The 72,089-nt window shown below is 44.6% G+C and overlaps 1 long non-coding RNA gene across 1 annotated transcript; it reads right to left on the bottom strand.

Moving 5' to 3' along the window:
* Window positions 1-37,484: 37,484 nt before the first annotated feature.
* Window positions 37,485-39,770, bottom strand: LOC123493537 (uncharacterized). Its single transcript, XR_006662054.2, has 2 exons — window positions 38,492-39,770; window positions 37,485-38,370 (listed from the first exon to the last, which is right to left on the bottom strand). It is a non-coding gene; the product is annotated as an uncharacterized lncRNA (long non-coding RNA).
* Between the last annotated feature and the right edge of the window lie 32,319 nt (window positions 39,771-72,089).

Below are 72,089 nucleotides of genomic sequence, written 5' to 3'. Positions count from 1 at the left end.
AATTGAGGAATCTTGAAGAAAAACGCAGCTTAGAGAAATGAATCAAGAACAGATGACATGTGAGGTGTTTTGTGTGTGAGGATTTGAAGATAAGAACACCTTTGAAGATTTTGTAGAAATCATTTTGAATCAAAGAGGGCAGTAAAAGTAACTTTTAATTACCCTGGATGAAGAACACGACGAACTGGGAAGTGTAGATGTGAAGTTCGTCAGTGCAGATCTTCCACGCCCTAACTTGGCTGAGGAAGACAACTACGGCGGCGGCGGAGTGAAGAAATCCGCGGCCGGCACGAGTACGACAGTGACGAGGTTGAGGCAGTGAAGCTCTTCCTCACCGGCGACGATGAAGTAGCGGCGGCGCTAGGGTTTGAGAAGCTTGAGCTGGAGTGAGGTCGAGCGGTGTAAAAGAGAAGTGAGGAAGGGGAGGGGTATTTATAGCCACGGTGAAAAACGGTTCGCCCGAAGAATTTGGACGAACGTGCCCCTGACCCTTCTCATTCGCTTGACATGTGTCACCCACGTACTGAGAAGTGGAGATCGTGTGAGATCGTGGGTGAATAGATAAGTATTTCATGGGATGCGGAACGGTTTGAGCGGCAAAGCCGAAAATTTGGATAAGATGAGTTAAAAGTTCCGTTCGCAAATTCTTCAGCTGACAAGGACACAGTGAAGATTTTGAACGAGTTTCAAATAGAACGCACATGAAGAATTTGTGAATAGAATGGGTTGAGTCTAGCATAGAGGGGGAAGGGTACGATCACATTCACTTAGCAGAAAAACCAACTTGAAAAATTAGCCATAAGTGAATGCTGTAGAGGACATAAACTCATATATATATATATATATATATATATATATAGCCAATGAAGAAAAATAACGGAAACACTGAAGACAATGCAAAGTTGAAGAACATGAACAACTGAGGAATTTCAACACTGAGGAAAAAGTCAAATTGAAGATTTTCAACTTTTGGTGGTGGCGTGACCCACCGTATAAGAATGATGATTTCAGACACCGCATACAATTGTCGTAGGGTTCTGAGAATCAAATTCTTTGTTAATTTATTCACACTTAGAGTGTTATTCTTCATTGATTGAAGAAAAATTTTCTTCATGTGTTGCACATCTAAGTCATCAATTTTGCATAAGTGTTAGGATGAGTGTCCTTTTCAAAGAACATTTCGAAGATTCTAAGATATTTAGCTCACACCACAACTTGCTAAATCTCTTCTCATCCAAGGGCTTTGTGAAGATATCGGCTAGCTGTTCTTCAGTCTTCACATGCTCAATAGAAATGTCGCCCTTCAACACATGATCACGAAGAAAATGATGACGAATCTGAATGTGCTTTCTCTTTGAGTGCTGAACTGGGTTGTGAGCAATCTTGATGACACTCTCATTGTCACAGAAGAGAGGCACATTCTTCACGTTGACGCCGTAGTCCTTGAGAGTTTGCTTCATCCACAGCAATTGAGCACAGCAAGAACCAACAGCAATGTACTCAGCTTCAGCAGTAGACAGTGATACGCAGTTCTGTTTCTTCGAGGACCAACAGACCAAAGATCGTCCAAGTAAATGACATGTACCAGATGTTGACTTGCGGTCCACACGATCACCGGCATAGTCAGAGTCAGAATATCCAATGAGATCAAAAACCGAGCCCTTGGGGTACCATAATCCAAGTGTTGGTGTGTGAGCTAGATATCGAAGAATATGCTTCACAGCCTTATGGTGTGATTCCTTCGGTGTAGCTTGAAATTGGGCACACATGCAAACACTAAGCATAATATCTGGCCTAGATGCACATAAGTACAATAAAGAACCAATCATGGAGCGGTATACCTTTTGATCGAAGTCAATACCATTTTCATGAGTGCATAGATGGCCATTTGTGGGCATTGGAATTTTGACGCCTTTGCAATCTTGCATGCCGAATTTCCTCAGTACATCCTTGAGGTATTTCTCCTGAGATATGAATATGCCATTGCACTGTTGACGAATTTGAAGACCTAAGAAGAATTTCAATTCTCCCATCATAGACATTTGATATTCTTCCCTCATCATATAGGCAAATTCATCACTATAACGTTGGTCAGTACAACCAAAGATAATATCATCAACATATATTTGGCACACAAACAATTCACCATCATAAGATTTAGTGAAAAGAGTAGGGTCGAGTGAACCGGGTTTGAAGCCTTTCTTCATGAGGAATTCCTTCAAAGTATCATACCACGCCCGAGGGGCCTGCTTGAGGCCATAGAGGGCCTTATTGAGTCTGAAGACTTTGTCAGGATTCTTTGGATCTTCAAATCCTGGGGGTTAGGCAACATATACTTCTTCCTCAAGCTTACCACTGAGGAATGCACTTTTCACATCCATTTGATATAAAGTGATATCATGATGGTTAGCATAAGCAAGTAATATGCGAATAGCCTCAAGTCTAGCAACAGGTGCAAAAGTTTCATCGAAATCAATTCCTTCAACCTGTGTGTAGCCTTGAGCTACTAGCTGTGCCTTATTCCTCACCAGAAGGCCATTTTCATCTTGCTTGTTGCGGTAGATCCACTTTGTGCCAATGATATTGTGCTTGCGAGGATCTAGACGTTTGACCAGTTCCCAGACGTTGTTGAGCTCGAAGTGATGTAATTCTTCTTGCATGGCCTGAATCCACTCAGGCTCCATAAATGCTTCATCTACCTTAGTGGGCTCTGTAATAGAGACAAAAGCATAGTGCCCACAAAAGTTAGATAAATGTGAAGCTCTTGAGCGTGTGAGAGGACCTGGTGCTTCAATGTCATCGATGATCTTTTCAACTTGCACTTCTTTTGCAACGCGAGGATGAGCTGGTTGTCGTCGAGGAATTTGATCAGCATTTTCTTGAGCACCATTTTCTTCAGCATTTTCTTTAGGTGCATTAGCTTGACGTTCTTCACGTTCTGGAATGAATTCTTCAGCAGATTCTTCGGTAGAAATGACATCCTCAGTAGCCTTGAACTTGATAGATTCCGCAGGTGCTGGTTCATCTATCACAGAAGGTAGGTGCTCTCTTTGCGAGCCATTAGTTTCATCGAACCGCACATCTACAGTTTCAACAACCTTGTGAAGAACGTTGTTGAAGACTCTGTAGGTGTGCGAGTCCTTTCCGTAATCAAGCATGAAACCTTCATGTGCTTTGGGTGCAAATTTAGAGTTGTGATGAGGATCTCTAATCCAGCATTTAGCACCGAAGACTTTAAATAACTCACATTGGGTTTCTTGTCAGTGAGGAGTTCATAGGCAGTCTTCTTGAAGAATTTGTGAAGATATACTCTGTTGATGATGTGGCACGCGGTATCAATTGCATCAATCCAAAAACGACGAGGCATTTTGTATTCATCAAGCATAGTGCGAGCCATCTCAGCAAGAGTCCTGTTCTTGCGCTCCACGACGCCATTCTACTGAGGAGTATAAGGAGCAGATAACTCATGAGTAATACCAAGTTCATCAAGATAGTCATCAAGACCAGAATTCTTGAACTTAGTTCCATTGTCACTTCTGATGTGCTTGATCTTCACACCAAAGTTGGTTGAAGCCCTCGAGGAAAATCTTTTGAAGACTTCCTGCACTTCATGTTTATAAGTAACAATGTGTACCCATGTGTATCGAGAGTAATCATCAACAATAACAAAGCCATATTGAGATGCATCATTTGAAACTGCAGAATAATGGTTAGGACCGAAGAGATCCATATGAAGCAATTCAAATGAATGAGTAGTAGTCATGATAGTCTTCGCTGGATGCTTTGCCTTGGTCATCTTTCCAGCTTCACAGGCTCCGCATAAGTGATCCTTGAGGAATTTGACATTCTCAATGCCAATGACATGCTTCTTCTTTGCAAGCGTGTGCAAATTCCTGATGCCTGCATGACCAAGTCGTCGATGCCATAGCCAGCCTTCTGAAGCTTTTGCAAGTAGGCACATGGCTGGTTGTGGTCCTGTAGAGAAATCAACAATATACAAGTCTCCTCTCCTAAAGCCTTCGAAGACTTTGGAATTGTCGGCTTCCATGACCACAACACAATGATACTTGCCAAAGACAACAACCATATCAAGATCACAAAGCATTGAGACAGACATGAGGTTGTATCCTAAGGACTCGACCAGCATGACTTTGTCCATGTGTCGATTCTTTGAGATCGCAACCTTACCTAGACCCAATACCTGACTTTTGCCTTTGTCAGGGAAGATGATATGCTTCAGATGCGATGGAGATAAGGGAGCATCCATTAATAGATTCTTGTCACCAGTCATGTGATTTGTACATCCAGTATCGAGGACCCACTCAGTGGCTTTGGGTTGATCATCCTACAGATGAATTAGTGTAGCTTACGAACTCATATACTTCATCAGTGAAGAATATGACATCACAATTCATCATATCAATTTCATCAAGCAATGCAACAGATGAAGCAGTATGAGGACGTGAGAAATGAGAGTTCATTTCTTCATGATTAGCCTGCGTCCTTTCAGGCACTTTTCAGGTCTCCAGCAAATTCTTCAGAAGTTTACGCACATCTGGAGACCTGACCCTGCAGAAGAGATTAGTTCTTTTTCTTCACCACCCACATCTGAAGGGGTGGCAAAGAGTTCATCACTCTGCGAGCTCCATATGAGAAAGGTGGCATAGAAGCCAGCCCATTTTGTTTCACATAAGAGGAGTTAGGATAAGCATATGAATAAGCAGAGAAATTCTTCAAGGACTTATGAACATAATGGTTAGAAGAACAATGCTCATATTCATAGCCCTTATCTCTTCCCTGCGAAACAGAGTTGTTAGCACGATGATATTCATATGAGGACTTTGATCCTTTTGAGGAATTTGATCCACGTGAGGAATTTGGTCCGTATGAGGACTTGGATCCATATGAAGAATTTGGTCCATATGAAGAATTTGATCTGGGGTTCCTATTCTTCACAGGTGGTGTCATGAGGACATTCACCTAAAGACGTTCAAGGTATCTTTTGGCAACCAAGATTTTCTTCATAGGGGAACCGTCCTGCAGTTAGTGCCAACATATCTAGCAAATACTTCACCATTCTGATTCTTGAACAGTTTATAATTGGAGTCAAATGACTCATCATAAGAATGAAGAGATTCACATGTAAAGCCAGATAAATTGGATGGATCAACTGGAGGTCCCTTTGCAGCAACCCATGAGGTTTTGGGGTACTGCTCAGGCTTCCAATATATACCATCAACATTGAGTTTCCTCTCAAAGGCAATACCCTCTTTCCTAGGGTTCCTGTTGAGGATCTGCTTTTTAAGCACATCACAAAGAGTCTGATGCCCTTTGAGGCTTTTGTACATGCCTGTCATGTACAATTCCTTCAGCGCTGCATCATTAGTGATACTGGCAATGTCCTCACATGAGGAATTAGTGATAGCAGACACAGTTGAAGAATTTGTAGCATTAGAAGCATTTGAACATTCAGGTGAAGAATTAGCAGATTCACGTTCAATGCATTTCAAACATGGAGGAACAAATTCTTCCTGAGAAGCGCTGTTTTGTTGAGCAAGTAATGAATCGCGCTCCTTCTGAAGATCTTCATAACTCACTCTTAGCTTTTCAAGATCTTGCTTTCTTTGAAGAAATTCATAAGAAAGCTTCTCATGATCAGATAAGAGAGTGTTATGATTACCTTGAAGATTGTCAAACCTAGATTGAAGTCTCTGAAGACTCTCAGCCAAAGCTTTCGACTGATCCATTTCTTCACCCAACATATCATCACTCTTATTTAGCATGTATTGAACTTTTTCCAAAGCTCTTTGTTGTTTAGTGGCAAGGGAAGCAAGTTTGACATAGCTGGGTCCAAATTCATCACCAGATTCATCATCACTGGATTCAGATAGATAACATTCATTTACCTTTGCATCTTTTGCCATAAGGCATGGTGCAGAAGATGATGATTCTGGTTCGAATGTCATTGCTTTGAGAGATTCCTTGAAGTCCTCAAACCAAGGATCATGACGGGTTCGATGACCTTGATAGACCTCAGAGAGACAGTTCCAGATAAGCTTCGCATGATCGAGATGCATGACGTTCCTGAACTGATTTTGAGACAGACAGGAGCAGATGACGTCCTTTGCCGTGAGGTTGAGAAGAGTGTACTTGCGATGTCATCAGCTTCCGCCATCTTGCACAGACCGGTAAGACCAATCTCAGTGACGGTCCACAGCTCACTGTTCATCGCCATGAGACACTTCATCATCATGGCCTTCCACTTGGGATACTCGTGACCGTCAAAGATGGGGCATGACACGGTCTTCATTCCTGTGGTTGACATAACTAAAACTCCAGGCGGTTAAACCAAAATCACACAGAACAAGGGAGTACCTTGCTCTGATACCAATTGAAAGTGCGTTATATCGACTAGAAGGGGGTGAATAGGCGATTTTTATGAATTCTTCACTTAGGAATTCACGGGTGAGGAAATTCCTTAGCTAAGAACTACTTGCAGCGGAATAAGTACTCAAAAGTAAACATAACAGAACACAAGCATGGTCATCATGATGAAATGAAGTCAAGCACAGAGTACAGAAAGCGTAATCACAGGATAACACAGGATGAAGACAAACAGACTAAAGAAATTGAACTGAGGAAATTGAGAAAATCTTCAGTCAAAGTCTTCAAACACAGATATGAACAAGCGCACAACACAGTTATGAGGAAATGAAAGAGTTGAGGAAATAGAACCAGTAAGCTTGGTGAAGACAATGATTTGGTAGACCAGTTCCAACTGCTGTCTCAGTTGTACATCTGGTTGGAGCGGCTAGGTATTTAAACCCGAGGACACACAGTCCCGGACACACAGTCCTGACCGTATTCTCCTTGAGATAAGGTCACACAGACCTCGCCCAATCACTCGTGGTAAGTCTTCAGGTGACTTCCGAACCTTCACAAACTCGGTCACTCGGCGATCCACAATTCCTCTTGGATGCTCTAGACCATGACGCCTAACCGTCTGGAAGAAGCACAGTCTTCAAAGGTAACAAGCGTCGGATCCACGCAGGATGAATCTCTTCAGTGATGCTCAATCACTTTGGGTTTGTAGGTGTTTGGGTTTGGGTTTTCCTCACTCGATGATTTTTGCTCAAAGTCCTCGGAGGATGGGATGCTCTCAAATGACAAGTGTCAGTTTCTCTCGGAGCATCCAACCAGCTAGTGGTTGTAGGGGGCGGCTATTTATAGCCTAGGGAGCAGCCCGACATGATAAGACATAAATGCCCTTCAATGATATGACCGTTAGGTGGGTAGATATTTTGGGACAGCTGGCACATAGCACAGCAACGGTCAGAAATTTGAGTATCAAATTCCTCAGGGCTATCATGTTCCTCACTGTGTAGGCAATCTGCACTGGCGAATTCCTAACTCCTCAGTCAGAACAAATTCCTCAGTGACCAGAAGAACTTCGTCTCTGTCACTGTAGAAATTGACTGAACTGTATGAGATTTCCAATGGCTTCACTCGAAGGGATTGGTAGGTGTAGGATTTTGAGTTGAGCATCACTTGGAAATTTTTCCTTAGTATTTCCTCGACCCCCTTTAACAGTACGGTGTTTCCTATGACTCAAGAAAGAGAAAATGAAACTACGAAAACAAAAGTCTTCACGCTTCATGTTCCTCAAATGAATAGCAAGTCTTCAACGTCACACCAATTTCTTCACTTTCAAAGTCTTCAGAAAGTCTTCAGAAATCCAAAGTCTTCAGTCGAAGAACTTCATTTTTAGGGGTCGACTTTCTCTGTAAATATCAAACTCCTCATAGACTTATAGACCTGTGTACACTCATAAACACATTAGTCCCTTAACCTATAAGTCTTCAATACACCAAAATCACTAAGGGGCACTAGATGCACTTACATGATACCACCAAAGATCCTGGATCTGATGATGAAAAATCCAACAAGGGAAAGAAGAGTGGTAATGGTAAGGGTCGGCAGCAGCACGTGACATGACATAATGGTCACAACCAGGGTATCGGTGGTAAGCCCAGACAACCCAATGGCGGGTCAGATCTGGTAGCTAACACCAACACTGGATATAAAAACCAACGTCGTAATGGCAATGGTAAGCAGGCCTATGGAGGGCCAAAATTTAATATTGAGGCGATGATGAACGAACCTTTGCCCAAAACACAGTCTGCCCAATAAACCGGCGGCTCGTGCTTGGAAGGACTGTTTCATCATGAGAGAGTATAGAAATTCCAACTTCAATTAGAATCATGGCAACAATAATGGCCCGCCTGGCGGGTCAGGATCCGGCTCATAGGGGCCCGACTTTGGTGGTGTCGGCTCAAATTCTGGGTACCAAGGACATAGCAACCAGGGTGGTTATAACCAACAATCTGGTCAGGGTAACCAGCAGCATTAGTCAGGGTACCAGAGTAATCCAAAGCAGCTTAACAGTGGCCAGTATCATGTTTTACCACAATTCTATGCAAACGAGATTACAAGGTTCATAAACGCGCGGTCAGTGCGATTCAGCCGGCGGTACCTTAATACTTACGGTGGTCAAAGCAACCAATCACATGGAGTCGAGAGGATCACCCGCCCCGAGTTTACAATCTGGGTCAACTAGCATTGGTGGTAGCCCCTTAGGTTGGGGATTATAAATTTACCAAAGTACTCATGGACGGTGGCAGCACTATCAATATCATTTACTATGATACCTTTCGTCGGAAGAATTTAACTGATAAGGAGCTTAAGCCGTCTTCTACAGTTTTTCATGCGGTAGTACCTAGTAAGTCGGCATATCCAGTTGGGAACATTTCCTTGGAAGTGGATTTTTTGTGATGGCTACGATTACAGAGAAGAAACATTGTGGTTTGAAGTGCTTAAGATCAAGAGCCTTTATCACGCCTTGTTCGGACGGTCGGCTTACGCCAAGTTTCACTACTGGAATCACGAAATTTGCCATCAGCCAGTTCTTTGCCGTCTGCTAACGGACGACAAAGAAGGTCTTTGTCGTGTGCTTACAAAAAATAGACGGCAAAGAACTGGCTGATGGCAAAGATATTATTTGCCATCAGCCTGTTCTTGGACGTCCGCTAGCTGAGGAGGAGAATCTTTGCCGTCAGCTAGCAGACGGCAAAGAGGCGGGGTGGGGTCCAGTGGAGGCCAGTGCGTGGAGATGATACGTCTGCAACGTATCTATAATTTTTTATTGTTCCATGCTATTATATTATCAATCTTGGATGTTTTATAATCATTTTATAGTCATTTTATATGATTTTTTGGTACTAACCTATTGACATAGTGCCAAGTGCCAGTTGCTGTTTTCTGCATGTTTTTACATCGCAGGAAATCAATATCAAATGGAGTCCAAATGCAACGAAACTTTACGGAGATTTTTTATGGACCCGAAGACACCTAATGGGCCAAGGCTGCGCCTGGGGGGGGGTGCTCCGAGGAGAGCACAACCCACTAGGGCGCGCCAGGAGGCCCAGGCGCGCCCTGGTGGGTTGTGCCCACCTCGTGTGCCCCCGGACCACCTCTTTGCTCTATAAATACCCAAATATTCTAGAAACCCTAAAGGCATCGACGAAAATCAATTCCAGCCGCTGCAGAGTCCAGAACCACCAGATCCAATCTAGACACCATCTCGGATGGGGTTCACCACCTCCATTGGTGCCTCTCCGATGATGCATGAATAGTTCTTTGTAGACCTTCGGGCCCGTAGTTAGTAGCTAGATTGCTTCCTCTCTCTCGCTGAATTCTCCATACAATGGTCTCTTGGAGATCCATATGATGTAACTCTTTTTGCGGTGTGTTTGTTGGGATCGATGAACTTTGAGTTTATGATCAGATCTATATTTTTATATCCATGAAAGTATTTGAGTTTCTTTGATCTCTTTTATGCATGATTGCTTATAGCCTCGTATTTCTTCTCTAATATTTGGGTTTTGTTTGGCCAACTTGATCTATTTATCTTGCAATGGGAAGAGGTGCTTTGTAGTGGGTTCGATCTTACGGTGCTTGATCCCAGTGATAGAAGGGGAACCGACACGTATGTATCGTTGCTACTAAGGATAAAACGATGGGTTCTATCTCTACATAGATAGATCTTGTCTACATCATGTCATCGTTCTTATTGCATTGCTCCGTTTCTCCATGAACTCAATAGACTAGATGCATGCTGGATAGCGGTCGATGTGTGGAGTAATAGTAGTAGATGCAGGCAGGAGTCGGTCTACTAATCTTGGACGTGATGCCTATGTAATGATCATTGCCTGGATATCGTGATGATTATTTGAAGTTCTATCAATTGCCCAATAGTAATTTGTTCAACCACCATTCGCTATTTTTCTCGAGAGAAGCCACTAGTGAAATCTACGGCCCCCGGGTCTCTTTCTCATATTATTTGCCTTTGCGATCTATTTTCCTTTGCTTTTATTTCCAGATCTATTAAACCAAAAATACAAAAATACCTTGCCGTGTTTCATTCTTATTTATTTTATTTGGCGTGCGATCTATCAATCTACTATAATTTATTTCACGTCCGTTTGCCCATCTTGGGGCGCCGCTACCCGAAAGGGATTGACAACCCCTTTTACACGTCGGGTTGCGAGAAGTTGTTATTTGTATGCAGGAGCTGTTTACGTTGCGTTGTTTGGTTCTCCTACTGGTTTGATAACCTTGGTTTCACATCTGAGGGAAATACCTACCGCCGTTGTGCTGCATCATCCCTTCCTCTTTGGGAAAATACCGACGTAGCTTCAGGCCGCATCAGGAGACTGGCCCATCCCCCTCTTTGCCGTCCGCTAGCAGACGGCAAAGAAAAATGCCCTAATGGCCACCCCCACCTCGCACTCCTCTTTCTCTCCCCGGCCCGTTCCCCGCACCCGCCGCTCGTCGCCGCCCCTGACCCCCCGCCCGTCGCCGTCGCTGCCCTCGCCCGTCGCCGCCCCCGCCCGTCCCTGCCGCTGCCCCGGTGCCCCGCCCATACCACCCCGGCCCCCGCGCCACGCTGGCCCGCCGCCTGCCACGGCCGCCCCGCCCCCTCCCCTGTGATGGCTGCCCCACCCCCTTCCCTGCGGCGGCTCTCCTGCATTGGGTGCCTCCTCCACCAGCTGCCCCCTCCCAAGGTGAGCTCTTCTCCTTTTTCTGTTTGTTTAGATTTATTTTTGGTTTAGTTTAGGTTTAGTTTAGTTTAGGTTTTTTTCTTCTGTTTTTAGGTTTAGGTTTAGATTTAGTTTAGTTTAGGTTTAGTTTAGGTTAAGAACAAAGAAGAAATGAGAAAAAAGAAGAAGCAGAAGAAGAAGAGGAAGAAGAAGAAGAGGAGGAAGAGAAGAAAAGAAGAAGAGGAGGAGGAGGAAGATAAGAAAAGAAGAAGAAGAGGAGGAGGAGGAGGAGAAGAAAACAACAGGAAGAAGAAGAACCAGGTCGAGGGGTGCGTCGGCGACGACAGAACCGGGTCGAGGATCGTCGGTCGCCAAGGGGTCGAGGGTCGGGACAGAGGGTCGAGGATCGCTGGTGAGGGCGCCTTGGGAGGGGGCATATATTTCGGTGATATACTTTTGTAAATATTTAGTTAGGTTGATGGCAAAAACAATAATGCTATGTTACTCATTTTTTGATTTAAACGTGAGTTGTTTCATCGCTGCGAGGGTCTGGTGTTCGACGAGCTCCGCCCCTGCGTTCGTGGGTGAGCACAAATGACATCTCCTCCTCCCCCTTAATTATTTGCTCTATTCCGGCCTTTGTGCCGATGACACTAGCTAGGAAACTACAGTCGCGTAACCAGTATGCGTCTCCCTTTCGAAAGGGTTGCATTGATAAATATGCATTCAGTTGCATATTTATCACAGTAACTCATTCGGATTGTCCAGCGATTTCCATGGACAACCCGAGTATGTGTAGATTGGGTACATTCTGCATGCTCTACCCCATTCTGAGGCAAAATTTTGGTAGCGCCTCCCTGTTGTTCTCTGGATGCACATTCTCTTGGCTCTTTGCTGAGACATGTATTTGGAGAACAGTGGGGAGGTGCTGCCAAAATTTTGTCTCAGAATGGGGTAGAGCATGGAGAACATACTCAATCTACACATACTCGGGTGGGATTAGGACCTACCTTTACCTATTAGAGTGTAGGTTGCATGGACGTAATAAAATTGACAAACTAGATTAACTGATGAATATACATGTTGATGGACCTATCTTTACCTATGAGAGTGTAGGTAGGCAAGATGAGTGATCGTGCATGGATGTACACCGATCACACTAGTCAAAAAGAGATTACCAATGAATGGTTAACAAAAACCAAGGGGTTTGTGAAAGCCGAATTTGCAAATGGCCAGAGGAAAAACTGGTGCCCCTGTGTCCGGTTCAACAATCGGGAAAAGAGGACAGAGGATGAAATGGGCAAACACTTGCAGAAGAGTGGTTCTACGCCCGTTTATACAGTGTGGACATTTCATGGTGAGTCTGCCCAACGTGCCAGAGCTGCGACGCCCGGATAATCAAGCTACAGTAACCTCTGCTAATGATGCCACGTCACCTCGATTACTGTTGCTAATCTCGCGTTGGATCAAAACTTTTCAAATTCAAAAGTTTAAATAAATGTCAGACATCAAACTTTCCAAAAGATAAAAACAAAAATGTTCGGGAGGTGCCATATATTGCATATGTAAATATGGTGTAATAAACACATTTTTATAAAATGCCTAAATAATTTAAATTGATATAAAAACATAAAAAACAAAACAAAAATAAATAAAAGAAGAAACCCCCCTCTCCCTCGGTCGAATGGCCCAGCTAACCAGCTCGGCACCAGCGCAACTGGCCCAGCCGGCCGGCCCATCCACCCCACTCCCTCTCCATAACCCCCTCCCCACTCCACCGGTCAACCCACCGACACCCCCACACTCCCCCAAAAATATCTCCCCCTCTCCCCCGATTGGATCGGGATCGAGAGAAGGGGGCCGCCGACGCTGCCCGGTGATGCCCCGCCTCACGCCGGCGCCTCGCCGCGCGCCCGACGCCGCGCATCCCCGGATCCCGTCGCCAGAACCACGCCGCGACGACTCCGTCGCTGCCCGTCGTCCCCGACTCCTCCTCGACACCCACTGCCCCGGACCCTACACCCCCCGTGAGATTCCTCTCCTCCGGTCCCCGTGCTCGCCGTGCCCCGCCCGTTGCCTGCTCCTGCTAGCTCCCGCCGCGTCCCGCGTTGCTCCCATGCTGTCGCCTGAGCTCCGCGCCGCCGTGTCGCCCGCTCGCCTCCCCCCGCGCCCGTGTGCGCCACGTTATGCTTTGTGTTGCTTTGATTGCTCTATTATTTATTGTGTTCCCCCTCCGTTACTTCCTTCCGGTAGACCCCGAGACTGCCGGCGACCCCCAGTTCGACTACGCTGTTGACGACCCCTCCTTCTTGCCAGAGCAACCAGGCAAGCCCCCCCGTTGATCACTAGATATCGCCTATTCTTCTCTCCACTGCTTGCATTAGAGTAGTGTAGCATGTTACTGCTTTCCGTTAATCCTACCCTGATGCATAGCCTGTATTTGCTACTACTGTTGTTACCTTTACCTGCAATCCTACATGCTTAGTATAGGATGCTAGTATTCCATCAGTGGCCCTACATTCTTGTCTGTCTGCCATGCTATACTATCGGGCCGTGATCACTCGGGAGGTGGTCACGGGTATATACTATATACTTTATACATGATACATGTGGTGACTAAAGTCGGGTCGGCTCGTGGAGCACCCGCGAGTGATTCACGGATTTGGGGCTGAAAGGACCTTTGTCCCGACGGCCCTCTGTGTGGATCTTTGTGGTAGAGCGACAGGGCAGGTTGAGAGTACCAAGGTGAGAGGTGGGCCTGGCCCTGGTCGGCGTCCGTGGTTACTTCAAAATAACACGCTTAACGAGTTCTTGGTATTTGATCTGAGTCTGGCCATTTGGTCTATACGCACTAACCAACCTACGTGGGAAAGTTATGGGCACTCGATGTCGTGGTATCAGCCGAAGCCTTCTTGACGTCAGCGACTGAGCGGCGCGCGCCGGGTTGGACCGCATAACGTGACTTCCTTTGTAATGGAGGCTGCTAGGTCTGCTCTCCGGCCGCGTACGCAACATGCAGGTGTGCAATGGGCGATGGGCCCAGACCCCTGCGTGCATAGTATTTAGACCGGCGTGCTGACCTCTCTGTTGTGCCTAGGTAGGGCTGCGACGTGTTGATCTTCTGCGGCCGGGCATGACCCAGAAAAGTGTGTCCGGCCAAATGGGATCGAGCGTGTTGGGTTATGTGGTGCACCCCTGTAGGGAAGTTTATCTATTCGAATAGCCGTGTCCCTCGGTAAAAGGACGGCCCGGAGTTGTACCTTGACCTTATGACAACTAGAACCGGATACTTAATAAAACACACCCTTCCAAGTGCCAGATATAACCCGGTGATCTCTCTCTAACAGGGCGACGAGGAGGGGATCGCCGGGTAGGATTATGTTATGCGATGCTACTTGGTGAACTTACCATCTACTCTCTTCTACATGCTGCAAGATGGAGGAGGCCAGAAGCGTAGTCTTCGACAGGATTAGCTATCCCCCTCTTATTCTGGCATTCTGCAGTCCAGTCCACCGATATGGCCCTTTACACATATACCCATGCATATGTAGTGTAGATCCTTGCTTGCGAGTACTTTGGATGAGTACTCACGGTTGCTTTTCTCCCTCTTTTCCCCCTTTCCCTTCTACCTGGTTGTCGCAACCAGATGTTGGAGCCCAGGAGCCAGACGCCACCGTCGACGACGACTCCTACTACACCGGAGGTGCCTACTACTACGTGCAGGCCGCTGACGACGACCGGGAGTAGTTTAGGAGGATCCCAGGCAGGAGGCCTGCGCCTCTTTCGATCTGTATCCCAGTTTGTGCTAGCCTTCTTAAGTCAAACTTGTTTAACTTATGTCTGTACTCAGATATTTTTGCTTCCGCTGACTCGTCTACGATCGAGCACTTGTATTCGAGCCCTCGAGGCCCCTGGCTTGTATTATGATGCTGGTATGACTTATTTTATTTTTAGAGTTGTGTTGTGATATCTTCCCGTGAGTCCCTGATCTTGATCGTACACGTTTGCGTGTATGATTAGTGTACGATTGAATCGGGGGCGTCACAAGTTGGTATCAGAGACGACTGCCTGTAGGAATCCCCCTTCCACACTCCTTGGCCGAAGTCGAGTCTAGTCATTACAAAACTTTTACTAACATTGCTGTGTGTCTTACGGGCCCACGTCGCCATCTGGGTGGTATTAGGATCTTTTATTCCTCGACCTATACTCTGGGACTCTCATCTCTTTTCTATTCGGGTTAAATGATTTTTACTAACGCCGACTCTAGGTTCTCGTAAGTACTTCCGCCCGGAGAACCCCTTACTCCAGATGATTACTTGGTGCACCGAAGAATTTCGAAGATACTCTCCGATGTTCTCTCGAGACTTTGTGCCCGTTGCTTTTTCAATTCCCTATCACCGATATATCCCTATGGATAAATACATACACTTGCCGTTCATACCTTCAGTCGAAGTTGCTCTTGTTATTACTAGATACCATGAAAAATTTGCCAATATCTCGAGAATCCTTTGTACCTACTGTTAGCTCTTTTCAGCGTGAATACACCTGCAAATAATTCCTCACACTTATCGAGGATTCGTTCATCCCCAGTTGATCACGTGTTTCACAAAATTCTTTGAAATACTATTCGATCTTCCGAAAATCCTCAGCAGCCTATTGCTCTTGAAATTCTTGCTTGCTTGCATTATGGTTAATTCCATAAGTCTCGTAACCTTATTGATTTCCCTTGTCATTTTCATTTTGAGTCCGTTGATTCAATATGTTGCGAATGCCCGCAATCCTCAATCAGATCCTAGAATTCATCCTTCCGGCTCAGACGTCATTTTAAACATGAGCTTGTTCTCGACCAATCTATTTGCCGTCAATTTTACCCTTAGGTCTATTGAACTTATCTACCCTTGATCAGAGTGTCTGCTTCCGATCCTTCGATTTGGAATCATAATTCCTTTGCATTTAAGCTCTGAATTATTCCGATGATTTCATAACTTGTTGCATTTGCATTCTTTCCTCTTCTGGTTGAGTACCGATACTCATACCAGATCCTTTGTGGACCATCAAGTCCTTTGTTGGATTGTTATCCGACAGTGTCCTTCATATTTAATCACTGTGGAAGTTCTTTCCATGACACATAATGCCATTTGTAAATCATATTCTTTGATTTGGACAACCATGCTCTGCTTTCGAGCTGGTGGTATTTACTATTGAAGCTTGTGGTATATGTTCCCACGATACCCTGACGGGTTGAACCTATGCCTTCCTTAATATGTGTGAACTCGGAAGTTTTCACGAGTCATACTCATCTGGTATTTCACCAGGTAAAACTTTCAACACTAATGCCTTTTTCAAAGCGAGAAGTGAATGGAAGGTTATACATTGAAGAAGTGGGAGTCGACCTTGAACCTTGCGTTCATGCCCATGGACACGATGTATAACTTATCATGGAAGCTGCTCATAAAAATAATTACCCCCTTGTTATAAGTTCATCTTGGATCCATGGTTCGATCATTTATGATCGTGGTTTCCGACCATGTTCTCCTTTAAATACCATTTCTCATGCAAGTTTAAGCACTTGCCTTCTGCAGAATAATACCCCAGTCCAACCTCTACTTTGATTTGTCATCGAGTATTAGCCCCTGGTATCTCAACATTATCACGGAACTGCATAACTTCTTATGAGTTCTTCATCAAGTGCTACATTCTCATTGATTCCAATTTTTCACGGGCCCTGAGTTATTTAACACTCAAAGACACCGGTAACTGACTCGAGTCCGCATCGCGATTAAGCAACTCTTGGTAACCTTCATTACTTACGAGTTTGAACTCAATCACGTCATTCCTAGCCTGTTTGGCTATATCCTTGTCGTGCCGATTTTAACTGTGCTACCTGGTCCTCTTCCCAGCGCACAATTTTTGACGATGAGCTAAGCTTACGTCGATCTTTCCTCATCATATCATTTCGCTTTGGACAGCAAGCTTGCTTTGGAGTTTGTGTCGTACCCTTGGTTCCATTAACCTTTCGCTTCATCATTCCTTTGACTTGATGTCATCGCCGATCTATTACATCTTCGTGGAGCCTGTCGACAAAATTTGTCGTGATCATCATCAACATCTTGACTCCTTCCTGGATATCAATTGAATTCATGATGAGAAATACCATCCTTGCCCTCGATGAATTTTATTATCATCGACCACTTTATTGCCTTCCCACCAACACAGCTTGTTCGTGTTTGGTGTTATACCTTGAGTTCCCTGCCATCCAGCAATTGTTCTTCTTTACTCGAGACATTACCATCTCTTATGTCATCAATGTTGTGAGAATTACACCACCTCTTAAGAATTTGTGATACAGTGATGCTTCTCACCATCAGCATTCTTTTCTTGGTCCCCATGTTGAGTGATCTCTGTTGTGCAAATTTAATATCTCTAGCAACCCTATTGCTTTGAAGTAAATGGTCGATATTTCATTCTTAGACCATTGGTTATCGAATCGCCATTCTAACATTGATCATGCTACCTAAGCCCATATTTTGGGTGCACTTTTCAACCAATGTTTAACTGTGTATGTTTTCCTCGAGCATACCTCATTATATCATTTGATCTGACAAATGTTATCTCCTTGTTGTGAAAATCCATCTTTTGAAAATCTCATTGAATTGTCATTAAGTCCATCAGCCACATCCTTATCCTCTCCTTGATTTAATGATGAACTCTTGTTTCGAAACTCGCTTCCATAGTTCATGTCCCGAGAATCTTACAATGTCATCTCGTCAATTTGTGTCGCACATTTTTCTTCTCACACATCCTGAGTGTGAGGTATCTTGACTCCAATCAGATCTGAATCTCGGTCAGATATGATGGTTGGAACATACTTTCAAGAGTTATATCATTGGTCCTCTTATGACACGGTAAGGTGATGTCATGCCTAGCACACCTGGCCGGAGGACCTAGTGTTATAGTTTCCTTTTTAACAATGTTAGCCATTCTTCCATGAGGAAATTGTAAGACTTATTCTATAAATTGTTCCTGATGGGTCCTTTGTGAATCCAAAGTCTGACCTTTGCTTGAAGACCATGTTAATGCTATCTTGAAGCATGTCTGTGGTACTCCGAATTTCAATAAGAACATTTGAAGCACAATGCTAAACTTTCTTTATCAATTATCCAAACACCGTTGTTTGGGTAATGTCATGAAATTCCTCTCCCCTTACCTAAAAGGGTTTTCTACGTTATATCCTGTCATGGATATCATGCTCTGCTTGTCCTTGGGAAGGATATACCCCTGGAATATGTGTTTCAACACATTTTCCTTTCCATTGTTCTGTTTAATCTGATAATCTTATTTTCCTTTCCATTGGTTTGTTTGACCTTTTCTTGTGATCTGTATAATCTAAGCAGTAATAATTCACTGCTTATGTAAACACCTCGGTGTACAACTCTGTCAGTGAGACCCTGTTTCTACTGTTGATGACATTCCGATAACCACCGATGGATGAGAACTTTGCCTAATGGCCCGCCTCGTTCAACGAGCAGGAAAATGGTTCTCTTCGTCCCTCGCCCTTGGTACCGATGTTGTTGCCGACATAACCGACAGACTATCCTCTGACATGCCTTGCTTACATGATCGTGCAAGATGTCACCACCCTTCCTACTTTTAACCCACATGATGGGCCCATAACCCACAGTTCCACAGGATTGAAACCCGACTCTCCTGTACAACCCTGTTTCTAATGGTTATTCCCCACGCTTGCCTTCGTATTTAATTCACGGGCCACCTTCCTAGTGCTCTATTCTGGTATCAGACGCAATACTTACTCTCGCTGCTCTGAACACCTTTCTCACTCTGGTTCAGACTTCGAGCAACTATCTATCCGCTTGGAACCTCTTATTGTACCTTCGTACCTTACTCTCGATGTATCTTATATGTTCAACTCGAGAGATAATCTTATGCTCATTCATGGGTTAACCCCAGATTGTTTCCCTCCTAAGCATTCTGTCGTAGCCGAGCTGCCCTTTACCTATTCGTAAGTACGTTGAAGTTCCCGAAGAAAAGGACGACTTCACCATGATGACCCGAAACAGAGGAAGGAAGACGTCAATGTAATGGATCGACCTCTTCGAGAAGAGCAACCAAGGCCGAGAAGACCCATTAGAATTTCGTAACCAGAACCTTTCCCCCTTTACTCCGCCTCTTAAATCTCGGGACGAGATTTCTTGTAGTGGAGGAGAATTGTGACGCCCGGATAATCAAGCTACAGTAACCTCTGCTAATGATGCCACGTCACCTCGATTATTGTTGCTAATCTCGCGTTGGATCTAAACTTTTCAAATTCAAAAGTTTAAATAAATGTCAGACATCAAACTTTCGAAAAGATAAAAACAAAAATGTTCGGGAGGTACCATATTTTGCATATGTAAATATGGTGTAATAAACACATTTTTATAAAATTCCTAAATAATTTAAATTGATATAAAAACATAAAAAACAAAAATAAATAAAAGAAGAAACCCCCCTCTCCCTGGGCCGAATGGCCCAGCTAACCAGCTGGGCACCAGCCCAACTGGCCCAGCCGGCCGACCCATCCACCCCACTCCCTCTCCATAACCCCCTCCCCACTCCACCGGTCAACCCACCGACACCCCCACACTCCCTCGAAAATATTGCCCCCCTCTCCCCCGATTGGATCGGGATCGAGAGGAGGGGCCGCCGACGCTGCCCGGTGCTACCCCGCCTCACGCTGGCGCCTCGCCGCGCGCCCGACGCCGCGCATCCCCGGATCCCGTCGCCGGAACCACGCCGCCATGACTCCGTCGCCGCCCGTCGTCCCCGACTCCTCCTCGACCCCCACTGCCCCGGACCCTACACCCTCCCGTGAGATTCCTCTCCTCCGGTCCCCGTGCCTCGCCCGTGGCCTGCTCCCGCTAGCTCCCGCCGCGTCCCGCGTTGCTCCCCTGCTGTCGCCCGACCTCCGCGCCGCCGTGTTGCCCGCTCGCCTCCCCCCGCGCGCCCGTGCGCGCCACGCAGCCACCGCTCGCTGCAGCCATTCGTCGCCGTCACGGCGACCGCCCCGCTCTGGTCCTGCTGCCCCGTGTCCCCACGCTCGCACAACCTCGCGGCCACGCTCCCCTGCTGCTGCTGCTGCTCTACCGCCGTTGATGCGCCGCCCCCTCTGTCGAGGCGCTGGCCGCCTCCCCGCATCCCGCTCCGGCCGGCGCCCCATGGCCCCGCGCCTCGCCTCCACCCTCTCCTCCCGCGGCCGCGCCACCGCGCCCGCCCGCGCGCCACTTGCCGCGCCGGCGCCACCCCTCGCCTTCGTCCGCCGTGGCCCCGGCTGGCCGCGCCGGCTTGCCCCGCCGTCAGTGTCCCGGCGGCCTCGTCCCGCCCTGCGGGCGAGTGCCCGCTCGGGTGCGCCCGTTTGCCCGCTATGGCCCCTTTGGGCCACTGACACGAGGGCCCACCCCTGAGAACGTTTAAAAAAAGGATATAAAAAAAGTAAAAAGTAAAAATAAAAATAATTAATTATGATTAATTAAACTATTCAATAATTAAACCTACAGTTAATTAATTAATCAGCCAATGACAGTGGGGCCCACCCCCTAATTAAATCCTGATTAGGTTAATTAAAATTGGTTAACTAAAATGTGTCACTGACCAGTCAACCCCTATTGACTGCTGACGTCTGACGTCAGCATGACATCATGCTGATGTCATAAATCCAATTTCGAATTAAAATAATTAAATAAATGCTAAAAATGATTTAAATCTTTTTAAAATCAATATAAAATAAACTGTAGCTTGGATGGAAAAACTTTGTACATGAAAGTTGCTCAGAACGACGAGACAAATCTGAATACGCAGTTCGTTCGTCCGCCACACATCCCTAACCTATTGAACTCGCAACTTTCCCCCTCCGATTCATTTGTCCGAAAACGCGAAACACCAGGAATACTTTCCCGGATGTTTCCCCCCTTCACCGGTATCGCCTACTACTGCGTTAGGTCACCCCTAGCACTGCGTATTGCCATGTTATGCTTTGTGTTGCTTTGATTGCTCTATTATTTATTGTGTTCCCCCTCCGTTATTTCCTTCCGGTAGACCCCGAGACTGCCGGCGACCCCCAGTTCGACTACGCTGTTGACGACCCCTCCTTCTTGCCAGAGCAACCAGGCAAGCCCCCCCGTTGATCACTAGATATCGCCTATTCTTCTCTCCACTGCTTGCATTAGAGTAGTGTAGCATGTTACTGCTTTCCGTTAATCCTACCCTGATGCATAGCCTGTATTTGCTACTAATGTTGTTACCTTTACCTGCAATCCTACATGCTTAGTATAGGATGCTAGTATTCCATCAGTGGCCCTACATTCTTGTCCGTCTTCCATGCTATACTATCGGGCCGTGATCACTCGGGAGGTGGTCACGGGTATATACTATATACTTTATACATGATACATGTGGTGACTAAAGTCGGGTCGGCTCGTGGAGCACCCGCGAGTGATTCACGGATTGGGGGCTGAAAGGACCTTTGTCCCGACGGCCCTCTGTGTGGATCTTTGTGGCGGAGCGACAGGGCAGGTTGAGACTACCTAGGTGAGAGGTGGGCCTGGCCCTGGTTGGCGTCCGCGGTTACTTCAAAATAACACGCTTAATGAGTTCTTGGTATTTGATCTGAGTCTGGCCATTTGGTCTATACGCACTAACCAACTACGTGGGAAAGTTATGGGCACTCGACGTCGTGGTATCAGCCGAAGCCTTCTTGACGTCAGCGACTGAGCGGCGCGCGCCGGGTTGGACCGCGTAACGTGACTTCCTTTGTAATGGAGGTTGCTAGGTCTGCTCTCCGGCTGCGTACGCAACGTGCAGGTGTGCAATGGGCGATGGGCCCAGACCCCTGCGCGCATATGATTTAGACCGGCGTGCTGACCTCTCTGTTGTGCCTAGGTAGGGCTGCGACGTGTTGATCTTCCGCGGCCGGGTATGACCCAGAAAAGTGTGTCCGGCCAAATGGGATCGAGCGTGTTGGGTTATGTGGTGCACCCCTGCAGGGAAGTTTATCTATTCGAATAGCCGTGTCCCTCGGTAAAAGGACGACCCGGAGTTGTACCTTAACCTTATGACAACTAGAACCGGATACTTAATAAAACACACCCTTCCAAGTGCCAGATATAACCCGGTGATCGCTCTCTAACAGGGCGACGAGGAGGGGATCGCCGGGTAGGATTATGCTATGCGATGCTACTTGGTGAACTTAGCATCTACTCTCTTCTACTTGCTGCAAGATGGAGGAGGCCAGAAGCGTAGTCTTCGAAAGGATTAGCTATCCCCCTCTTATTCTGGCATTCTGCAGTCCAGTCCACCGATATGGCCCTTTACACATATACCCATGCATATGTAGTGTAGATCCTTGCTTGCGGGTACTTTGGATGAGTACTCACGGTTGCTTTTCTCCCTCTTTTCCCCCTTTCCCTTCTACCTGGTTGTCGCAACCAAATGCTGGAGCCCAGGAGCCAGACGCCACCGTCGACGATGACTCCTACTACACCGGAGGTACCTACTACTACGTGCAGGCCGCTGACGACGACCGGGAGTAGCTTAGGAGGATCCCAGGCAGGAGGCCTGCGCCTCTTTCGATCTGTATCCTAGTTTGTGCTAGCCTTCTTAAGGCAAACTTGTTTAACTTATGTCTGTACTCAGATAATGTTGCTTCCGCTGACTCGTCTATGACCGATCACTTGTATTCGAGCCTTCGAGGCCCCTGGCTTGTATTATGATGCTGGTATGACTTATTTTATTTTTAGAGTTGTGTTGTGATATCTTCCCGTGAGTCCCTGATCTTGATCGTACACGTTTGCATGTATGATTAGTGTACGATTGAATCGGGGGCGTCACAAGAGCTGAGGTGGTTCGTCGTCGCACCGACGAGCATGGTACCGGGATGGAAGACAGGGTGCAAAACTTTGATGATGCTCGGCATTCAGACGATGAGATGGAGGAATCTGCATAGGCCGTCAATGAAATGTTGGAGTCTTCAAAATTTCCTCTCCACGAGTACACTGAGCTTTGTCAGCTGGATGCCATCTCACAAATAATGGCTCTCAAGGCTCAATTCAACTTGGGCAGAGAATGCTACGACGTGATGATGACAATATTTGGACGCTTTCTACCCAAAGGCCATGTAATGCCTGCAAACCTGTACCAGTGAGACAAAATCCTCCGTGCTATTAACACTACAAAAAAAGACACATCCGTGACATTTTGGGCCGAACGATTTTTTTCTGTCATGCTTATTGCACTTCTATGACGATAATTGTGACAAAACCCGGTATCATCATAGATGTGGTGGGCGCCTACTTCTATGACAAAACATCATGACAGAAAGGCTTTTCATCCTGGTCGGGCCGGAGACACACCTGCATAACATTCTTTGGGCCGTCCATGACGGAAAAAACCGTGGTAGAAGCGAGGGCGAGGAAAATATCGGGGAGTTCCCGATTATGGTGGGTGGTCGAGGCCGAGCGATGTGCGTTTCTCTCATACACGTACACGCATGGGTGCGAGGCGTTGGGCTCTAACTGAACCTGAGCGAGGCGTTCGCCTACTGAACCCGAGCGATTGCACTACAAGCTACGCGTTACTGAACCCGAGCGATCGATCGATCTGGTTGTTAACTGAACCCGATCGAGTGATTCCTCTGCTACTGCTGCTAACTGAAGCTGATCGAACCTTCTGCCTCTTGATGAACAATGAGCGTTGTTAGGGGTTGGATGAACAGTTCCCGGTGGGGGTTGGATGAACAGGACCCCGTGGTAGTAGAGGTCGTTGCCGGAGGATGAACAGGACCCCGATCGAGCTGGTTGGGGGTGGATGAACAGGACCCTCTGCAGGGCTGGATGCATAGCAACCGGTGGAGAGCTAGTTGAGCAGTAGCCGGTGGAGGGCTGGATGAACAGTAGCCCGTGGAGGGCTGGTTGAATAGTACCCCGTGGAGAGGGCTGGTTGAACAGTATCTGGTCTAGGCTGGATGAACAGGAGCCCGTGGATGAACAGTAGCTGGTGGAGGCAGGAGGGAGACGCCTTGGATGAACAGTCGCATGTGGAGGCTGGAGGAAGTCGACGGTGGATGAACAGTAGCCCGTGGAGGCTGGAGCGAGGCAGTAGACGGTGGATGAATAGTAGCCCGTGGAGTCCCGTTTTGCGGTACGCCACATCCCTCCTGATGAACAGGACCCCCATTTCGACCGTAGGAGGTCGAAGAGAAGTCCGTATCCTCTATTTTGCGTGTGAAGATGTAGCTGGTGGGTCCCAGCTGTCAAGGGGAGAATCATTTTTTTGCCCGTAATATGGACGCACTTCCTTGCGTGCGAAGATGTAGCTGGTGGGTCCCAGCAGTCAGGGGGGAAACTTTTTTCGCGAAATACGGTGGCCTGTCCGGTGGTTCCTGCTGTCAGGTGGAGGAATCATTATTTTGCCTGTAATAAGGAGGCACTTCTTTACTGCGGTCGTGGACCTAGCTGTCAGCCTCTCCACGTACAGTACTTTTACGATGGAAGTCGTTCCTTGACTACATTGACCACGCCGCACCGAGAGCACCAAGGCGGTGGGCGACGACGAGGCCTAGGAAGGGGACGGCGCGGAGCCGAGGAAGACACGACAGTGGATGCCCACGCGAAGAGGAGTGTGAGGGTTGACTGGTTTGGCTGTGGAGTGAGGCTGCCGTCGTCGCAGAATAACAGGGGGTGTGGCTGAGTAGAGGGATGGCCTGGCTAGCGGTGGGAGTAGTAGGGGGCGGTGAGGCCTCCGCGGCAGCACAGCCGGCCACGGGAGGCAGGGGCAGGCGGTTCGACCGGCGCTGGTTTGGGCGGCTGGAGCAAGAAGACCAGAGGTTCAAGAAGCACTACGGCCGTTGGATGGACATCGTACGGTCACTGGAGCTAGAATCGTTCATATTGACTAAGTTGACAAAGCCCACTGTCTGCGTCAACTTAGTAAGCCCACAAGTCAACCTCCCACTATGGTGGGTCCCAGCTAGCAGGGGGAGTATTCATTTTTTGTGTGTTGACCATGCCGCGCCGAGCGCATCCAAGGTGGTGGCCGATGGCGAGGCCCCGAACAGTGATACGTCTCCAACGTATCTATAATTTATGAAGTATTCATGCTGTTATTTTATCATTCTCGGTTGTTTTACAATCATTTTATAGCAACTTTATATCATTTTTTGGGACTAACCTATTGACCCAGTGCCGAGTGCTAGTTGTTGTTTTTTGCTTGTTTTTTACATCGCAGGAAATCAATATCAAACGGAGTCCAAACACCACGAAACTTTTTGTGGATTTTTTATGGACCAGAAGACCACCGATGGGATAGAGCAGCACCTGGGGGTGCCCCGAGGGGGGCACAACCCACCAGGGCGCGCCTGGGGGCCCAGGCGTGCCCAGGTGGGTTGTGCCCACCTTGGTGGCCTCCCGCACCCCCTCTTCACCCTTTAAATTCCCAAATATTCCAAAAACCCTCGGGGTTAACCTAGATCAGAAGTTCCGCTGCCGCAAGGCTTTGTAGCCACGCAAACCAATCCTGACCCCGTTCCGGCACCCTGCGGGAGGGGGCAATCATCCCGGCGGCCACCACGATGAGGAGGGAGTACTCCACGCTCGGGACTGAGGGTTTGTACCAATAGCTATGTGTTTAATTGCTCTCTCTCTCTCTCTCTCTCTCTCTCGTGTTCTTGAGATGTCACAATCTTGATGTATCGCGGGCTTTGTTAATATAGTCGGATCATATGGTGTTTTCCCTCTCTATCTTGTTGTGATGAACTGAGTTTTTCCCTTTGAGGTTTCGTTGTTACTGGATTGAATATTTTATGGATTAGAGAGCACTTGATATATGTCTTGCATATGAATACTCGTGGTGACAATGGGGTATCATGTTGATTCACTTGATATACGTTTTGGCACTCAACTCGCGGATTCCCGAGGTGACATTGTGGTAATCTACGTATAGGGGTTGATGCACGTTCTTGTCTTTGTTTCTCCAGTAGAAATCTTGGGGCACTCTTTGAGGTTCTTTGTGTTGGATTGAGTATTATGAATCTGAAATTATTTGGTGTTATTTTAGTACGAACTCTTAGATAGATCGATCAGAAAGAATAGCTTCGAGGTGGTTTCGTAGCCTACAAATAATTTCTTCTTATGTTCTCCGCTAGATAGGAACTTTGGAGTGATTCTTCATCGCACTTTTAGGGGTGGTTATATGATCCAATTATATTAGCATTGTTGAGAGATTGCACTATCGAAAGTACAGACCCTAGGCCTCATTTTCAAGTACTGTAATACTGTTTTTGTGCCCGTTTACTATTTGCTACCTTGCTGTTTTTACTTATTCAGATTATAAAAATATATTTCTACCATCAACACTACACTTGTATCACCATCTATTCGCCGAACTAGTGCACCTATACAAATTACCATTGCGTTTGGTGTGTTTGGGACACAAGAGAATTTTTATTATTTGATTGCAGGCTTGTTCGAGAGAGACCATTTTCATCCTACACCTCCCATTGATTGATAAACCTTAGGTTATCCACTTGAGGGAAAATTGCTACTGTCGTATAAAACTCTGCGCTTGGAAGCCCGACACAAGTCTACAAGAACAAGTTGCATAGTAGACATCGAGCTCTTTTCTGGCGCCGTTGCCGGGGAGGTGAGTGCTTGAAGGTATATCTTTAGATCATGCAATTGAATCTTTTTGTTTCTTGTTTTATCACTAGTTTGGTTTATAAAAGAAAACTACAAAAAAATGGAATTGAGGTTGCATCATATTATCGATCATCTTTATAATATCTTTCTTGAGAATGATGGCTCAGAAAATTGTGCTCAATTGATAGAAGAAGAATTCAATAGAATGTTTGGTATAAATGATGAGCATGATTGCAATGTTGTTAGTATGAATTCTTTGAATATCCATGATACTGATGATATGCAAAGCCATAAGCTTGGTGATGCTATGTTTGATGAAGATGATATTTTTACTCCCCCAAGTTTTGATGAGAAAATTTATTATGATGAAAGCATGCCTCCTATTTATGATGATTATATTTATAAAAGTTGGTTTGGAAGAGTGTCAACTCTAGGTACTACATGATCCCACTATTTTGGAGGGTGTTGAATCTTATTGTGATAATTATGAAAGTGGATTTGGAGAGGTCATGATTTTATTTAGTGATGAATCCACCATTTTGGAAGAGGTTTCAATTGACTATGACAACAAAGTTGCTATCTATGATGATTATGGTGATGACATGTATGCTCTAAAGAATAATGATAACCATGAAACTTGAAATCATGATTTTGATTTTCACTCTCATGATAGTTATTTTGTTGCGTTTGCTCCCACTACTATTGATGAGAAGAAATTTGCTTACGTGGAGAGTAATAAAATTTCTCATGATAGTTATTTTGTTGAATTCATTCATGATGCTACTAAAAATTATTATGAGAGAGGAACTTATGCTTTTACATATCTCAATAATATCAAGTTTCCACTCTTCATGTTGAAAGTTTTGAAGTTGCACTTGTTTTGCCTTCCTATGCTAGTTGATTCTTGTTCCCATAAATGATTTGCTCACAAAATCCCTATGCATAGGAAGTGGGTTAGACTTAAATGTGCTTACCATGTGATTCATGATGCTCTTGTTATGTTTCAATTCTTATCTTTTATGTGAGCATCATTGAAATCATCATGCCTAGCTAAAAGGCATTAAAGAAAAGCGCTTGTTGGGAGACAACCCAACACTTTTACCTACTATTTTTGTGTGTTCACATGATTGGTCTACTGTAGTGATAATGTTTTATTGCTTTCGTTTCAATAAAGTGCCAAATAAGACCTTTGGGATGGCTTACGATGATGGTTGATTTGATCTTGCTAAAAAACAGAAACTTTTGCGCTCAGGAAAACAATTCTCATTTTTAACAGAGGCATGATAAAATGCTGATTCGTTTTGAAGAAGATTAATAGACAAATTGCCCAGGTTTTCCTATTTTTCAGGATTTTTGGAGTAGCAGAAGTATGGTTGGAGTAGAGATTATTATAGACTGTTCTGTTTTTGACAGATTCTGTTTTCAATGCATAGTTTGCTTGTTTTCTAGTTTCCATGGCTTATATTGCTCAATATAAATTGTGGAAATGATATGCTACAGTAGGCATGGCGTGAGAACAATTTTGAATCTTGTCTTTGACAGTACCAAAAGTGAAATGGTTTGCTCCTTATCATACTAACCTATCTCACAAAGTTCAGTTAAGTTTTGTGTTATTGAAGTTTTCATGTTTTGGGTGAGATGTCGATATGAGGAGAATAAGAAGTGACGAGACCCTAAGATTGGGGATGCCCAAGGCACCTAGAGGTAATATTCAAGGAAGATCCAAGCAAGTAAGCTTGGGGATGCCCTAGAAGGCATCCCCTCTTTCGTCTCCAACATTATCGGTAACCTCACTTGGAACTATGTTTTCATTCGTCACATGATATGTTTTTTTGCTTGGAGCATCAATTTATTTTGTTAGGATTTGATTTTTGTTATTTAGAATAATGTTTTGCATCTTTATTTTCAATAAAAATATCAAGTATAGCCTTTGCCATGCTTATTTTGCAAGTCTACATGTTGCTGTTTCAAAACAGAAAGTTTATCGATGTTGCAAAAATTCCCTAGAAAAGTGAAAATGTGATAAAATGTTGAAACTTTTTGCAAAATAAGCTCTGATAAATTTTCTACAATGTGGGAAATTATCAAAACTTTTGGAGTTAGGGAAGTATTTATACTCTTGCATTCTTTACAGACTGTACTGTTTTGGCAGATTGCTGTTATGTTTGCATTGTTTGCATATGTTTGCTTGTTTAATGATCCTATTTGAGGATAGGAGTATTAAATATGCAGAGTCATTTAGTATGAAATGTTGAATAATAATTTTAGTGATTTTCTATAGTAGAGAATGATAAGGTTTTTGCATTGGTTTATGCTAACTTATCTCACGAGTTCTTGTTGAGTTTTCTGTGGATGAAGATTTTGAGATTTAGGAAAATCGCGATATGAGAAGAATTAAGGAGACATGAAAGCTCAAGCTTGGGGATGCCCAAGGCATCCCAAGATAATATTCAAGAAGTCTCAAGCATCTAAGCTTGGGGATGCCCCGGTAGGCATCTCAACTTTCTTCATCAACAATTATCGGTTAGTATCGGTTGAGCCTAAGTTTTTGCTTTCTCCCCAAGAGTTGTGCTATTGTTGGAATGTCATTTTTGTTTTGCTTGCTGTTTTAATAAAATTCTTAGATCTGGAAGTTTTTAATAAGATTTAGTCCTCAAATAGCTACCCATTTACATAACTACTCGCTTGATCTTCACTTATATCTTTTTGGAGTAGCTTGTCATTTGCTCTTATGCTTAACTTATATGTTTTTGCAGTAGCTTGTCATTTGCTCTTATGCTTCACTTATATCCTATGAGTAAATTGTTGAATAAATTGAATGTCATAAAGTTGAAATCATATCATGCCTAGTGGTAGCTTCACATTGGGTTTAGAAAGTGAAATCTTTTGAGGCTTGACAATCACAATATTGGTCATACAAGCAATTCACGAATAATTAGTATAAGGAAGAGAACTTTCACATGCAAATATACTATCTTCGAAATCTTTTGTGATTGTGAGCCCCCATCAAAATATTATATGCCAAAATTGTTGACGTTGGACAAGGAAGACAACGTAATGGTTTATGTTTATTCATATTCACATAGAAGTTATATTGTCATAGATCCCTCAACATGTGGTGCTTGCCCCCCATCTTTGCCAGCCAAAAATTCTGCACCAAGTAGAGATACTACTTGTGCATCCAAAAACCCTTAAACCCAAATCTTATTTTCAAGAGTCCAACATACCTACCTAAGGATTGAATAAGATCCTTCAAGTAAGTTGTCATCGGTGCAATAAGGCAATAAAAATTGCTTCTAAAAGTGTTAGATCATTTAGTGTAAGAAAAAATTGAGCATTGTACGAACTTGTGATGGCAAAGAATAAAAGCGACAGAGTGCATAATAAAGGTTGCTATCATAAGGGGCAATATAACGTGACGTTCTTTTGCACTTAGGGGTTGAGCATACAAACAAATAAGCGCATGGCAACCTCTGCTTCCCTCGGCGAAGGGCCTATCTTTTACTTTTATGTATTTACTTTCATGCAAGAGTCAAAGTTTTTCCCTCTATTCCTTTTTATTTTTCTCTTTTGGCAAGCATCATGGCATGCCCAATATGCCACCCTATCCTAAAGGAACTCGAAGGTCCCACCAAGGATAGAAGCGCATATTGGAGACGCTTTTGCAAGGTGGATATCATTACATCGTACCATTACATAATAGCTGGGGATACATACAAAGGCATGCAAATGCCACATGAATACATCAAACATCATACTTGAGAACAACATCCGACTACGGATGAAACACAAACAGAAACTCAAACGACATCCACCCTGCTAGTCCAGACTGCCAACCAGGAACCTAACCCTTAATCGAAGAAGAAGCAGGAGAAGACATCGCTCTCACGTCATGATCATCGCATTACCTGTACCTGCAACTGTTGTTGTAGTAAACTGTGAGCCACGAGGACTCAGCAATCCCATTACCATGGGTATCAAGACTAGCAACGCTTAATGGGTAGGAAGGGGTAAGTGGTGAGGTTGCAGCAGCGACTAAGCATGTATGGTGGCTAACTTACGAGTACAAGAATAAGATGAGAAACTACGCAAATGGTCGCAAACTAGTAATAATCAATAAGTGATCCTGAACTACTTACGTTCAAACATAACCCCACCGTGTTCTCTTCTGGACTTACTCAAAAAGAGACCGTCACGGTTACGCACGCGGTTGGTGTATTTTATTTCGGGTCTGGTGTCAAGTTCTCTACAACCGAATATTAAAAATTCTCATCTGCCACATAACCGCGGGCACGGCTCTCGAAAGTTTAAACCCTGCAGGGGTGTCCCAACTTAGCTCATGACAAGCTCATGATCCGCGTAGACAATCCTCCATCTCGGGACCCTCCGATCGGACTCGGAATCCCAATGCACAAGACATTTCGACAATGGTAAAACAAGTCCATCAAGACCTCCCGACGTGCCGACGCCCTGATAGTAGCCGCGCGTATCTCGTCTCAGGCCACGATCGGATGGGTCAAGCTACGAGTAAAACCAACCCTCGAGTTTCCCCGAGGTGGCCCCGCAGGCTGCCAGTTTGGGACCAACACCATCAACACTGGCCCCCTGTATGTAGAAAAGAATCCTCGGGTTCTTGATGCCCTATGCCAATTAATTATTTAGTTCAATATTATTATGGCAAATGTTAAAACCAATGTTGGGCCTTGCTGGAAGAATTTTATTCGAAGCGAACTGTCAAGAGGGGCCCATAAACCCTCACCGTGTTAGGGACGCAAAATCAAGGAACATAACACCGGTATGACGGAAACTAGGGCGACAAGAGTGGAACAAAACACCAGGCAAAAGGCCGAGCCTTCCACCCTTTACCAAGTATATGTGTGCATTAATTAAATAAGAGATATTGTGGTATCCCATTATATCCATGTTCCAACATGGAACAACCTGCAACTAGCAAGGCTATAAGAGGGGCTGAGCAAAGTGGTAATATAGCCAAACAACAATTTGCTAGGAAGGGTGAAAAGGTTAGAGGCTGCCATGGCAACTTGGGAGGCTTGATAAACAAGTGGTAGGAAGCGCGACATAGCGATAGCATCGAGACAACTAGCATAGCAAAGATAGTAGTGAGATCCAAGGTGAGGGTCATCTTGACTGAAATCCCGCTAGGAAGAAGAACGAGTCCATGAAGAAGACGAACGGGCATAGTCGAACGAATCTTCACGATCGCAACGAAACAGGAACTATCGAGAAGGAGCACAACCGGAAAGAAGCAAACAACATGGTAAACACACAATACATAAACATGACATGATGCTCAACCAAGTATGATGCATGTCAAGTCTAAATGATGCTACTCATGGCAAGAGATGATGCAAACAAGAACGACACACCAAAGCAAGTTTAAATGAGGCCGGAATCAACATACAACAATTCCGGAAACCCCCCATATGCAAATTTTGAAATTGGTTCAGATCTGATCCAAACATTATGTTAAAGTGATAAACATCAAGTTAAATTGCACCAAGATGATCTACACATTTTTCTAATCAAGTTACATATAAAGTTCGTTTAATTCGGAGCTACGAGCTAGAAGATATGAGCATCACAAGTTAAACATGGCATTGAGGCAAAATGCATGCAAACATCAACCACAAGCACTTACAACAAGGATGCAGCATGACATTATTAAACTACATGCAAAACCAAGCAATTTTCATATAGAGCATGCTCCGAACGGAGCCACGGTTCAACACATACACACGAAACAAGTTTCAAGCACAATCTGCCCAAAACAACAACTTAGCACTATGCAATCAAGAAAACAACATGCTACAGGAAACATATGGACACAAACTTGATATGCGCTCAAAGTACAAATTACATGCTTCAAATAACATCAAGGTTCAGGTTCATAGGCATCAGGATAAATCCAATGAGATCAATGCAAGAAACAACTTTATAACACAGATTATGACTTAGTGAAAAACAGGGCATACATGTGAGCAGGAATAACATGTTGACATGTTGGAGGCATGAAACAATGATACTACATTGCAATATCATAGCAAACAAAAGCATGGCCTTAAATTAACGGTTAAACATGGCAAAACATGATTACTAAGCATCTCCATCTAACCTATAGATCAATGACATTCATCAAGACAAAATTGCAAGTCATAACAGATTCTCAGACTTAGTGAAAAACAGTGCAAGGCTGAAAACAGATTCATGATGCATACTTTGAGGCAACAAAAGTATATGCTACTGGAACATTTCATGGTATCAAAAGGCATGTCAAGCATGTACAGGTAGATCACTACAAAACATGATAACTGAGCTACTGCTAGAAACCACAAGAACATGCTCAAAACATCATGGCAAGAATGCAAATGATAACAGTTTCACAGACTGAAATAAACTGAACATGGCAGAAACAGCGACAAGTAGATATGTTTGCAAGGTTGGTTAACTCAACATAAAACATATCATGGCATGTGAATACAACCAACAGCAATAATACATATTTGAGCAGCCAATCATGGCAAGAACATGGTCATAGGATGCATAGAACACTAGCTATTCACATGGAAATACTGAACTTATTGATAATAGGCTGACAGAAATATTATTTAGCAATTTGAGAGCATGAAAACAGCAAGTTACAGCAGTCCATAATTTCAAACAAGGGCATGGACAGGTAGAGCATAACAAGATCTACAAGACACACTAAATGAGTACCTACAGATTATGCATGGATTAACTTGTAGGAATAAGTTAACATGGCAACATAATGTACCAGTTACAGACCAGATTTTACTGTCACAGAAAACAGCAAACATCAAGTAGGCCAATTGGCAAGTTTGTTCCAATCAACACAGGGCATATCAAAATACATGGATTGCACCGTTGTAAAGATGGTATGAATATGCTCTTAGAACATGTTGACATGATGCTCAAAGGATAATCACACAAAATGCTATGAAAAAGATAAATCAGCAGGTTATGATAACTTACAGCAGATTATAACATTTAGCACTTTTGCAACGATGATTAAGGCGTCAAGATGAACATTAACATGCAAGCAAATGACACTCATGAAGAGAATTCAGAGATGAACAATTTGATATATCGAACACACCAAACGGAGCAACATGGACAAAGTTACAGCAGATGAAAGATGCACACATGATGTTGAATAACTGGGGACTTAGTGGAAATAGACCTCGCGAAGAAGTCAACGTGGATCGGGTCGGGTGAGGTGGATCCGGGTCTGCGCGAGGTGGATCCGGGTCGGGGGAACTCCGGCGAGGTCGGAGAAGGCCGACGAGGCGCGGGGTCACCGGCGAAGGGCAGATCCGGGCGGGGGAGCTCCGGTCCCGGCCCGATCTGACCGGAGGAGGCGGCGTAGGGGCTCCGGCGGCGGTGCTGCTTGCGGGCGACGGCGGAGCGGGTCGGCGGCTGCTAACGGCGAACGCCGGTGTGAGAGGTAGGCAGCGGCGGTTCGGAGGCAGGGCGCGGGAGGCGCGCTCGGGTGGCTGCGCTGGCGGGATGGGCCCCGCGGGCCCGCGCTGGGCTCGGCGGGCCGGCGGCGAAGTGGGGCGGCGCGGGGCTGACGTGGCGGCGTCTGGTTCGCTGAGGGGGATAGCGGCGGACGCATCCGACGCCGGGCGGACGTGTCCGGCGCGTGGAGGAGGTGGTGGCTAGGGTTTGCTGAAATTTTGGGGGGAAGGGCATATATATAGGTAGATGGAGCTAGGAAGGGGCTATTAGGGAGCCGTTTTCACCCGCACGATCGTGATCCAACGGCGAAGAGCATGGAGGGGGTTTAGATGGACTAGTGGGCTGTTATGAAGGGGTGCTGGGCTGCAAAGAGAAAGGGGTCCAGCGGTTAACGCGGTTAACCGTTGGGGCATCCAACGAGCTCCAAATGGAACGAAATTTGACAGGCGGTCTACCGGTGATATGCCAAGACCGCTCATCAACTCTCGACCCATTCCGAGAACATTTTTCTCCCGCTCACGAAACAAGATCTGGGAGGTGCGATGGGTGCGTGTGTGAGTGTCGGAATCCGAAACGGACAAAGGAGAAAATGACCGAATGCAAGTTTTGGAAAACATGCAGATGAAATGCAGATGATGACATGGCAAAGGGCAACACGCAAACAAATGACATGGCAATGACGGCCAATAACTGGAAGACACCTGGCGCATCGGTCTCAGGGCGTTACACATCATGTGGTGAGAAAAGATCTAGGCACGTATATCCTGTTGGATATGGGTACCATGAGTTATTATTGTTGACATCACCCTTGAGGTGAATATGTTGGGAGGCAAAATTATAAGCCCCTATCTGTTTGGAGGGTTTGTGCGTGTGGCTATGTGTTTAATCTCTCTCTCTCTCTCTCTCTCTCTCTCTCTCTCGTGTTCTTGAGATGTCACGATCTTGATGTATCACGGGCTTTGTTAATATAGTCGGATCATATGGTGTTTTCCCCTCTCTATCTTGTTGTGATGAATTGAGTTTTTCCCTTTGAGATTTCGTTGTTATCGGATTGAATACTTTTATGCATTAGAGAGCACTTGATATATGTCTTGCATATGAATACTCGTGGTGACAATGGGGTATCGTATTGATTCACTTGATATATGTTTTGGCACTCAACTCGCGGATTCCCGAGGTGACATTAGGGTAATCTACGCATAGGGGTTGATGCACTTTCTTGTCTTTGTTTCTCCGGTAGAAATCTTGCGGCGCTCTAGGTTCTTTGTGTTGGATTGAGTATTATGAATATGAAATTATTTGGTGTTATTTTATTACGAACTCTTAGGTAGATTGATAGGAAAGAATAGCTTCGATGTGGTTTCGTACCCTACAAATAATTTCTTCTTACTTTCTCCGCTGGATAGGAATTTTGGAGTGATTCTTCATCGCACTTTGAGGGGTGGTTATATGATCCAATTATATTAGCATTTTTGAGAGATTGCACTAGCGGAAGTACGGACCCTAGGCCTCATTTTCAAGTATAGCAATACCGCTTTTGTGCCCGTTTACTATTTGCTACCTTGCTGTTTTTATTTATTCAAATTATAAAAATATATTTCTACCATCAATACTACACTTGTATCACCATCTCTTCACCGAACTAGTGCACCTATACAAATTACTATTGTATATGGTGTGTTGGGGGCACAAGAGACTTTTTATTATTTGGTTGCAGGGTTGTTTGAGAGAGACCATCTTCATCCTACACCTCCCAGGGATTGATAAACCTTAGGTCATCCACTTGAGAGAAAATTGCTACTATCTTACAAAACTCTGCGCTTTGAGGCGCAACACAAGTCTACACGAATAAGTTGCATAGTAAACATCAGACAGCAACGAGCCGGAGATGGGAAGACGGGGGAGTGGAGTCACAGTCGAAGAGGTGTACGAGGGTTAACTGGTTCTGGGGCGGCGTGGTTCGGCAGTTGATGGAGAAGAACATGAGGTGTGGAGGGATGGCCTGGCCGGCGGTGGGGTAGCGCTTCACAGCGAAGCATGCTAAGCAGAGCTGCTAGCAGCAGGAGGCGGGAGCAAGTGGTCCCGACGGCGCTAGAGGAAGAAGAGGATAGATTGAAAATGGATGCCGGTCGTTGGATGTAAATCCAATGACTATCGATGTTGACTAAGTTGACAACGACTTGCGTTGGCTTCGACCTATTGGCCCACATTTCAGCCTCAAAAAATGTGGCATATATTCAACCAATTTTTTCAGAATTATAGTCCATTTGATCTTTTTTTAGAATTATAGTCCATTTGCTGGGCTGGGTGAACAAATAATGTAGCGTCCATGCGTCCCTTTTTTTAAAACTATAGCCCATTTTCACTTTCTCGAAATACACGAAATTGCTGGGATGGCTGAACAAATAATGTAGCGTTCATGTGGCCGATTTATTTTTTCCTAAAAAATTACAGCGCATTTGCACTTTCTTGAAATACACGATTTTGCTGGGCTGGTTCTAATTATAACTAGATCGTCGAAGGCGCGCGTTGCCGCACCCATCTGTTCTGTCAATAGGTTGATAGGAATTTCCTTAAATATAAGGTGACAAGAGGTAAACATAATTGAAATATAAACTATTGAAAATTGTAAAATAGGCTTTAAAAAGTTGTTTGGCAAAAGTTTCTTTTGTCTTGAAAGGGACAGTACTGCGTATAACCGAAACGATGATAATACTAAGTTGGACATGTTATACACATTTTAGTTTCATGTACACAATGTATGTATGGCCATTTCTATCCGATGGCTACTTTCAAATGAAAATGTTTTTAAATGTAATAGCCTCTTGCTTCAACTTATACTCGTCACTGGACTACTATGAGTATACTCGAAAACACATCTATAAATTAATAGCCTTGATCAAGGAGCAACAACTAACCTTCACTTAATAGAGTAACCGTAGTAACCTGAAGGAAACGCAAGAGTTATATAACTTCAGGAAATGGTGAAACATCAATGCACGGATTAACTCGGCCAAATCCTTTGGATGGAAGCTGTGCTTTTTGCGAGTGATGCACTACACACTTCATGACATGTCAAATAATTGTTGAACCTGAGATTAAAACTTGAATTGCTTTGTACGAAGAAAATAACACACGTATGCATCTCTGATGAATGAACATCATAATAATTTCCACACTACAAGAAAACTACACACCTTCAAAAGAAACCACGCATGATTATTCTTGTATCAGAAACACCAAAGGTTTATACAAATGATTCATCTTTGGTTGCTCATGTCATCTTGGATTGACTCGCGTCTTTTCCTATGTCTTGCAAGTTGCAAATGTCCCTGCAGAGATGTGTGCAGTGTATCTGGTAAAATCATTTGTCGGCAAAAGACAAATAACTTATTAAATAGAGTATACAACATACATGGGATTAAAATGCAAGAAGGTGCATAAATAAAGTATCCAATATGCACAGGAGTTCATGCAATGTTTTAGAGATAAATCTTAATTGAAATGAGAATAAATAAGAATTGCTTGACCTTTTGGCAGATGAAAACCTATATTATCTTTCTTCCACTCCTACTTGGATTGGTATTTAGTTCAACGCCTACAAAGCTACAGAAAACTGTACTTTCACAGATATTCACAAGCACTTGAAAATTAAGAAAACATGCATGTGATGTGAGCGTATACATGTAGTAGTTTCTAAAGAGCACCCTTTTTGTAAGAAAGCTTCTGAATAACCTATGGTTTTCTAAATGTCTAATAAGAGGTAGATCTATAATACTGCCCCAGGAAGAAATTTGTGGTTTAGTATAGCCTCACCAATTGATCGATCGTTGGACCAAAAGTAAAATTACTAAATCAATAGTTCAGTTTATAGGTAATGTATTTACTGCAGTACCCATGCATCATCCACATAAGCTGAATGTAAGTTTTACTACGCGTGATAGAAGTAAATCTGAAAGAACACCCAGTCGGTACCATCACCAAAATATAGAAATTTTACAACTTAACAGTAACTGATCGTCTTCCATCCCAAGAAGATGAGTCCTCATGAAACTTTGTACCTAGTTGTAAACTCTCTTTGACCTGACCTGTACAGAAACAAAAGAAAAAAAATAGAAGAAAATGGATGGGGATTGAGATGGAGTTGATCAGCAAAAAAAATACATACCTAGAATTAACTTAATTTCACACCCTCAGTTTTTCCCTTACCTCCCTTGCCGTTGATCTCCTCTCTACCATCAGCAGTAGGACCGTTGCTTGTGTCCTTGTGATGCTGCAATGAGTCCTCCCCATTCTTTGAGAGGACCATCCGCGCCCGCATCTGACTCTCTCGCATCAAATTGTGATCTGACTATCAAGCATGTGGTCCTTCACTTATATTTCTTAAGAAAGAAATTTTACAACTATATCATCCCAATAGTGTTTCTTGTGAGCTTAGAAAACAGACTTCACTTATTTCTTAAGCGAGAAAGCCTACAACTATATCATCCCAATAGTGTTTCTAGTGAGCTTAGAAAATAGAAATACAAACAAAGAAGGACACTGCCAGCAGGGACAATAATATAAAATGCAACACAACTACACGAGCATGAAAAAATGATCTGCCAATGAATTACCTCAGTCCCGAAGTGGTTTGCAAACCTAAATTTATCTACAGCTCCAAATGACGTGAAAGAGGAAATTCATGATTAGATGTTGTGCAGGGAGGGTAACAGAAGATGCCACGGGACAGGGGAAGAGAGGAGTTTCTGCTCGGTGGCGTTTAGAGGCAGGGGAAGGGGAGATGGGCGTGGGTGTCACTCACCTACATCAGATGATGGTGAGGCCGAGGGCGGCGAGACAAAGTGCGGGGAGGGATGGAGAGAGTCGAGGTCGAAGAAGGCGCAATTGAGGTCGCGGGAGAGTTGGGAATTTGCAGTGGTGTCCGATCAGTCGACGATGATAGGGGCTACGAGATCGGAGAACATGGCGGCGGCGGCGAGGTTAGGTTGTGCATGAGAGAGTCTCGCCAGCCTCACACGAGGGACGAAAAGAGTGTTGTTTTCTTTTGGATTGCACGTCTGGAAGCTGTTACAGGCCCAGTAGGCCCAATTTAATCTGAGAATCTGAAAAAAACCACCAGAGTAGCAGCCCAAGAAGGGTTAGCGCTCATTAGGATCGAACAAAGCAACTCGGGACAGGATTAAGAGACAGTCGGATGGCTGAAAACGCTCTTAAGTAACGATCCAACGGATATAGATGCTAATAGCCTGAGAGGGCAGGAAAGGTGCTCAGTTATAATGTATCTAAATGTTGGGTTGGGCGCAGCAATGTTATCAAAAAAATAAATAAGGGTTGAGCATTTTGTTATAAATATATTTAAATAATAAGTGATTTATTATTACATTGGTCCTTAAATTTTACCAAGCTTTTCTACACAATCACCAGGATTTTCGTTGCCTTAATGTAAAAAAATCCAGGATTTTATTGTTAATTTTTATTTTATAAGTTAATAAGACGTGGGATATTGTTTTCTTATATATGTAAGTATCTGTTAAATATATGATGACAATAACAATAGTATATAATAACATATAAAATAATATAAATATATACTCCCTCCATTCCTAAATATTTGTCTTTCTAGAGATTTCAAATGGACTACCACATACGAATGTATATAGACATACTTTAGAGTGTAGATCCACTCATTTTGTATCGTATGTGGTCACTTGTTGAAATCTCCAGAAAGACAAATATTTAGGAACGAAGGGAGTATAATATAGTTAGAAGGGAAACATAAGTTGGACCTGACATTCCTATTCTTATATAGAAAAATAGAACAAACCTCTGCGTTTCTTCAAAAAAATACATAACTTGGGCTGCGGATGTTTCAGGAAAAATAAAACCTAGGATGGGAGGTCCATAGGCCAGTCGATACATGACCTCCCTCAAGAAAATACAAACCGGCATGTCGTGGGCTGCATGTTCAAAAAGAAAGCCTAGACGGGGCAGCCCACAACCCAGCTGATACTTGCTGGCCCACTGATAATAAACGATACCTGCAAACTCCCCGACTTCGTTGTAAATTTATCTCCTTTAGTAACTACGTTGAAGCACCTAAAAAATGTAACTATGTTGACAAACCCATGGGCTCCAACGTCAGTATAACATTAGGAGGAAGTATTTTTTTCAATGAGGCACTTGCTTGCGTACGGCCATAGACCTGGTGGGTCTCGACTGTCCGCCTCTCCACGTTTGGTCCTCTCCAGATTCCTCTCGTTTGTTAAGCATGTTCACAACGGCAGACAACGGCGCCGCGGCGAGCGCACAAAGGCGGAGGACGAGAACGAACCACCGGAGCCTGGGAAGGCATGCTAGACGATGTGCCTTATTTCTACCGAAACTACTGAACTAGCCCAGTGGCCTAGTGACACTACCCGACCGTTGTTTCGCCCGGGTTCGATTCCACCTGATGCAGTGAAAATATCTCCAATTTTTTTTGCCTCTGCCATTATTGACATGTGGTTTCCCACTGCCATCTACGCACATCACGTCCAACACTTGCCAAAACTTCGTCCCTCATTTTCTCTGTTTTTCGCACACTCGACATTGTGTGGGCATTTTAAAAATAGCATATCTTTTTGACTGTGTATCATACACTAGTACGTGTCGGTGCTATACAAATAGTTTTTAACCCCTTTCCGCGACGGCGTTTGGAACCGTCGCCAAGTGAGTGTGGGCGATAGGGGGGTCCTTCCCACACGACCCAAAAATCTTCGGGGATAGGCCCTCCTAGGACACCAAATGAGCTCGTGTGCGATCGGGCGAGGCATCGAAACCCAATCATTTCCGTAGGTATGTACATCTCACACAGTGAATCCTAGAAAAACATTTTTGTAGATATGTACATCCCACACGGTGAATCCTAGAAAAACATTTCCGTAGGTGTGTACATGCCACACGGTGAATCCCAGAAAAACATTTCCGTAGGTATGTACATCCCACACAGTGAATCCCGGAAAAACATTTTCGTACGTATGTATATCACACATAGTCAATCCAAGGAATACGTTTCCGTTCTTATGTACATCCCACACAGTCAATCCAGGGAAAACGTTTCCGTTCATATGTCCATCCCACACAGTTTTATGTGTAGGCTCATGTGTGAAAGGTGTAACTATCACACACGCCCTGCCTTGTTAACTGTTTACTTTTATCAACTACACCACACACGATTTGATGAAGAAAACTGTGTGGCATTGGGCTATCCATCACAAGCGCTTTTACTGCTAGAACCGTTTGCAAAGGTCCATGCCACATTTAGCAGGTTTATTAGTTTACAATTAATAATTCCAGTTTTACGCAAATTCACATTTCATATCGAACAGTTGTTTGCCAATTTCATAGCAGGCACATAAATATATTATAATATCATAGTATGATAGCTACATGAAAACAACACAGTACAACACATAGCTAGTTCAACTTCATAAGAACAATATATTCATTTCCCTAATCGAGATCATCCAGGCTCGTCTTATCCACCTCTGCTTTCAGTTTAGTAAGAACCTGTTTTGCACACGCCAACTGGGAAAGTGCCTCCTCCTTCGCCAACACCATCTTAGCAAAGTCTGATTTAAAAAATTGAGCTCCTTCTCCACCTTCAACTTTTTATCCCGCATCTTCAAATATTCTTCAGCGTTGACAACAGTTTCTCTAAGCCTACGTCTGTTCTCTTCCTCATACATGCTCCAGAGCTTCGCTAGGCACATCTTCAAAGACTGTAGCCACTCTTGATGAACCCACTCCAAGTAAGAACACTTCCGTTCATCCTATAATATTTAAAACTAGATCAGTAAAAATTGTAGGGGAAATGGGTTTATAGCAACATAGAAAATCACCAATGCTTATTTTGAAAAACTGAAGAAACATGTTAATTATGACATATCTTCTCAAAAAGATCAATGTGCAAATGAATTAATTGCTACTGAGACAACAACCAAATTCTGAAACACTAGAAGCTATAATTAACTACAACAACACTACAAGTTCTTACTCATGTACAATAAATAACAAATCAAAATTTTTATGAGGAAGGTAAATATAATTGTAACAACATAGCGATAGTGTTTGGATGACAGCAAATTGATACTAATAGGTGTGTACATGCACAAATTTAGTAACATAGAACTAATAGCACTATGGCCGTACACTATGTATGTCAAAACTGGGGTAAAGAGAATTGTTGCTACATCTCGCACCGGTGCCCTGCACCGGCGAGCCGATGCAGCGGAAAAAAATCAGGGACCCGGACTCCGGAGCACGTAGTTGCTCTGATGCCTAGTTCCTTCGTGCCATAAAGATTTAGTATTTTACTGCTTGGCTGCTCAGATGTGTGTACCCAAAGTTGGCTGCACAAACAGCTGAAGCGATGCCAAATAATTTTCTAATGGCACCGCTGATGAGATGGCAACAATTTAAGATACTAGGTACAAACTGTGACATTGTCTTAGGATGCGTTGGGTTGAAGGTGTGGTATGAATGGGTTGGGACCTTGACAGTGTCTGAATCACATCTAACAAATGGGTTGGGACCAAGTCACATTTTAGCCACCCCGCTCCTTTCGTTGCCACTGATGGTCCTAGGGAGCTACAAGAGGAAGAAATGACTCAAATCGACCGCCGGGTAAAAATCCTTCATTCCAAGTCATAGCCCGAGAGAGAGAAGAGAGGCATACCCGGTGGTGAAGGAGTGTATGTGCATCTAGTGCCACCCCTAGTTGGTTTTGGAGTATTGACGACAAACCTGGTTGAGGGACTAATGTGTTTGTGAGAATTGCATGATAACATAGGTAGTAGTCCCTCATTGATTCGGTTTACCTATCGAAGATGACCCCTAAAAATGTGTGAAGACATTGAAGACAATGGTGGTTTGTGAAGATATTCACAACGAAGATTATGACTCGAGAAGACATTCACGTGAAGACTATGGAGTGCGAAGACATAGTTGTTTTGTAGTTTCCTTTTCTTCTTTGTTTAGTCATAGGAACCACCGCATTGTTAAGTGGGGTCCAAGTGAACAAAGTCAGAGTGACTGAAGTGATGCTCAACCAAATCCTATGTCTTCGAGCGAAGACAATGAGAGCAAATCTTATCCAGAGCTGGATAAGTCAACTTTACTTGTAGCCCAAGTCAAGCTGCCGCGTGTGTTTGAAATCTGACCGTTGGACACATGTCAGTTCCTTAGTGATCCAGGGTCATTTATGACAAATCAGGTCGGGTTGCCTCCTGGCTATAAATAGCCCACCCCCTACACCATAAATTGGTGGCTGCTCAGAGTTAGTGCACGGCTTTTGTCGTTTGAGAGCAACCCACCTCCCAAGCATTTGAGAGAGATATCCTTGCGAGGACAAAGCCCAAAACACCTAGAGCCAAAGCGTGTCTGGCATCACTGAAGTCTTTCTGTCCGCGTGATCCGAAGACTTGTTACACTTGAGGACTGTGAATCCTCCAGCTGGTTAGGTGTCGCGTTCTAAGCATCCAAGAGTCATTGTGGATTGCCGGTGAACGAAGTCTGTGAAGGTTTGGAAGTCTACCTTGAAGACTTACCAGAGTGATTGGGCGAGGACTAAGTGTCCTTAGCTCAAGGGGAATAAGGTGAAGACACGGTCTTCTGAGTTGAATCTTAGCCTCCCTAACCCTACGTACAGTTGTCACAGCAACTGGAACTGGTCCAACAAATCCCTATCCTCACCAAGCAACTGGTTCTATCTCCTCCCTCTCTTTACTTACTGTTTGTCTTCATGAAGTCATTGCCTGCCTGCCTGATCTGTTTGACTTCACTGTGTGACGACTATTGTTGTTTGGCTTCGCACTATCTTCCATCCTGATCCATACTACCTAGCTGCTAATAGTCTTCGTGCTTTCTCTTCATTGCTTACTTGACTATGGCTTGTCCAGTGTAGTCTACCTTCCGCTGCATATCAATAGGATCATTTCTATCGTTTGTCTTCAAAGCCCCCGTGATTGAAGACTTTCATCAAAATCGCCTATTCACCCCCTCTAGTCGATAACTAGCACTTTCAATTGGTATCAGAGCAAGGTGCTCCCTTGTTCTGTGTGATTCGGTTTAACCACCTGGAGTTTTAGCTATGTCGACTGCAGGGATAATCAAAGTCTCCACTGCGTGCCCTGTCTTCGATGGCACTGATTACCCCTACTGGAAGAATAAGATGCGTATGCATCTTGAAGCCATTGATGTCGACCTCTGGTATGTCGTCAAGAACGGCGTTCCCAAGACCGGTGAAGGTGTCACCCCTGCTGATGTCAAGAAGTTCGTTCAACTGGATTCTACTGCCAAGAACATCATCTGTGGTCATCTGACCAAAGGACAGTATGGCCGTGTGAGTGCTCTGGAAACTTTGAAGCTAGTCTGGGACTGGCTCTCCAAGGTCAACGAAGGTGTCTCAACCCAGAGAGACTCAAGGATCAGTGTTCTTCGCAACCTCTTCAACCACTTCAAGAGAAACAACAATGAGAATGTCCAGCTCACATTTGATCGCCTCACTGATATCACAAATGAGCTTCATGCACTCGGCGCCACTGAGATTACCAAGCATGAAATCGTCAAGACACTCCTGAGATCACTTGACAACTCGTTTGACACCCTAGCCCTGATGATTCAAGAACGCCCTGACTTCAAGACTCTCAATCCGTCTGACTTACTTGAGAGGCTCAACACACATGAGTTCCAGTTATCTGAGAAAAGAGATATCTATGGTCCCAAGTATGGCCGTACTCACGCTTTGAAGGCAAAGGCTGTTTCATCATCTGAAGAAGAATCTGACTGCAGTTCTGGGGATCCTGAAGACATTGGAAAGGAGCTTGCTATGCTTGTGAAGAAGTTCCAGAAATTCACCAAGAAGAAAGGCTTCAGAAAGTCTTCAAGATCCATCTCGAGAAATGATGAAGCTTCTACTCATGACCACAAGAAGAGAACATGCCACAAGTGCAAGAAACCTGGTCACTACATCTCTGAGTGTCCACAGTGGGACAATGAGAACAACAAGAAGAGGAGCAATGAATATGATTCTGATGACAAGAAGAAGAAATCCTCAAAGTCTTCCCTCAAATCTTCATCACACAAGAAGAGCTCATCTGGCAAGGCTCATGCTTTTGTTGGCAAGGAGATGGATTCAGAGGAGGAGTCTGCTTCTGAGGAGGCAGAGGTGGAGTCTGAGGAGGAGTCCGACTCTGGCGTTGCAAGTCTCGCTCTAGCCACAGCCTATGTTGGCAAGTCCATCTTCAACACTGAAGACACCGGCTCCGTCACCAACACTGATGCTAATGACAAGGACGAATCTGCCCCCACCTACTGCTTCATGGCACGTGGTGCCAAGGTCAACTCACGTGATGCCTACTTTCAAACATCAAGTGAAGATGACTCTGACTGTGAATCCAAACCTAGCTACAAAACACTTGCTAAAATTGCAACTGAACAACAGAAAGCTATGGAACATATTCAAAAATTGCTAGACAAAAGCGATGACCTGTTGGACGCGGAAATGACCCGATCTCAGTCCTTAATTGAACACATAAAAAATCTTCATGTTAAGTACGAGGAACTTGAAAGTCGTCATGAAACGCTCTCAACAACTCATGAAAAGCTTTCCTACGATTATCTTCAAAGGAAGCAAGACCTTGAGAAATTGAGAGCGGCTCATGAAGATCTTCAAAAAGAGAACGAGTCACTTCGCGCACAACAGATCAGTCCCGCTCAGGAAGGATTTGAACCACCATGTCTAAAATCCCTTGAGCGTGATAACGCTACCTCTGTTGCTGAATGTTCTACTGCTACTACTGTTGCAATATCTTCAACTGCAGATGTGGTAACTAACCCCTCTGCTGAGGATGCCACTACTATTGCTAATGAAAATGCCAGGCTGAAGACATTGCTGGAGACAGGAATGTACAAAAGTCTCAAAGGGCATCAGACACTCTGTGATGTCCTCAAAAAGCAGATTCTGAACCGAAACCCTAGGAAAGAGGGTGTTGGGTTCGAGAGGAAAATGAATGTTGATGGTTCCTACTGGAAGCCTGAGCAGTACCCCAAAACCACATGGGTTGCTGCAAAGGGACCTTCAGTGGATCCATCCACCTTATCTGGCTTCACTTGTGCTAACCCGATTATCATTGATGAATCCTTTGATGCAAACTATAAACTGTTTAAGAATCAGAATGGTGAAGTGTTTGCCAGGTATATTGGTACTAACTACAGGAATGGACCACATTTGAAGAGGATCTGGGTGCCCAAAAGTTGTCTTGAGAATCTTCCGGTGAATGTCATCATGACACCACCTGGGAAGAAGACAAACCCCAGACCAAAGGCTTCATATGGTCCAAAGGCTTGATACAGACAGAGGACTCACCAGAGTCACCCTAACGCCAATGTTTTGCAGGGAAATCATACTCAGACTTGTGAATATGAGCGTGTTTCTTCAAACCGCTATGTTCATAAGACCAAGAACTATTCTGCTTATTCTTATGAGTATTATTCTCCTCCTGCAAGGCTATTTGCTAGGGCTCCAAAGCCGAAATTCTCAGATGATGCACTTAGACTCATTGCTTTGAAGCCACCCCTGAAAATGTGGGTGGTTAAGAAAACTTAACTCTCTTTTGCAGGGAAAGGTCTCCAGCCAGAAATCAAAGGCGTCTGATGCTTATGCTGGGGACCTAAAACATCTTGTGGGGCGCAAGATAAAATGCCCAAATGGTCTTACTATGTATTTTGTTCCTGAATCGCTTGCCAATCATCCTATCAGCCCTAACCTGGATCTGAGCTTTGATAATCCGCTTGTTTGTCAAATGTTTATGCTTCAAAATACCCTTGGTGAAGCCTATCCCCCTAACTGTACTGTAGGGTATGACACCACATGCTTCAGAATGGATTATGGACCGTGGATGCACTAATCACATGACTGGTGATCGAAGTCTTCTAATGGACTCAACCTTACTTCCATCTGACAAGAGTCACATCACATTTGTTGACACTGGTAAAAGCAAGGTATTGGGTCTAGGGTATCGGAAAGATGATCTGTATATGGTAGATTTCTCAGCAGGACCACAGTTGGCCGTATGTCTTCTAGCAAAAGCTTCAGAGTGCTGGCTCTGGCATCAGAGGCTAGGGCATGCTGGCATGAGGAACTTGTACACACTCGCGAAGAAGAAACACGTCGTGGGCATCGAGGGCGTCAAGTTCAAGAAGGATCATCTATGTGGTGCCCGCGAAGCTGGAAAGATGACAAGGGCCAAGCATCCCTCAAAGACAATCATGACGACATCTCAACCCTTCGAGCTGCTTCACATGGACTTATTTGGCCCTACTCACTACTCTACTCTTACTACCACTGCTTGCCTCTATGGCTTCGTCATTGTTGATGATTATTCAAGGTATACATGGGTGCATATAATCCTCTACAAGAATGAAGTGCAGGATGTCTTCAGACGCTTCGACAATCGTGCCATGACGAACTATGGCATCAAGATCAAGCATATCAGAAGTGACAACGGCACAGAATTCAAGAACACCGGCCTCAACACTTATCTTTATACATTGGGCATCACTCATGAGTTCTCAGCTCCGTACACACCTCAGTAGAATGGCATTGTGGAGCGCAAGAACAGGACACTCATTGAGATGGCTCGGACGATGCTTGATGAGTACAAGACTCCAAGGATGTTCTGGCCAGAAGCCATTGATACTGCATGCCACGTCATCAACCGTGTTTATCTTCACAAGCTTCTGAAGAAGACATCCTATGAGCTCCTGACTGGTAAGAAGCCAAACGTAAGCTACTTCAGAGTATTTGGTGCTAGGTGCTGGATCAAGGATCCACATCACACTTCAAAATTTGCACTGAAAGCACATGAAGGTTTTATGCTTGGTTACGGAAAGGATTCACACTCCTACAGAGTCTTCAACCTCTTTCACTAAAGTGGTTGAAACTGTGGATGTGCGGTTCGATGAGACTAACGGCTCGCAAAGAGAGCACCTGCCAAATGTGCTAGATGAAGTCCCACCTAGTGAATCCATCAAGATTATGGGAACTGATGAAATCATAACTTCAGAGGCACAGGCTGAAGAGGAACTTATCATTTCTGCGCCTAACCAACCCGAAGACACTGCTCAGCCTGAAGCCAATGTTGAAAATGAAGACAATGGTCAGCAAGGGAAAAATCTTCGTCCAGTTCATCCTCGTGTTGCAAATGAAGTACAGATTGAGAAGATAATTGATAGCATCAATGCACCTGGTCCACTCACTCGTTCAAGAGCAACTCAGCTAGCAAATTTCTGTGGGCACTTTGCATTTGTCTCTATATCTGAACCCAAGAAAGTTGCTGAAGCCTTTATGGAACCTGAAGGGATTCAAGCTATGCAAGAAGAGCTTCAACAGTTCGAGCTGAACAATGTTTGGGAACTGGTAAAGCGTCCTGATCCTCGCAAGCACAATATCGTTGGCACGAAATGGATCTATCACAACAAACAAGATGAGTATGGTCAAGTTGTCAGAAACAAGGCTCGTCTCGTTGCTCAAGGACACACTCAAGTTGAAGGGATTGACTTCGATGAAACATTTGCTCCCGTGGCAAGGCTTGAAGCCATTCGCATACTGCTAGCCTATGCCAACCATCACAACATTCTTCTGTATCAAATGGATGTGAAGAGTGCTTTTCTCAATGGCAAGATTGAACAAGAAGTGTATGTTGCACAGCCACCTGGCTTTGAAGATCCAAAGCATCATGATATGGTATACAAGCTCAACAAGGCACTGTATGGCCTCAAACAAGCTCCTCGTGCTTGGTATGACACACTCAAAGACTTCCTGAAGAGCAAAGGCTTCAAACCTGGTTCTCTAGATCCTACACTCTTCACGAAGACATATGATGGAGAACTGTTTGTGTGCCAAATCTATGTGGATGACATTATCTTCGGCTGCACCGACAAGAGATACAGTGATGAGTTTGGACACATGATGCAAGAGCAATATCAGATGTCCATGATGGGTGAGCTGAAGTTCTTCCTTGGTCTTCAAATTCGTCAGCAAAGCAATGACATCTTCATATCACAAGAAGAATACCTCAAAGATTGCCTGAAGAAGTTTGGAATGCAAGATTGCAAAGGATACACGACGTCAATGCCAACCAAAAGTCATCTAAGTCCTGACGCAAATGGTAAAGAGTTCTATCAAAAGGTATACCGCTCCATGATTGGTTCTTTACTCTATTTATGTGCATCTAGGCCAGATATAATGCTTAGTGTTTGCATGTGTGCCCGATTCCAAGCGGCACCAAAGGAATCGCATCACTTAACTTTGAGGCGAATTCTTCGATATTTGGCTTACACCCAACGCTAGGATTATGGTATCCAAAGGGCTCAGAGTTTGATCTAGTTGGATTCTCAGATGCTGATTATGCCGGTGACAAGGTTGATCGCAAGTCCACATCAGGCACATGTCACTTTCTAGGATGATCACTTGTCTGTTGGTCTTCAAAGAAGCAGAACTGTGTATCTCTCTCCACTACTGAATCTGAATACATTGCTGTTGGATCTTGCTGCACTCAGATTTTGTGGATGAAGCAAACTCTCAAGGACTACAGCATCCACCTGAAGCATGTTCCACTCTACTGCGACAATGAAAGCGCCATCAAGATTGCCAACAACCCAGTTCAGCACTCGAAGACAAAGCACATTGAAATTCGTCATCACTTTCTCAGAGATCATGTTATGAAGGAAGATATTGATATCATTCACGTCAACACTGAAGAGAAATTGGCAGATATCTTCACGAAGCCCTTGGATGAGAAAAGGTTTTGCAAGTTGCGGTGTGAGCTAAATATCTTAGAATCCTCAAATATTCTGTAATTGGACACACATCCTAACACTTATGCATGTTTATGACTTAGATGTGCAACACACGAAGTAACGTATATCTTCAATCAATGAAGTCATACACTCTAAGTGTGAATACATTAAAGCAAAAAGCAAAAAACTAAAATTAAAATTGGATTGCCTCCCAACAATCGCTATCGTTTAACGCCCTTAGCTAGGCATAAATGCAAGGATAGATCTAGGTATTGCCTTCTTTAGTAGGCAATCCATAAGTGGCTCTCATAATAGATTCCTATGGTAATTTAATTTTCTTTCTAGGGAAGTGTTCCATGCCTTTCCTTAACGGAAATTGGAATCTAATATTCCCTTCCTTCATATCAATAATTGCACCGATCGTTCTAAGGAAAGGTCTACCAAGAATAATAGGACATGAAGGATTGCAATCTATATCAAGAACAATAAAATCTACAGGCACATAGTTCCTATTTGCAACAATAAGAACATCATTAATTCTTCCCATAGGTTTCTTAATGGTGGAATCCGCAAGGTGTAAGTTTAAAGAGCAATCATCAAATTCGCGGAAACCTAACAAATCACATAAAGTTTTTGGAATCATGGAAACACCAGCACCCAAATCACCCAAAGCATAGCATTCATGATCTTTAATTTTAATTTTAATAGTAGGTTCCCACTCATCATAAAGTTTTCTAGGGATAGAAACTTCCAACTCAAGCTTTTCTTCATAAGATTGCATCAAAGCATCAACGATATGTTTAGTAAAAGCTTTATTTTGACTATAAGCATGTGGAGAATTTAGCACGAATTGCAACAAGGAAATACAATCTATCAAAGAGCAATTATCATAATTAAATTCCTTGAAATCCAAAATAGTGGGTTCATTGCTATCTAAAGTTTTAACCTCTTCAATCCCACTTTTACTAATTTTTGCATCAAGATCTAAAAACTCTGAATTTTTGGAATGCCTTCTAGGTAAAGGTGGCTCATCTTTAGTCCCATCATTATCAAGATTCATATTGCAAAGCAAATATTTAATAGGGGACACATCGATAACTTTTAGATCTTCATCTTTATTCTCATAAAAATTAGAAGAACACGCTTTTACAAAGCAATCTTTCTTAGCACGCATCCTAGTGGTTCTTTCTTTGCAATCATCAATGGAAATTCTCATGGCTTTGAGAGACTCATTGATATCATGCTTAGTTGGAATAGATCTAAGTTTCAAAGAATCAAAATCAAGAGAAAGTCTATCCACGTTCCTAGCCAATTCATCAATCTTAGGCAATTTTTCTTCAAGCAAGGCATTGAAATTCTTTTGAGAAATCATAAATTCTTTAACACTAGTCTCAAAATCAGAGGGCATCTTATTAAAATTTCCATAAGAGTTGTTGTAGGAATTACCATAATTATTAGAGGAGTTACTAGGATACGGCCTAGGATTAAAGTTTCCTCTATAAGCGTTGTTACCGAAATTATTCCTAGCAACAAAATTCACATCCATAGATTCATTATTGTTCTCAATCAAGGTAGACAAAGGCATATCATTGGGATCAGAAGAAACACTCTTATTAGCAAACAATTTCATGAGTTCATCCATCTTTCCACTCAAAACATTAATTTCTTCTATCGCATGCACCTTTTTACTAGTAGATCTTTCGTTATGCCATTGAGAATAATTAACCATAATATTATCTAGGAGTTTAGTAGCTTCTCCTAAAGTGATTTCCATAAAAGTGCCTCCCGCGACCGAATCTAAAAGATTTCTAGAAGCAAAATTCAATCCGGCATAGAAATTTTGTATAATCATCCATAAATTCAAACCATGAGTAGGGCAATTACGTATCATTAATTGCATCCTCTCCCAAGCTTGTGCAACATGTTTATGATCAAGTTTCTTAAAATTCATAATATCGTTTCTAAGAGAGATGATTTTAGCGGGAGGAAAATACTTAGAGATAAAAACATCTTTGCACTTATTCCAAGAATCAATACTATTTTTATGCAAAGATGAAAACCAGGTTTTAGCATGATCTCTAAGAGAAAACGGAAATAGCTTCAATTTAACAATATAATTGTGCACATAATTCTTCTTTTGCATATCACACAAATCAACAAAGCTATTTAGATGGGTAGCGGCATCTTCACTAGGAAGGCCGGCGAATTGATCTTTCACAAGATTCAACAAAGCAGCATTAATTTCACAGGATTCAGCTTTGGTAAGAGGAGCAATCGGAGTGCTAAGAAAATCATTGTTGTTGGTATTGGCAAAGTCAGACAATTTAGTATCATCTTGAGCAATCGTGACAAGCAACCAGTCCAACACACGAGCGAACAAGAAGCAAGCGAAAAAGATGGCGAACGGAAAAGAGAGGGTGAATAAAATGGCAAGGGTGAAGTGGGGGAGAGGAAAACGAGAGGCAAATGGCAAATAATGTAATGCGAGGGATAAGAGTTTGTGATGGGTACTTGGTATGTCTTGACTTGACTTGGCGGACACCTCCCCGGCAACGGCGCCAGAAATCCTTCTTGCTACCTCTTGAGCACTGCGTTGGTTTTCCCTTGAAGAGGAAAGGGTGATGCAGTAAAGGAATGTAAGTATTTCACTCGGTTTTTTAGAACCAAGGTATCAATCCAGTAGGAGGTCACTCTCAAGTCCCTTGCACCTACACAAACAAATAAGAACCTCGCAACCAACGTGATAAAGGGGTTGTCAATCCCTTCACGGTCACTTACGAGAGTGAGATCTGATAGAGATGATAAGATAATATTTTTGGTATTTTTATGATAAAGAGTAAAAGTAAAGAAAGAAAGTAAACAGTAATGGAAATAACGGGAGATTAATATGATGGAAAATAGACCCGGGGGCCATAGATTTCACTAGTGGCTTCTCTCAAGATAGCATAAGTATTACGGTGGGTGAACAAATTACTGTCGAGCAATTGATAGAATTGAGCATAGTTATGAGAATATCTAGGTATGATCATGTATATAGGCATCTCGTCCGTGACAAGTAGACCGAAACGATTCTGCATCCAGTACTATTACTCCACACATCGACCGCTATCCAACATGCATCTAGAGTATTAAGTTCATAAGAACAGAGTAACGCTTTAAGCAAGATGACATGATGTAGAGGGATAAACTCATGCAATATGATATAAACCCCATCTTTTTATCCTCGATGGCAACAATACAATACGTGCCTTGCTGCCCCTGCTCTCACTGGGAATGGACACCGCAAGATTGAACCCAAAACTAAGAACTTCTCCCATTGCAAGAAAGATCAATCTAGTAGGCCAAACCAAACTGATAATTCGAAGAGACTTGCAAAGATAACCAATCATACATAAAAGAATTCAGAGAAGATTCAAATATTGTTCATAGATAATCTTGATCATAAACCCACAATTCATCGGATCTCCACAAACACACCGGAAAGAAGAGTTATATCAAATAGATCTCCAAGAGAATCGAGGAGAACTTTGTATTGATATCCAAAGAGAGAGAAGAAGCCATCTAGCTAATAAGTATGGACCCGAAGGTCTGAGGTAAACTACTCAAACATCATCGGAGAGGCTATGGTGTTGATGTAGAATCCCTCCGTGATCAATGCTCCCTTCGGCAGGACGCCGGAAAAGGCCCCAAGATGGGATCTCACGGGTACAGAAGGTTGCGGCGGTGGAATTAGGTTTTCGTGGTCGCTTCTGATGGTTTGGGGGTACGTAGGTATATATAGGAGGAAGAAGTAGGTCGGTGGAGCCACGAGGGGCCCATGAGGGTGGAGGGCGCGCTGGGGGGGGGGGGGGTAGGCGCGCCCCCTACCTCGTGGCCTCCTCGTCTATTGCTTGAAGTCCACTCCAAGTCCTCTGGATCACGTTTGTTCCAAAAATCACGTTCCCGAAGGTTTCATTCCGTTTGGAATCCGTTTGATATTCTTTTTCTGTGAAACACTGAAATAGGCAAAAAACAGCAATTTGGGCTGGGCCTCCGGTTAATAGGTTAGTCCCCCAAATAATATAAAAGTGTATAAATAAGCCCATTAAACATCCAAAACAGAATATATAATAGCATGGAACAATAAAAAATTATAGATACGTTGGAGACGTATTAGCTATTTCTTCATGTTTAAATCTTTTGATCTAAGTGAATGTGATCGGACCCTAAACCCCCCTTCTATGCTTCTACATCAGACTCTATCTATCTAAATCATATGCATTCTAAGAAACTGTCGAATGTCTTCTCTGCGTCCTTGTCAGCAGAAGATACAGAGACAAAAGTTGAATCTGTTTCAATGCTATATCCTTATTGCGTGAAACCCGGAGAAGCCGGAACGACCACCCGACAGTCCAGGCATGCGTGGGAACATGGAAAAACTTCCAATGTGTTGCATGCTTGCCACATGTCCTTCAGATGTGAACCACTAGGGGCACCTGCGTAATTACGCTGTGATGTCCCTTTCCTTGTAAATATACAACTCACCGCGGTCACAATCTATTCTTCCACCTCGCCACCTCGCACAAACCCTAGCGCCTTCGCTAGCTTGCGTCGACGCTGGAGAAGAAGCGCTTAGCTGCCGCGACCTCTTCGATGCCGTCCTCACGCCTACCGCGGACCTCGTCCTCTCCGCCGCCGCCGTAGGTGTCTTCCGCCGCAAAGTTAGGGCGCGGGAGATTGAACTGCTCGGCCTCCCTCTCAACTTCGTCTAGCAGTTCTTCGTGCGGTAATTAAAACTTACTTTTACTGCCTTTTTGATCCATCCGATCCATCCACTTTACCCAAAAGTGGTTTCTTAACTTCCATATCTGGATCTATCTTGTTCTGAATCTCATATCTTGCCAAGTATATTCACTTATGCTTCACAACTAGTTAGATTCCTCACTTGTACTTATTCTTGGATTCGTACAAATCTGGAACCAACCCTCACCAAATAAGTGAATGTCTTCGCGCTATGAGGTCAATGTCTTCAAAGTGATTTATCCTAAAAATCTTCTGAGTATGCATATGACCTCTTCCCCTTCCCTCGCATCTCTAATGCTCTCACAGGTACATGTCCGTGGGAGAATTCCTTGGTTCTCATAGTCTGCATTCATTTGCAGAATTCTTACAGCGACACATCAATTCTCCTGAAGCTAGTTCCTATCTGACCAGCAAGAGGAAGCCATTCACAGTCTTGAAGCCTTTCAGCTTGAATACTATGGCAACTGAAAAATCTGCAAGGAAAGGCGGTAGGCAGCGCCGTGGAAATACATCCAAGGATTTACCTCCTGATCTATATGAGCTGTACAAGACAGATCCCAAAGAAAACCATGGTCAGCGCAAGACTCAAATCCAATGGATTCGAAGATATTGGGCAGAGGAATGGTTCAAGTACAGATTCGTCACTGCTGAATATGCTGAGAAAAATGCCATCAAGCGACCGTGGGGAGATATTTTATACAAAAATATTCAACCCAAGTCCAAGACCGAAGCAATTGCTCAAGGTTTCTACCCTTGCATGGTCCGAGGACCACAGCCCGAGAATGCCGACCCATCCTCTCTGCTATGGTGATGTGATGACCATCTGTTCAAGCGCAACTATAAGTTTGCAAAAGATTCTGCTGATAAGAACAAGAAAGCATTTGGACTCGACTTCATCCCTGGTCCATCTGCTCCAAGGGCTGATGGCACATGTGATGCCAATCCGAATGTCGTCGGCCCCTTCTATAATCTCGAAGGCCTCATAACTCACATTGCAGTACAAGGGGCCGCCGTGGAGCACTTAGCTGATGATACAGATTTAGATGAAGCGCCATCTCCACCTAAGCCGTAGAAGCAGAAGAAATCAAAAGCTCCAAAACCCTCTGCCACACCTAAAGCTTCGCGTGCGAAGCCATTGGCCACTGCACCTCCTGAACCCAGTGTGCAATCTGAGGATCTTTCTCGTGTCTCCAAGAAGACGGAGAAAACCATGAAGAAGAAGCCCATGAAGATTTCTGGGCATGACCTAACTCCTGCTGCCGTTCCGTCGAACAAAAATGAAGCCATTGATCTGTCCAGCGACGAAGATCTTGGTGACGATGCCCTTGAGCTGCTGATCAAGAGCAAGCAAGAGGCGGAGATCTTCAACAAGCTGCCCCTCTTTGATATGGATATTCTCAATAACTTCATCGATGAGTGGTTTGACAACCCAAACCTCAGTATTGATGATCTTCAGCTCCCGGTGGACATCAGCGTCACATTCCTTGGAGCCATTGCTAATGAGCTGGCTCCGTCTCAGAAGATCATCGAGCTGAAGAACAAAATTGACTATGAGAAGGCTCAATTCAAGAAGCACATGGCCAAGCTCAGCGTGGCTGATGTTCAAAGCTTCAAGCAGATGCTGCATGACCTCAAGGAGGAGTTTCACAAGAAATGTGAGGAAGCAAAAGGTTCAAGAGAGGGGATGAAATACTTCGCAGCGAAATGTGTTCAAGCTCACAACGAGGCAGAAAAGCGCAAGGCTCTTGGGCATCCAGGCATCAACCCCAAGATGGCTGGCAAAATGAAGAAGAAGCCTGTTGTGGCCCATGCTGAAGCATCCAAGCAGGAAGTACCTCGCATTGTCTTCCCTGCCAGCATGACAGGCTCGAAGCCTAAGGTCCCCTTCAGCAGCTTCAGAACTGAAGAAGACAAGGGCAGCTGAGGCCGAAGCCAAGAAGTGTAAACACAAGAATGCCTCTGATGGTTCTCCATCAACAAAGAAGTCGAACACAAAGTCTTCGCGGAAAGAACGTGCCGCTGCCTCACAGCCACTTGTTGTCGAGCCCATCTCAGTTGCTCGTGCTGCCTCCACAAACTAAGAGCGTCAACTTGTAGTTCACGAGCCTGCTTTCACTGAGGCTCCTGAACATGAAGAAGTTCAAGCTGTTGACCCCATCACAGCTGAAGACATTGGTCATGAAGACAATGTAGATGATGATGAAGTCCTTCCTCAAATCGAGCACCAACCTGTATCATCGCCTGTTCTTACGAACAACGAACTCATCAGCATTGGTCGTCCTTTGACGCCAATTGCTCAGGATGCTTCGTGGGCCGATCGCCCTCAAGACTCCCCCATTCAAGATGAAACACCAAGAACTCCACCACCTCAAATCATCACTCCGGTGCTTGACGATGACAATTACATGGTGCAGACCTCTCCCTCACCTCAAGCGTCGCCAGCTTTCCGCAGGCTTCGCAAAGGCCCTAGGCCACATGTCGCCATGTCGAGCATTCCAGAGGGAGAAGTGCAACCAAGTTCAGTAGCACGCCAAGTGTTTCCTGAAGCCACTCCCTCTGCAAATGTCTCCGAGTCTGAAGCAAAAGTTGCTGAAGACATTCCGGCTGCATCAGCCGATGACAAACAAGAACCAAGAGATGAAGAAAGAGTTGCAACACCCCCTGTTACTCAAGAAGTTGTTCTCGAGGAGAACGTGTCTGTGCCTGACCCTCCTGTCACTGAAACAGAGGTTGAAAACATTGAGGCAGCCACAAACACCACTGCTGAAGCCAATGACGTTGTCATGGCTGAAGACAATGTGGCGCCTGAAGCTAATATTGCGCCTGAAGCTAGTGTGCAACCTGAAGCCACTGTCAATGCCGAAGCTACCGTTCCAGCCCCAAGGCCTCACACAATTGAGCAGGCCTATAATCGTGGAGAACTTGTAACAGTTCGATGGCCCATCATGGTTCCTCCCACTGCTCCCGGACCACAATTTGAATACCATGTGGAGCAAAGGCCTCAGGTTCAGAAGCCAAAGCCCAGACTGCCAAGATTCCCAGGTGCTGCAACATCGACAGGATCATTCAATGTAAACAGCTTCAGGGCACACAACAAATTCTTTGACAGTGCCAAGAACCCATACTCGAAGCCAAGGATCTCATCTTACCACTTCTGGAGCTATCAACAGCGCAGTTATTACTCATGTGTCTTATACAATCAAGGGCATATCTTTCCTCACATGCGCTTGGATTGTGAAGCCATTGCTGGTCAGCCCTGCTTGGAAGAAGCTCTAGACTGTTTCAGAGATGCTGGCCTTCTGCAGTTCGTTACTGACAAAGAGCATTGGAATGAGGAGCTTCTGCTGCAATTCTATGCCACTCTTCACATTCATGGCTACAACAGGGATCCGAAGACTTGGGTCCTTGAGTGGATGACAGGTGATGCGCACCATGAAGCCAAAGCTCAAGATATCATTGAGCTTACTTCCCTGCCCACTCTAGGTGAGCTCTATGAACCTGGTTGTCAGCTGCACAGGAATGCATTGGAGAGCATATTGCAGAAGCCTGAGCCCAACATGAGTCAGATGCTCAGCATGATGAAACCACTGCCACAAGATGCTGAATATCCTAAGGAATTGTTTGTCGAAGACCTCGAGTATCTGCCCCGTACCATTTATCACATTGTAAGGCGAACTCTATGGCCCTTCAAGAGACATTCTCCTGCTGCCAAGCTTGAAGGCACGATGAAGACTTTGGTGTTCTATATTCTCAATGACATAAGCTTCAATGCTCAAGATTTCTTCATCAGGCAACTGGCTGCATCTGGAATTGATCTATTTGTCCTGAAGTTTTATGCTCCATGGGTGATGCGCTTAATCAAGCTTCACTCTTCTGTCAACTGTCAGCCCTCTGCGCGCAACCATCTTATTTTCTTGCCTGAGGTTGATATGTCTGTCGAAGCCATCTACCCAGAGCCTGCCAAGGAGCCAATATATCTTCACAATGTTGATCGTCAAAGCTTCTCATAACCTATTGAGGGAGTTCTTGCTGCAACTCGTGTTTATCCTCTGGCTAGAAATACACGTGCACCTCGTCGTGCAAAAACTGAAGCCACTGAAAGCACCATTGCTCAAAGGCCTCGCAAGTGATCTCGTGTACTCAATGACCGAGAGCTTCTTGTGGCCTTACATCAGAAACAGGATAGGCACCATGACTGGCTAAAGCGTCAGATGCAGAGCCTCTTGGTGGATGTTAATCGCATTCGCAATCTTGCCACCAAGAACGCATTCGTGTCACATGAAGCCTGCCGGAGATCCTGGAAGAGTCTGACATTGCTAAGCTCCGACGATGATCTTCGCGAAGACGGCTTCACTGAGCACTACAAATTTGATTCCACGCCTCCTCGGAATGTCGTCTTGCATCGAACTCCTTCCCTAGAAGACTCTGAGTATTCGTCTTCGGCTGCAACTGTTGTTGCGAGAGTCGTCGATGAAGAAGACGACGCTACCTCTCCAACCATGACTTCGCCACGTCTCGACACTACACCAGTCCCCTCTGCACCACCGAACTCCAACGTTGACCCTGCACCTTCATATACTCCTGATGGGAACGAGTAGATGCTCTATGTCTTCAAACCTTTTTGGTCCTTACTAACAAAAGGGGAGAAGCACATGAGTTGATAGTCTTCAAGCGGGTCCATATGGGTGGTTGCTATATCTTTTTGCCAAGTGGTTACAACTCTCGTCTTTGATAAATTTGGTTCTTTGGGTTGTAACACTTAAACTTGATGGTCGTCTGCTACTTTGTTTGCTATTCTGTGATGCGATGATAAATTCCGCATGAAGTCATTCCGCAGACGTCCATTTTTCATTATGCATGTCATTATCTTTTTCATCTCTATATGCATTATGAATTGTCTTCAGAAGTTGAAGAGGATCTCCACAAAGCAAAACTTGCCATGTGCATTTGCATTCAAAAGCAAACTACTTATATGCACATCTTCAGGGGGAGCCTTTTGCTACTTATGAAGACAATACCTTAACCCTTACAATTTCACATACTTTTATCCCCGTTGAAAACTTCAACTAGTTTGTCATCAATCACCAAAAAGGGGGAGATTGTAAGTGCATCTAGTGCCACCCCTAGTTGGTTTTGGAGTATTGACGACAAACCTGGTTGAGGGACTAATGTGTTTGTGAGAATTGCAGGATAACATAGGTAGTAGTCCCTCATTGATTCGGTTTACCTACCGGATATGACCCCTAAAAATGTGTGAAGACATTGAAGACAATGGTGGTTTGTGAAGATATTCACAACGAAGATTATGACTCGAGAAGACATTCACGTGAAGACTATGGAGTGCGAAGACATAGTTGTTTCGTAGTTTTCTTTTCTTCTTTGTTGAGTCATAGGAACCACCGCACTGTTAAGTGGGGTCCAAGTGAACAAAGTCAGAGTGATTGAAGTGATGCTCAACAAAATCCCATGTCTTCGAGCAAAGACATTGAGAGCAAATCTTATCCAGAGCTGGATAAGCCAGCTTTACTTGTAGCCCAAGTCAAGCTGCTGCGTGTGTTTGAAATCTGACCGTTGGACACGTGTCAGTTCCTTAGTGACCCAGGGTCATTTCAGAAAAATCAAGTTGGGTTGCCTCCTGGCTATAAATAGCCCACCCCCTACACCATAAATTGGTGGCTGCTCAGAGTTAGTGCACGGCTTTTGTCGTTTGAGAGCAACCCACCTCCGAAGCATTTGAGAGAGAGATCCTTGTGAGGACAACGCCCAAAACACCCAGAGCCAAAGAGTGTTTGGCATCACTGAAGTCTTTCTGTCCGCGTGATCCGAAGACTTGTTACACTTGAGGACTGTGAATCCTCCAGTCGGTTAGGCGTCGTGTTATGAGCGTCCAAGAGTCATTGTGGATTGCCGGTGAACGAAGTCTGTGAAGGTTTGGAAGTCTACCCTGAAGACTTACCAGAGTGATTGGGCGAGGACTAAGTGTCCTTAGCTCAAGGGGAATAAGGTGAAGACGCGGTCTTCTGAGTTGAATCTCAGCCTCCCTAACCAGATGTACAGTTGTCACAGCAACTGGAACTGGTCCAACAAATCCCTGTCCTCACCAAGCAACTGGTTCTATCTCCTCCCTCTCTTTACTTACTTTTTGTCTTCGTGAAGTCATTGCCTGCCTGCTTGATCTGTTTGACTTCACTGTGTGACGACTATTGTTGGTTGGCTTCGCACTATCTTCCATCCTGATCCATACTACCTAGCTGCTAATAGTCTACGTGCTTTCTCTTCATTGCTTACTTGACTATGGCTTGTCTGTAGTGTACCTTCCGCTGCATATAGGATAATTTCTATCGTTTGTCTTCAAAGCCCCCGTGTATTGAAGACTTTCATAAAAATCGCCTATTCACCCCCCTCTAGTCGATAACTAGCACTTTCAAGGAGTCGTCGCCGGAGGAGGAACTGCTGGAGAGGTCTTTGAAGAAGACCATGGCAACCCCGATGGTAGGATGCGAGACGGCGAGAGCGAGGAAGCGGCTATATCTTAGGAAGGAAGGAGGAAACAAGGGAAATGTGACTTGTGGTCGGGGAGAAAAGGGGGTGGGGAAGGTGGGAGGGTGCGGGGGTAGATATTTTGGCGGTAGGCCAAAATTTTGGAAATGTGGAGGGAAACTTTGCGCGCAGTACCGCCGGACCATTCACTTTGAATGATTGTGTGCATCGCAAACGATTCTTCTGCTTTAGGCACATGCGATGAGTTTGATAATTCAAATTTTGGTGGAAATTTCCCCGGGTACGTCATTGCATAAGTTAACATCGCTTGCTAATTTGGGCACACAAAAGAGCGTACAGCAGACAAACTACACTTACTGGATCGAGCAATTTTAGTAATTAAATAGAGCCAGTTGACCTAAACATTGCTCTAACAAAAGACCAGCATTAAAAACAAAGCCTAAGTACGCATAATTTTAACAAATCCGCCGCCGCGCTGGCCTATGCATCGCCGGTGTGAGATGAGACATCGATGACTTGTCCTGGCGACATGCCACCGTTGGTGGACTCCGCGTCCCCATGATGAAGTCGACCGCGTCCTCGTCCTCGTCCTTGTCGCCACCCTCAAGGTTGTAGTACTCGTAGTAGTGGCTGCGCCAGAGCTCGCGTTGGTACTGCACCGCCGATTCCTCGACGGACGCACTCTTCTCTAACTCGACCTCGGGCACACGGAACTCCTCCTCCCGGTGCTCCTCGATCTGCGCCGCGTCCTGCATCTCCAGCTCCCGCTCGGCGACCTCATGAGGAAGCAGGTGCTCCATGGCCACCGCCGCCTTTTCGGACGTGGGTTGCATGCTGGAGTCCGAGGTGGCCTGGAATATCTTGGCGTGTGCATCCTCAATCTTGGCGTGGATGGCCTCGACCCGGGCCAGGGCGACATCGGCGGCACAGACGACAACTAGAGCGCTCTCGGCGTTTGCAGCCGATGTCGCAGCAGCAGCTGCATCCATCTCGGCTGCTGCAGCTGCTTTGTTGGCTACTGTAGATGCCTTCTCGGCGGAAGCGGCCACGCTCAATGCGGATGCGGCGGCACTCTCGGCGTAGGCGGCCGCGCTGTCGGCGTAGGCGGTGGCGCTCGGGGGGGGGGGGGGGGCGGGGGACGCGGCCATCGTACGGGCCTTGACGAAGCGTTTCCACGGTGTCATCTTTGCAAGAAGGGGGTGCAGGAATGGTGATCGAGATTCATGGATTCGGGGGTTGCCAGCACTGGAGCAGACGAACTGACGAAGCTTAAGAAGGGAAACTTAAATAGACCCAGATATTTTCATCGCAAACGGATCCTAGAAAACAACTGTGTGTGATGTTGTAGTTATTTTTTTATTAGTTTTGAAATACGAATTTGGAGTAAAGTGCCAACGGATGGTGTTTTAAATGTATGATAAATTTTGTAGTACTAATACAACTATCATGTCAAATTTTGGAAAATTTCAGGGGTCATTTGACCTTTTAAGAAATTAAGTGATTTTCTAGCCATTTAATGACCGTAATTGAAATTAGAACTGCAGGTACATGCACATGCAACAGCTAACCATAACGGTTTGAAAAATCATATTTTGTGTACTTGTGTGCGATTTAATTCCATGAGCACTAAATTGGAAGGAATTTTCAAACATATTGGTCTAACGGCTATGACACAATTAAGCATGGAGTGACATGGCATTTTAATTCCAAAAAATTAAAAAATATCATAAACACATTAAACCTTGGTTGATGTAAGTCATGCCACCAAGACGATGTGGTAAAAAATTGGCATGTTTGAAGAAAGTTTCGACACACACCCCTCACAAACCGGAGCAACTCACTAGAAGGGCCGTGGTTCCGAGAGGGAACAATGCATGTTTGATGACGAACGGGAGATAGCTTCCTCTTATGGCCTTCAATTGTTTTTACGTCTAACGTGCACTACTACAATTGTAATGTGAAATTTTGGAAAATTCTAGGGGTTATTTGACCTTCGAAAGACATTTAAGTGATTTTCTAGACATTTAATGACCGTAATTCAAATTTGAACTACATCTACATGCAACGCCTAACCAAAACGGTTTGAAAAATCATATTTGTGTACTTGTGTGCGAGTTAATTCCATGTGCAGTAAATTAGAAGGAATTTTCAAACATATTTGTCTTACGACATGAACACATGCATACGTATGCATGGAGTGACATGGCATTTTAATTCCAAAAAATTACAAAAATATCAGAAACACATGAAACCTTGGTTGATGTAATGTCATGCCACACCAAGATGATGTTGTAAAAAAATTGGCATGTTTGACGAAAGTTTGGACACACACACCCCTCACAAACCGGAGCAATTCACTAGAAGGCCCGTGGTTTCGAGAGGGAACAATGCATGTTTGATGACAAACGGGAGATAGCTTCCTCTTACGGCCTTCAATTTTTTTCTATGTCTAACGTGCACTGCTACAACTGTAATGTGAAATTTTGGAAAATTCTAGGGGTCATCTGACATTTTAAAGACATTTAAGTGATTTTCTAGCCATTTAATGACCGCAATTCAAATTTGAACTACATCTACATGCAACACCTAACCAAAACGGTTTGAATAATCATATTTGTGTACTTGTGTGCGAGTTAATTCCATGTGCAGTAAATTAGAAGGAATTTTCAAACATATTTGCTCACGACATGGACACATGCATATGTATGCATGGAGTGACATGGCATTTTAATTTCAAAAAATTAAAGTAAATATCAGAAACACATGAAACCTTGGTTGATGTAATGTCAAGCCACCAAGATGATGTGGTAAAAAAATTGGCATGTTTGACGAAAGTTTGGACACACACCCCTCAGAAACCGGAGCAACTCACTAGAAGACTCGTGGTTCCGAGAGGGAACAATGCAGGTTTGATGACGAACGGGAGATAGCTTCCTCTTACGGCCTTCAATTTTTGTCTACGTTTAACGTGCACTACTACAACTATAATGTGAAATTTTGGAAAATTCTAGGGGTCATTTGACCTTTTAAAGACATTTAAGTGATTTTCTAGCCATTTAATGACCGTAATTCAAATTTGAACTGCATCTACATGCAACGCCTAACCAAAACGGTTTGAAAAATCATATTTGTGTACTTGTGTGCGAGTTAATTCCATGTGCAGTAAATTAGAAGGAATTTTGAAACATATTTGTCTCACGACATGGACACATGCATATGTATGCATGGAGTGACATGGTTGCAAAAAATTAAAAAATATCAGAAACACATGAAACCTTGGTTGATATAATGTCATGCCACCAAGATGATGTGGTAAAAAAATTGGTGTGTTTGATGAAAGTTTGGACAGATGCCCCTCACAAACTGGAGCAACTCACTAGAAGGTTCGTGGTTCCGAGAGGGAACAATGCATGTTTGATGACGAACGGGAGATAGCTTCCTCTTACGGCCTTCAATTTTTTTTTCTACATTTAACATGCACTAATACAACTGTCAAGTGAAAATTTGGAAAATTTCAGGGGTCATTTGACCTTTTAAAGATATTTAAGTGATTTCCTAGCCATTTAATGACAGTAATTTGAACTACATCTACATGCAACGCTAACCATAACGGTTTGAAAATCATATTTTTGTGTACTTGTGTGCGAGTTAAAAAATCATCAGACGATGTAAATATCTGGTGTTCAAAATAGAAAATGGAAAGATCTGGCAAGACAACTGCCCCCACACGATTGGCACTCTATCTCGCGGCTCGAGGTTTGGTAGGTGAGTGGCGGGGATCATTAATCAGACACGGTTCTGTATTGGAAATCGTCAGCTATTATGTTCACACACGGATTTTGCTGCGGGAATCGTGTGTAATTCAAACTACAGTACTCGTAAATTCCGGCGACCGGCATGTGTACTGTCCCTGTCGATCTAGATTCTGGCTGCCAATAAATACTACCTTGCTCACGTCGTCCCGCCTTCATTCTCATCTACATCCTGCCCTCGCTCGCCCTCTCTCTCTCACACACAAATCTCTACCATGGTGCCGCCGGTCTGCCCACGCGCCGACGAGGAGTCACCGCCCCCCGAGGACGCTCACTCGAATAGCAGCGACGAGGACCCCTACGCGCCGTCTGACGAGGTTGCGCCGGACCCCCCCAACTTTGGATTAGTTTTGGGGCCAGTATAATCTTTGTCTGTGGAAGTCGCTGCCGCCGGCTGAGAAAGCCATGCAAGTAGCGTTCAAGAAGGAGATGGCGGAGGAGGAAGCCAGGTACCAGGCGGCCTGTGAAGCCCGTGATGCCGCCTGGAAAAAGGAGGCGGTGGAGCTTTGGGGGCGGGCGCGTCGTTGTGCCGAGGAGGTGTACGAAGATGGGTACTTCGCGAGGAAGGTCATAGGCGCTGGGCGCCTCGTCACTACGTGGAGGTGGGCCAATAAGCTCCAGCGTGCCACTGACGAGGAGCTCCAGTGGGCGCCCAACAAAATGGCAAGATCGTTCGCGCGCGTCCGCCATCAAGAGGCAGATCGGTACGTCAAGCACTGTGAGGCGGAGGAGGCGGAGTATTGCCTTCGCACTTGGAAGACGCCGCGCACCAGTGAGCTGCTAGCGAGGGGCTGCCGGAATACTGGCCTAGGAGGGATTATTAGTTTTAGTATTGTTCGTTTTCAATTTATGCATTGTACCTAGTAGTTAAGTATCGTCACGTATATGTGATGATATTTTATATATATTTATATATATATATTCTATGATGTATTAATGAACAATTAATATATATATATATATATATTATGAATTCCATTTTCTATATTTTTAGTATACTAATTTGAATCTAGCTGTTATCACCCACATATACAGAATGGAAAGCGTATATACACACATTGAAACAAAACATATAAGAACGAAAAACAGAGTACACACATTGAAATATATGAATAAACAGAGCAATACTATGATGGCTGTGAATAAATATCTATCCATGTCAAAACGACTCAACAAAATAAAACGCGTCCATGAGATCATGACCAGCAGCCCTTGCCTACGGTAGCTCTTGGCTCTGCCTGAACTCGTGCAGGCGTTCGTCCAAGCGGGCGACAAGCTCGCGGTACATCTTCAGCGCGATCTCGAGCTCCAAGTTTGCTATTTCATCGGAGATCACCAGCTTGAGGATGCGACGGCCATGTTCCTCTAGTGTGCCCAGGTGGACATCTGGGCCAAGGAGGCGGTTGAGCCTACGGACCAGCCCGTTGGCATCCAGCGGGCCGCGGACAAGGCGAACGGCGGCAACCATGCGAACGGCGCGGCGGGCGTCCAGTGCAAGTACGGCGCGGCCGGCCTCTGGTGCAAGTACGGCGCTGAGGGCCTCTGTCCACTCCTGGCGAGGAATGGGGGTACTGACGGGACGTGTACTCAGCTGCGATGCCGTGTCGACAGCAGGCAAGTGCCGATGGATCCGCTCTTGCTGTGTGGCGTGCCGCGCCTCTCGCTCTGCGGCGCTCCAACGGTCTCGCCATGTGGCGAGCCGCAACCTATCGGCGCTGACGCGCCTAACTAGCTCTGCGACACGCCATCGATCATGTTCTATGGTGAGCTGCAGGCTGTCGACGCTGACATGCCTATCTTAATCCGCGGCGCTCAAGCGCCATGCGCCAAAGGTCTGCTCAACCCTGGCGATGATGTGCATCACGACGTCGTCCATAGCGTTGCCGGGGAGCGCCTCGGCCTCGACGGGCCGAGGCGCCTGCTCGTTTTCCTCGTCGATGAGGCTGATGGCAGAGGCAGCGCTTTGGTGGGTTGGCATGCTTGGAAAAGGTGGATGTGCTACAGGCTGCGCTTGTCGCCTCCGTGCATCGCCCGCCGCCTAGGTTTATGCGCAATATCGCTGGGTGGTGGGAAACAGGTGAGGAAATGGTGGGAAACGATGGCGTGTTCATAAACACCCTCAATTAATGGAAACTTAGTATAGAAGGAACATCGAGCTAGCACAAGAAGTAGATGATGATCAGATGAACACGGACCACATTAGGGAACCCGTCGATGATGAATTCATCAATCGCAAATGGTTGAATACTAGCAAGCGTTTGCCCACAACACACACAGCATATTCCATCACAAACAGGTCGGATGGATCAACTGTATGCCACGTATCGCACATTGTCAAAAAGTAATGCGGTAGACCTTCTTTAACATGTGTTAAAAAATAAAAAATAAAAAAAAGAAGAACCTCGAGGTTAAATTAACTCATGGGATGGGTCGTATCAGTCATTTAATTTGACAAATACGACCCATCCTATCAGTTAATTTAACATCAACAAAACTTCCCATCCAGTCACCCATCTGATGGCTGCTCCAGCCTGAGCACACTTAACTTGAGAGTTCTCTTACATGAGCTACTGGTGGAACAGCTAGTCCTTGCTAATATAGGATGTCTCTTCGTGTCCTTATGGCGTATCCGGATGACCGCCCGTCCCCCAATGGCCAATAAATGTTGTGTAGACAGAACATATCACATACGTCTTATTAGAAGCAATCGTCTGTGTTATTATCGGTCTTCACACACATTTCTGATCACATACCTCTTTGCCGCGTATCACACACATCTTGTTAAATTGAACCATTTCTGTTCTCATGTCTCAACACAAACAGTTCATCCGAGTGAACCGTATGCTGTACATCGCACACACCTTGATCTGGCTGACCGTTTCTTTTGTGTTGCCTAATCAGAAACATTTCATCCAAGTGAACCATATGTTGTACATCGCACACACCTCATCTGGCTGCCCGTTTCTTTTGTTCCTCCTTATCGCAAACGGTTGATTGAACTGAACTATATGCCCTGCATCGCACACGCAACTAAAATCTGAACCGTGTTTGATGCATCCTCCATCGCAAACATTTTGCACCTTTTTGACGGTTTTTTACACCACCGTTTGCAATTATGGCATCGCACACAATTTCGTCGAAGGGCCTCTGATCGTAGTGTCGCGTTAGCAGCACCCAGTGATATGAAGATGTGCTATGGATGAATGTTGATCAACATGATGTTAACTGGCTAGTAGTTCCATTTTCGACCATGAATAAAACTACGAACATGATGTTGTCCCTGTTTGAAAAGGGCGTGTTAATATAAATGCTCTACCTCTGAAACTTGCAGTTTCTTCTCTGAGAATCACATTGTCTGCACTTTTATATGAAACTACATTTTTTGAAGTTCTAAAAATTGACATATAGAATTCATAAAATACTTCATACGCTGAATACTACAAATATGAAATTCAAAATACATTCATATCTGAAAGTACTCTCAAAAAACACAACACAAAACACAATTCACAACCTGCAAATACTGACAACCCTAAGCTCCTCCTGACAATTCACAACATGCCCGAATATTGGGTTAGGGGGGCAGTCCCCTCCTATTCCTCGGCGACAGACCGCCGCCCCGTGATACGATGTGAACAACGAGGGAAAGGATGGCGGGGAAACATCGTTGGGCCAACTGCTTTTCTCTTCTTGCAGTTGGGTTCGGTCGACGAAGACTCCACCGGCTCGCTCTGGCACGGCACCCTCACAAACGGCACCATGTAGATGCTTGATCCTTCAATCTCTGGTGGATGCTCCATCTTGGATCGATACTCCCACCACCGCTGCCTCATGATCGGATTCGGCGAAGAGGAGCAGCTCTATGTACTTCCGCGTGACTCCCTTCGGGAGTATCGCCGCCTTTTCGCTCTGTTGCAGATATTTGGCCATGGATGTCGCCGTCGCCGCTAGTTGGTCCTTGTTGTCAAACCAAGGCTGTATCTCCAACATCCTAGCTAGCTTCACAGGGTCGCCGTCTATGATCCTCACGTATCGGTTGTACTCCTCCATCGATCTACTTCTCCGCACCACCTTCACTCGCCGGCAGTGGTATTTGAATGGAAGAGGAGAGGAGCGGCGCTGGTTTTGGATTAGAACGGGAGAGGAGCGGCACTGGTTTTGGATTGGAACAGGAGAGGAGGGGCGGTGGTTTTGAAATGGAAGAGGAGAGGAGCGGCGCTGGATTTAGATTGGAACAGGAGAGGAGCAGCGGTGGTTTAAGCGGAGAGGAGCGGCGCTGGTCTTGAAATAATTTTTTTTGTTTTGCGTATTTTGGGTCAAAGTTTGACCACGTATTGTATTTGACAAGAAAAATGTGAATGCATGTCACCAAACATTGTATCGTTTGGTTCGTATCTGAATGTACTTTCAAATTATATTATTTTTGCAACGTATAACATATATTTTATTTGTGAAAATCATGGTCAATTATGACCCAGAATAAAAGGGAGACTAGTTAATGTGGGGTCGCTTTCTTAAGTTAAGGGTAAATTGATTTTGATTTTGATCCAGTCACAGCGCGCCGGCCCACTCGTCCAATCCTAAATCGCTGCCGCACGCTCCTCTCCCTCTTCTCCATTGCAAAACCACCTCCTCTCCTGTCCATCATCTCCAGTCCAAAACCACCGTCTCACCTCTCCCTCTTCTCCATTGCAAAACCACCGCCTCTCCTCTCCATCTTCTCCATTGCAAAACCCCCGTCTCGCCTCTCCCTCTTCTCCATTGCAAGACCGCTGTCTCGCCTCTCCCTGTTCTCCATTGCAAAACCACCCCCTCAAGGCGAAAGTCAGTCTGAGGTGGTGGGCATACAGGTCGACGGTCGAGCATCCAGAGGATAACGAATCGATCGAGTACGGTGTGCCGCTCGTGAGGGTGTAGAGCCAGCCGGAGCCACAGGAGTATTCGTTCTCCCACCGCAAGAGGAGGCCGGATGCCGCGACATTGCTTCCCCTCCGTTCTCCATGGTTCCCTCGATGTCGCCTCATTTGAACGGCGGTGGTAGGGTTTGAGGTAAGCTTCGCACTAACCTAATCTTCCATCTGCTCATGCTTACAGTCAATGTGATGGCTAATGAAATTCATGCTTACAATCAGTCTCCGAGTAGTACACCAATCACCCTAAAATAGCTCTGGACCAAAAACAAAGTCGTGACACTGTGTACAAATAAAGAAAAATAGATTGGTGCTTCTTTCAGAAAAGAGTACTCCATAGAAAAGTGCCAATATAAGCTACTAATTTTTGGTTAGAGGATTTTCTGCCGAGAAAGATCCGTCCACAGAGAGCGCCACACATCCCACTGGTGGTGGTGGATGCCAATGCTTGCATGGAGCATGGTTGGTGTCGGTAATTTTTACTTGGCACACCTCGCACTCTGCATATATGTCGGTTCCATCCGTACATTTGTGCAGTTCCACTAAAAATGCAGCTGAATAACCTTGTTTGCACAGATAATGAAAAAGCGTGATTACATTATAGTGGCACTAGTTGATGAAACATACACTAATAAATAGAAGAAAATATTGCGATAGTATCATAGTATGCCATGCTGCGAGGGCGAGATGGGCACTGCGACGCCTCATACGGTTGGCCTCATACTGGAAATCGACCCAATTCTCCCCGATACACCTTCTGCAAGTGATGAACATCAGTGTACAACAATAGTATAAGGAGGGGCTTGAGACATTCCAATCTCTCTTTTTGTGTAGATCAACTAATATTAAGCACCCCAGTTTGCAGAAACACTTCAACATTAACAATGGGACTAGTTGATGGAACATATACTAACAAAGAGAAGCACTTTCTTTATCTACATTGGAAATGAAATGATAGAGAGGACACTCGCACTATTTTAACTGTATTATTACTTCATTTTATTAGTGGCACTAGGGTCGAGCAGGTGGCAAGCGAGGTGTACCGTGCGTCGCAAGGATGGAGGTCGGGGGTGCTTAGACTGGGATGATGAAGCTGGCTCTTTCAGTCCCTATCTTCCCCCCTGATGTTTCTGTGATAGCATTTGGGTTGTAATCCAAACTTGGTCGAGCTGGTGTTGCGTCCCCCTACCTGCCTAGCTTATGTGGCGAACTTGTCTCCTGCTAGTACTCAGTCCGTTATAGTAGTAGTTGCATAACTGCCCGTTTACACTGAGATGTTGTCGGATAATGGTTCTTTATGGTTGGGTATCTTTAATGAAATCGGAGGAAACCCACTCTTTCAATATATATATATATGTATATATATATATATATATAATCAGTGGCACTATCGGTGCGAAAACATTGCCTCAAATTAATAGTGCCACTAGATTAAGGTGAAAACAATAACATTACTGCTTTATCATGGCAGTGCCAAAACAGTAGCACAAGAGCAGACTCAACATGCAGGATCTTTGGCAAACGGTTGGACCAAACAGGAACATACCTCATGATGGGAACCATATCTGTTGTCAACGCCATCGTAGAAGGGATGACACCAGTCACCAACATGGATGATTCAATTCATGTGACCTTTTTGTACAGTTCACCTAAAATGAAGCAATGTCCCATGATCTAGCAGCTTCTTCTTCATTAGTTGCAATAAAATTGAACAACATCAAGATTGGTTGTGAAGCTCGTGGAATGTTCAACTATAATTTGGATATTATTTGTGTAGTTCAACTAAGATCAAGCGTGAAATGTATATCTCTGTTTGCACAAAAAGGTGGAAAGGAGGGTGACTAACAAGTGATGAAACATACATCAAATGAAAAGAAACATGTTCCTTATCTGAATGGTGATCCTACAAGAACAGTAGCAATTTCTAAAGCAGCAACATTGCTAGATATTAGTGTGGGC

This window comes from Aegilops tauschii, chromosome 4 (assembly GCF_002575655.3).
Source record: "Aegilops tauschii subsp. strangulata cultivar AL8/78 chromosome 4, Aet v6.0, whole genome shotgun sequence".
NCBI classification, from domain to species: domain Eukaryota; kingdom Viridiplantae; phylum Streptophyta; class Magnoliopsida; order Poales; family Poaceae; genus Aegilops; species Aegilops tauschii.
This window is presented reverse-complemented; position numbering and strand designations above follow the sequence as displayed.